Genomic DNA, 72,089 nt, shown 5'->3' with positions numbered 1-72,089 from the left:
AGTGGCTAAATATGTCTTTTTAGACACTATAAGCCAGCAATTTCTCTATTACTATTTGCAGTAACACTACTAGCCCCATAAGTCACATCTGCCCATGCGGCTCAAATGGCGAATACATAACAGACCTGGATATGAAAAGGATTGAAAATAAACTGCCTTTATGGTTTAATGGTTTCAGGTACCATGTCCACCATCAGGAGAACCCCTTCCACAGGCCAGGCTTTCACCACTTCGGGTTCCGGCCGTACCACCAGTACCCCCCCGGGGGATACTTCCACCGCCGGGACCCCCCGCCGTCCGCGCTGGACCTCAAACGGGAGAAAGACAGAATCAGGGAGAGGGAGAAGGAGAGACTGAAGGACAAGGACCGCAAGGACGACAAGGGTTCATCTCCAAAAGACAGCCTCTCAGGTAATGTTGACGACGTCCCCCTATATTCACCTTATCCTTGGCCCTTCTGAGGAGGGTTTGCAAGAGAAACAAGCGACCTGGTCTATGAAACGAGCTTAAAAGAAGCAACTAGGTTACAGGGGTGTAGTTGTCCCGATTTAAAATGAATCAAATACGGAACTAAAAGTTCCTATGATTGGCCGCTAGTTGCGCTGTTCTGGTACCAGAAGCAACATGTTCTCCATAGGATTCCATCCATTTCCCCTGAACTTTTACATTTGATGTTCTTACCTTAATAAACATTGTAATGAATACTTTATGGTTCCTGTCGCTAGTTAAAGCCTCGTCTCAATCACCATGATATGCGTTTTGTGAAAATATGGTCCAATTTATGTTATATTTGATGTTATAGCAGGGTATGCTGTAGGAGGGGCTTGTGACCATAGGCTTGTGATGATTCCTCTTCGTGTGCTTTATTTTCGGCAAGCTCAAGACAATGTCCCATGTATCCCTTCACACACATTCATACAGCGATGACAGAGGAAACCATGCAAGGCACCAACCTGCTCACCGGGAGCAACTAGGGGTTCAGAGTCTTGCTCAAGGACTCTTCTACACACGGAGGAGCTGGGGGAGCCCCTCCGTGTTCTAAGGCAGCAACTATACCCCTGAGCCACTGCCTAGCATCGGGTCTTGAGCTATACAGTGTTGTTAGCTAAGCTGTCACACCGCAGTGCGTCTACGTAGGTGATGTGCTTTCCTGGCTTTGTCCTGGCTTGGCTCCCATAGAGTGAGTTTGTATGTATTTTCTTTACAATGAGTTTTTACAGTGACTTCCATCGAGATGCAAAACCTCTTTTTGCCTGGCCACTACGGCAGCAGCAGCAAAATAAGTTGCACATAAAATAAACCTAAAACAAGCAACATAAAAATCTATTGAAACAACGTAAAACGACACAGATTAGTGGCAGTTCAGTAGCAGCACACATATATTACAGCACACACTCACACAGCTGGTCAAATAGTGCTTTATCTTCCAGGCTGATAACATCAGTTTGAGCTCACACAGGGTTTTTATGTGTGTGACCCTCCCTGTCCTGTGTAATCCTCAACCTCTATACTAATTCAACCCATTTAGGCCTGAACATACCTATAAAGAAAACATCTTGCTAAATGCTAATGTTTTTCAGAAAAACGTATGTTTCTTTATCTGTGGTGCTCAAAGTGTATCAGGGATGCCCTAGAAGCAAATATTTGAATTACAAATGTTTGCTTAAAAAAATGTTCAAAGATATGTAAAAAAGAAAATATTTTTCAAAAACAAAAAGGACATCTACAAGCTCGCATTGCGGCACTCCGTGTCGTGCTGTGAGTTGAATATGACGGATAGAAATCAATCGTCAAATGGCAGCTACAGTTTCCCCTTTTTAATGATAATTTTTCGCTTGCTTTTGCCGTTGTATATATCACGTCTTTCTGTAGAATATTGACGCGCCCACTTTTCCAGTTTCCAGTTCTGGGCAAGAAAGAAGTATTTTTCTTATCTTCAGTGGAAACACTCTGAACAGATTAAAGATTAGGCTGAGGTAAAAAATAAGGGAACCAGTTCAGCCCCGGTGGAAAAGGGTCCTCAGAGTTACAGATCCCTAAGGGTTAATATCAATGTGGTTCCAACTTCCTAACTGTCAATTATTTAGCTGGGGACCCCCTGGAACCCTCTCAAGGACCCCTGAGGGGTCCCCGGGCCTAAACATTCAACAACAACTACCCAAGTAGATTTGTGTTTCAAAACTGTTATGTGTGTGCATTTATACATGTGACCAGTGGGTGGCAGTATAGACCAGCGCTAGCACAGCCCTAGGCCATGAAGCCATTGTGTGACTTACAAAGATTTGGAGTACTGATTATGTCATTGCTTAAGGGCCAGGCTCAACTTTATTTGTAAAACCTGTTTCAACACAGCGCAATTCAACAAGTTTTAGAACAAAACATTTAATCATGATGAGATTCAAGATGGAAAGATTAAGCCGGCAAAATAAACACGAGTCAAACACAGCAACAGAAAAATAGTACAATGACAGGTCAGAAGAATGATGAACCCGTCAAGACGTAACCACTTAAACCATCATTTGTTATACTTTGGCTATTCAAAAATAGCAGATCTACAAGCTCATATCACTGCACAGATCTACAAGCTCATATCGCTGCACTCTGTGCAGCGATATGAGCTTTTACAAGACATTTACAAGACATTTTTTGTATTTTTCAAGTCTTAATGGTTTTAAAATCAATCTCAATAAAAGGCAACACCTTTGGAGTTTGTTCCAGATACAGTAGGTGGAGAAAAATAAATGAAATCTTGGCCCTAAAAAAACGTGAAATATTTTATAGTTTGTAGACCAAACTTAGTATTTTCAAATCATTTCTTTGACACACAGGGAGCCAGTGTAGAGATCTATAAACTGGAGTTATATGATCTATGGTTATATATATATATATAACACAAAGAAATTATTAATAATTAAATTAAACAATTAAATAAAACCCATCAATATAACGGACCCGTGAATTCAGTGATTGACCAATCAGAATCAAGCATTCAACCAAGTTGTGTAAAAAAAAGAAGTGATTGTCTCAAATATCAACGATCAGCATGTGATTATTATGTAATAATTGTGACAGACGACCTGGGACTTCTGTTCATTAACAGATCACAGCAAGGATAACAAGTTTGTCAACACACACGACTATATTGTATTCCAATACTTCTATGAGGCTTTAGTTTGAACAGTGGAGGAACTTCTGCTTTTTAAAGTTCCAAACCGCACCAATGCAACTACTCGCAACTCCTTGCAACACAACAGTTTTAAGGCTATTTCACACCATTGCAACTCCTTGCAACCGTCTTTGGGGATAATGGTTGTGAGTAGTAGCATAAAGTCGCATGTAGCGAGTAATTGCATTGGAGCGGTTTTGGCCTTCCGTCTCATCTTAAACCCATTTAGGCCTAGAATTATTGAATTCTTTAACCAGTGAAAAATAGCAGGTATACAAGCTCACAGCGCGGCACCGAGTGCCGCGCTGCAAGCTTGTAGATCTGCTATTTTTGGAAAAAAGTCGTGAAAATGTGTGCAAATCTTTGAATATATGTATTTTCAAAGCGAATGTTTGTAACTCAAATTTTGCTTCTGGGTGGTCCCTGGAACTAAATATTTTGAATGGGGGTCCGTGGCCAAATACGTATCATTTTGGGGGTCCTTCACATGAAAAGGTTTGAGAACCACTGGCATAGTAGTCTCTCAAGAACAGACCAACTGAGCTCCATTTAAGTGAAAAGGACCTTTTCTTTGACGATGGCTGGCCAGATTGCTGACATGGAAACATAGGTTTTTCAAAAAATCTTCGAAAGACTCTGGTCAACATTCAAATTTTCACGATTTTTCAAAAATAGCAGATCTACAAGCTCGCAGCTGCGCTGTGAGCTTGTATATCTGCTATTTTTCAATAGTTAAAGCATAAAATAATGATACTCATGTTTACCCGTTCTAAATGGGTTAACTGCCACAGAGGATCTAGCATGGCGTGGCGTGTGTGTCTTTCTCTCATACTCACCCATTGCATCTCTGTATCACTGTACACTAGAGAGTGTGTGTGTGTGTGTGTGTGTGTGTGTGTGTGTGTGTGTGTGTGTGTGTGTGTGTGTGTGTGTGTGTGTGTGTGTGTGTGTGTGTGTGTGTGTGTGTGTGTGTGTGTGTGTGTGTGTGTGTGAGAGAAAGAGAAACAGGTTTCTCAGTGTGCCTGAGAGATGGTGCGATGATGGTGACTCATCGAGAGAGGTAGAGAGACAGCAGGGAGACATTGGGAGAGAGAGAGAGAGCAGTATATAATGAGCCATAACAACGCTATCGCCTCACATAGCAGCATTGCAGTCAGACGTTGCGAGGCAGATTTTCTCAAATCACACCCAACAGATCCCGCTTAAAGAAACATTAATTTTAGCCCCCAGGCAGGCAGCCACCCGCTACACACACACACACACACACACACACACACACACACACACACACACTACAGGAGATTGAGGAGAGACAGACAGTAGCTCCACACTGACCCACTGTAAGTGTAAGCCATGCTCTAGAAATACAACCGTATCACAGCACAGCGCTGCTACAGAGCATCGCAGTTGAAGCCCCACCCCGTCCTCTCTCTGGTGTCGGAAGCGTTTTCCGCATTCATTTCTTCCATAGACGTTTCATAAAGTATTTATTTAAACGTTTTTAAGCCTTGGACAAAGCCATCTCGGCTGGAGAGGGATCATGTCAATATTCACATTTTTGGAGCTGTGTGGAACACAAGCTCCCTATACGTGGCCGTGTGTGTAGGTATGTTTGTATGTGGGTCTGTTTGTATGTGGGTCTGTCTGTATGTAGCCTCAAGAATGTGGTGTAGTACCTTTTATGACCACACATGTTAAGGGAGGGGCGCTGTTTTCAACTGCAACACACACACACACACACACACACACACACACACACACACACACACACACACACACACACACACACACAGCTCCACTTCGAACAGAGGTTCGATTTTTTTTTTGAATGCAAAGATTAATTAGAAAGCTGAAAAAAAGGGCAGGGTACAAGACTGTGTACATCATTATTTTTAAAATTGCGGAAACTACACTCCCAGAATGCATTGCGAATGTTGTTGTTGTTTCCTGAAATATAGCCCTGAAATCACGCTCAGTTTAGTTATCCAGGCCAGCATATGGCCTGAAATGTAGTGATTGTTATCTCTGTGGATGCTCTTATCGTCATCCGTAACATAGTGCATCATATTTGTAAAAGAAAGACGATCGCTCACAGTGTTCTTCTGACGTGCAATAATCCGCCGGGAAGACAGGGGGCAGTAGCTACTTCCGTGGTAACCGCAAGATATGTGAAAGAAGAAGAAGCTAGACCAATCACAGACGTCGATTTCACCGGATGTACATGTTTAGCAGTATGGGAAATGCAGTTCTTCTCCGTGCGATCTTGATTAAAACGTGTTTTTACTAAAACTAGAGTGATTGCATACATACTCGGGGGTTCTACAGGAGCATATAGAACCATTTTACAACCACCAGCCTAGTGGTAAGTGTACATTGAATTGCTACGACTTTGTGGCTGATAATGAAAAACCCTATGGTGAAAATGAATGGAAAATGGACTTCCGACACCTCACTGCGATGCTCTACTGGGGGAGCCGCGGTCGTAGGGAGAGAGGGGGTATGAAGCGTTTCATGTCATGATTATTGTGGCCCAATATAATTGCGATTAACGGTCATCTTCGCAACGATTCGCAAAATGTTAGTTTGGATTTTTGGACCTAAAGCTGTAGGAAAATACTGGCACAAGTTTATGCTTGAGCACCTTGTTTTGGCACCAGGCTTTTACGGCTGCAGCGGTGCAGTGATACTAGACGAAAAATAGCACCATGTGACAGAGGGGTCAAAGCTGAACAAAAGTAGCGATATGCGGTAGAAATATGTCAACAATACAAATGACGGCAGTTTCGTGGATTTGTTTATTGTTAAAAAAATGGGCCGTTCAAATCACTGGAACTACCTCTTATTCAGCAGAAAATGACCACGAGTCTGACCACGGGACTCGGGCAACCAATCAATACTTTTGCAAAGACAATTGGCTCAGGAATGCGATGTATTCAAGGCTTCGTGTTGTGTGTAACTGATAGAAAATAAGTCATTTTGGGCTGAACTATTTCTTCAAAGGAGTGAGACGTCGCAGCGCGAGGTACGTAAAGCGAGCGAGTCGCCGTGTTGTGGTGTTTAGTAAGGGAAAGTTAGCCGAGTGCTGGACCAATCTGGGAACTGAATCATTACCAATAGCTTTCTATACATATGTGTTCATAAAGGTGTCAACTATCACCTCTGAACTTTCTCAATCACAACTCCCTTGACAAACTTTGTGGGAGCCAATCAAAGTTGGAGGTATCGGGATACCCTGGGCCTGGGATTAAAGGGGAAAAAAAGGCCAATATGAGCGTATGAGGTGTGTAATTAGGGTATTTTTGGGCTGCTGATTCCATTCCAACCATTCGTTTTCAGTTAAAATGACTCCTTGGCCATAAAATAGGTCCAATTGCCAATCATGTCATTCGAGTTCACCTGTGTCCTGTTAGTCCCTATGTTTTAAACCGTGTGTTTGAGTGTTCCTTGTCAGATTGTATCATGTTATCCTTTGTGTCATGATGTGTGCTTACCCGCCTGATCTTGAATAGTTTTCATGAATTCAAACCCTACTCCAACCTTTTTTTATTGCCAATATTATATGTCTCATGGACACACAAAAGTCGTGTGCCCTATTTTATGGCCAAGGAGTCATTTTTACTGATAACGAATGGTTGGAATGGATTCAGCAGCCCCAAAATACCCTAATTACACACCTCATACGCTCATATTGGCCATTTTTTCCACCTTTAATCCCAGGCCCTCAGGATACCCCCAATTTAAATTGGCTCCCTCAAAGTTTCACAAGGGAGTTGTGATTGACAAAGTTCAGAGGTGATAGTAGACACCTTTATGAGCACATTTGTGAAGAAATTAAGTTATTGGTAATGATTTAGTTCCCAGATTGGTCCGGCACTCGGCTAACTTTCCCTTGAGAAGACTTTCGCTTGAGCCGACTCAGCGCCGTCCGAGTCATGTCCCAATAGGGACAGAATCGTAAATCTTCGTCCCCCTGACTTCCGGCACCTCTGCGCGGTCCAAGTGAACACAGCGGATCGCTCCCTACCTCTGGTTCAGCTCAGACCTGTTGGGAAACGAAAGCTTGCAGTGTGTGTGCCGGAAACCTTTCTTGCCGTTTCACAGATTAGGACTTTAAGTCAAGAGATTTTTATTTTTTTGCTTTATTCCACTGTGTGTTGACATGGTGTGCTTTCTTTGTCTTCCAGCTCCACTGACTCCGCTGTTCCCCAGGTCTACCTCCAGCAGAGAGAGAGAGAAACAGTTGAGTGTAAGTACTGTATTACACCACACGCAACAATCCTCTGCTGCTGCCTCGGCCTGTGTCTTTTATTTAATCTCCAGCAGGTACCAGGGTGTCTGGTTTCAGAGAACACCGGGATAGATTCTGGGACAGGTTCTTCTCTTTATGATTTGTATTCAGCATTCAGCAGAGATTTGAGTTGAACAGTTTTCTCCTTTTTTCCTAAAAATAAAATAAAATAAAAAAAGAGAAAACGGTGTCAAAATGTTTTCATTTATTCCTTCCTATCGTTTTAGAGATTTGAATGATTTTGATTTCAGTGGCTGGAGGCATGCACACAAGTACTGTAGCTAAATGTCTTTTTAAACACTACAAGTCCACTCCCAAGATGCACTGCAATCTTTCATGGGCAGATGTGACTTATGGGGGCTAGTAGTGTTACTGTAAATAGTAATGGAGAAATCGCTGGTTTATTGTGTCTAAAAAGACACATTTAGCCACTCGTACACATGCCCCACCCACTGAAATCAAAACGTGCTAAAATAATAGCATATTTTCTTTTCTAAAATATGAACCCTAAAAAAACAAAATTGTCCTTTAAGTTAGGGGTCTTCAACAGTGGGTCCGGGACCCCTAGGGGGTCCTCAGAGTTACTACAGGGGGTCCTCCAAATCTTTGAGTGATATGTATATTGTTTTATATATTAACCACTTGAACCCTAGTGTCCATATCCTGAGAAATTCAGACAAAAATAGAAGATCTTCTATTTTTGGCAAAGAGCTTTGGTGTATTGGGGAAAGAGAGTAGACTAAGTACAGAGTGAAAGGTCAAGTTTGACCTAGTCTCGCGTGGCCAGACTGTTGCCTCCGCGATTTGGTCAAATGCTCCCAGCATACAGTCTGGCGCATCAAGAGAAGAACGATGAGTACCCGGTCAAAGCGGAAGTGAAGCCCTCGTCACTTCCGCTTCCGTCTCACATCCCACAAATATTTATCATTATATAAATAAAAATCATATAAGCATGTTTAGCTTGCTGCTTAGCAGAAATGACATTTTAAAATATAGATTTTTGAACTTTAATGCCCGTTTTCGATACTCGCCGTTCTGGAGCTGCTGTTCCAGACTCTATATAGCATTCAGAGATTGTGGAATAGTTGTCTGGCTACGCGAGACTAAGTTTGACCTGATCTGAACATACAGTACTGTCAAACAATGAAACTATATGGAATCTATGAAATGGTTGTGGGGGGGGGGGTCTCTCTGCTTCATCTCTATCTCAACTAAGGGGTCCTTGGCCTGAAAAAGTTGAAGACCCCTGATCTAAAATATGAACCCTTGTTGTAAAAAAACAGTTGTCCTTACCGAGCCGTGTGGCCCATAGGGCAGGAAGGATCCCATCTCCTGTTTCTGAATGTTCTCCTCTGTGTGTCTTGCAGTCTTCTCAGGACAGAGAGAGTGACAGGGCCCAGAGCGGGGAGAGGGAGCGAGGCAGAGATTCCACCATGAGTCGGATAACGGCACGCAACAGAGCCATCCAGCAGAAGAGGAGAGAGATAGAGGAGGTGATGACGCACACACACACACAGCTGTTTTGTATAATAACTAGTAAGACGCCTCAGGGCGACATGCGAAGAAAAAAAGAAAACTTTCATTGGGCTATAAATGGCCCCACAAAATGATGGTTTAGTGATGAGTCATCATTTTTCACAGTTTTTTGGGTGTTTTTGGGGGCCATTTCTAGTCCAAGGAAAGTTTTTTGTGCAAAACAAATGCTTGCAATGGATTCAGAATCATGACAAACCCCTAGTTAGACCCCTCACATCCTACTTAAAGCAACCATTTTTTCTGGGTATTTTCCTCCTGTATAGAAAGTCGATGGGAGCCCAACTTGATATGGACAATTCTATGGGTAAACTTAAAAATAACGTTTGGTACCCAAGGCCAAAATCCATCGTTAGGTCCTAAAGAAGCCTCAAAAGAAGTTTGGCGCTTTTATCCGCTTCGTTTCGATAATGTCAAAAACCAGGGTTAAGCAACCACACTAATTTCAGCCAATCGGGAAATGGTACCCATTCATCAGCCTTGATGATTAATGGTGATTTTATAGTGGTTTGTATCATCACTTCCAATTCAGCTTGTTAATCACGTATCCTGTGTGACTTTTCTCTCTCCTGCCTGGTAACCCAACTGAAAATGTAATTTCTGTCCCTTGTTACTGAACAAACAACACAATATTTAAGAGTTGGTGAACACTTCTTTTTAACCAAAACATAATTTACGCCACCTTTAGCCACATGAACTCTAGCTTCTCACAGCCACCAGTCAAACCGTATTCCCACTCTGCACTGTGTGCATCCATGGCAAGTTTTACAAAGTTTTTGTGAATCTTAGATGACGCATGACAAAAAAAGAATGAATCGTGAGGGTGTAGATTTATTTTTTATTGTATGCAAAGGCTGTATTGTCATCAAAACCCTGCCCATAGTAACTACATTTTAGAGGATCCCTAGGATGGGTGGGGTCTAAATTATCGAACAATAAAGCTGGTTGCACACTGCACTGCGTTTTTTCGTTGTTTTGGAAATCCGAAATCCTCTAAAGCATTCTTCAGGCCAAGGAGAGAGAGAGAGAAGAGAGAGAGAGCAAAGGACACAGTTCATGGTGACGGTTGCGAAAATCGGACAAAATCAACCCTGGTCCGAAAATAAATAAGAAACGGAAGGCAGTGTGCAAACGTGACTGACATAACGTGAGGTTGATTTTTTTATTTACGTGCTCTGAAATTCACTCCGATATTCGGCCCGAAAAACGCAGCAGTGTGCAGCGACCTTTAGCGGTAGAATGATCGACTTTTGATTTCAGTCAGTCGTGCACATCCCTAGTATAAATCATTCACGTGATGCACATTGGTGTAACAGAAAAATGGTGTTGAAGGTTGAAAAGGTCTTATAGAGAAGTGGAGACGGTGTTGTGTGTTGCTGTCTTAACTTATTCACTGAATAAATAAATCATCCAGCCTCGCCAGAGATCTTCCAAGTAGTAACACTCACAGAATATTTATCTCCAGGACGATCGATCCACCGATCGACGCGGACACAAAGTTTTTCTCTGTGCTTCCGCGGGGGAAGAAAAGTAAGCCAAAGCGGTTGAATAGCCTATAGCAAGTCTAACCCAAAATGCAGACGAAGATCAGTGAGTGGAGAAAAAACTGCGCTACCAAGACATCTGTAAGAGAGATCTGAAGGCCCTGAACATCGACTTGGACACCTGGGAAGCTGCAGCATCAGATCGCAGGGCTTGGAGACGGACCATTGAGGTCGGTCTCTCCACAGGTTCGAAGAGACGCTGGCCCAGCAGTCCGTGGTGAAGAGACTGCAGCGAAAGCTTGTGGCCCGAAGCCAGACAGACAACCAGTCTTCCCCTGCGTGAAGTGCGGAAGGGAATGCAAATCCTGCATAGGCTTATTCAGTCACGTCCAACGCTGCACCGGAAGCAGAACGGCCCCTATCCAGAGCGCGACTCCATAGTCTCTTGAGACTGACGGATGCCAATGACGATGGGGCCTTTGAAAAAACATGTGTGCAAAAGACGTGATTGCTAGAGAATGAGTTAAGCGTGAATTTGTCGATGTCTGGTGGAAACCTTGTATGTCCAAAACATTCTGATTGTTGTTTTCATTATTATTTTTAAAACATTTTTAAAATAGTGAAAATGACCGATCTACAAGATGCGATGTGTTTTGACGGCTATTTCCACTGCTTTTGTATGATAAGCAGAGCATCAATTCATAAGAAGAAATGACTAATTAACACCAGAGGAAGCTTCACTGATCTCATTCCCCCCATATCCCCAAGTACGTATATTACGTATATTAAGTAACTTTTACCAATAATAGAGGGTTTAAGTGGTAACGGATATGCAGCTCGGCAAATAAAAGGTGAATTGATCCCAGTGCATGACGGAGGACGATATCACAATAAATCAAATCTCCACGATACGATTATCTTGAGTGTTTTTTTATCGCGATAAACGATAATATTGCTTATCGTCCCATCCCTACCTCCCACCAGCCATCAGATAGTGTGACTCCCTACCCTCCTTCTTCAGTTTGCACGACGAACACGCCACGACCACCTCCAAATATGGAGATAGGAGGTTTCTGCCTGACAAGTGAGGTGTTGTGTAAACAGCACAGAGCCTGAGGCGGTTGAATTTACCGTGCTCCCTGCAGTGATGAAGCATTTCATCATGTGGACATGATTGATACGGGAGGCTTTAATAGCTGATTGCAGGAGGCAGTGATTTATTTCGGTCAAACGTGGAAGCATGTGGCTTTCTGGGGACGGTTATGAAATGCCTCGTCTTCACAACACAGCAGGACTCCTCCTGATGCGGTGATGACCGGCGGCGGGGAAAGTACTTGGGAGTTGGGACTTTGGTTTAAAGGGATATTTCACTTTAAAAAACACTTTTGGTCATTTTATCGTCTAATCAGGCTTTTATGAACACCCTGGACAGTTTTTTATTTGCTTGATTCAATATTTAGATATTTGATGTAAATGTTATGCCTCCTCCTCCAGGGCTCCTCCCCATACACACCCATTAATAATAGATTCATTAAAAACATCTATTATTTTTTCTGGCTCTGGGCCTGAAGGGCCTGATAACATTTACATCAAATATCTAAATATTGAATCAAGCAAACTAAAAAACTGTTCATAAAAGCTTGATTAGACACTAAAATTACCAAAGGATTTTTTGAAAGTGAAATATCCCTTTAAGCAGGGTAAAAAGTGAGTGATGGCCGTTTGGAGAAATGTTATTAAGCCGTAACTGTTTGGCCTTTACCAGTTAATAAACCCATTTTATTTGAACACATTTAGCCCTGGAAAGGATCCATGTCACTTTAGATTTGAACTAAGGCTGGGCGATATTAGGAAAACCTTCCATATTCCATACCTCGATATCGATATTACTCACGATATTAATAAAATCAATTGCATTATATTGTTTTTTATGTGTTTCTGCTTTAGGTCCACTGCCTGCCTAACCCAGATAATGAATAACATATCCATGCATGCACATTGCACAGTACCCATAGAATAGAGAAATTAAATGCCTTTTAATTCATTTCCATTTTCCTACAATGGTTTTATTAAACTTTTTCTCTGCCATTTTAAACATAGCCTGAACTCAGCAACTGCCAAATTGTCCTTACCTTTTAACGCGGGCACGTGCACGCATCGCGCACGATCTGTGCATGTAACATGTACCAGCGTTGCAGACCGGACCACAGCTTTCGAAAAAAACCATCTCATTGGAAAAAGAAATATCCGTTGTCAGGCTGTATCTGCCACTGTTGACAGAAAAACTCATGTAAAACGCCGAGCTGTGCGCTATGTTCCTGCGAGGGCACGTCGCGGACATAGCAGACGATATGTGTGCAGATCATATGCCAGGCGGGTAAAAGAAGAATAAAAAAAAATTGCGTGAAAAAAGACCATGATATGCCCGGCCAGGCAGCTTCCTTGTTTACAATGCAAACCTATGGGATCGGAGCTACGATTGGGCCTCAGACCGGATACGGAAACCTAGATCCGGTCAGAACCGGAAATACGGCCGGATACAGTTAGGAGGCGGGCCTAAAGAGTCCGAATCGGCTATATACAGCGATCATACTTTTATTGTTTCATAATGATTAAAGCTAATTAAATTTCCGGGATCTACGGGCATGGCAGCCCGGTACAGCGGGAAACCAAGATCTGTTGTTTCCCACTAGAGACAACCAGAAGGCCTGCTTTGCTTTTTGATATCGCCATGGTAACGGAGGGAAGGTAGAGAGGCTTAGTGAGGAGAAGAAAAAAAAGAATGTCTGGCAACAGGTAGCTGATGCAGACATAACACACACACACACACACACACACACACACACACACACACACCCACACACACACAGGTTTGTATTGCTGTCCTTGTGAAGAGATACAAATGTTAGGACGGCTTTTAAAATGGCTGAAAATAGCTGAGCGGATCTACAAGCACACAAAGTGTTAAGCCGCAACGCTTTTTTATTTATTTTTAACCCCAAACCCTAGCAGATGTAGAAGCTCGCAACGCGCTGCAGTGTCGTGGGTTACGTTTCGGTGTGCAACGAACGACCAAAGAAGAAACGAGGCATAAATCTAACCTCTATAAACCATAAAACAACAATTTCTCTTGTGAGGACGGAAACAAACATTATTTATCTCGTTTTACTAGAGATTTGATTAAAATCACGATATTATTTTAATGATTGATGATACTAATGAAGGCTTTGTTCCACGTATTCCATTTGACCATCATAAATCAGAACCAGGGGCCATTTGGTACAGTGTTTTTGGAAGGTTTTTATTCCAATGACCACCATAACTCTGAGTTATGGTGTACACATGTGGTTCTATTTGTACACTATCAGAGTCACTGACCCAAAAGGGTCCATTTGGAAACCACCTCAAGGACACTTGGAGACCCACTGGGTGTAGCAGAGTGTTTCCAGTGAGCCAACATGACACAATATCAGCACCCTGACTCTGTTTGAGCAGAATGGAACATCACGTCATTGGTGTCATTGGTAACACCTGTGTAGAGATTATAAGGAAGGGGCCCAATTTATTTACAACATGGCTGTGTGTATGGAGCCTATTGGAGCCACACAAGTGCTCTGTTGGGGCGCTCTGCAGTGGTCTGCTGGTCCATTCAGCGTCTCACTCAAGGTTTCTCTCAGACGCGTCTCATCACAACACACTCCATGCTCTTGTGCTGTGAAAAAGCTGCACGTTTGTGCGCTCACAACGTGCTGCAATGCAACGGGTTGTGAGCTTGTGGCTCTGCTGTTTTTGCTATCTTTTGAGTGTTTATTTAATTTGAAAGTGACATAATATGCCTTTAACACAAAGATTCCGTGCCCCCCCCCCCCCCTTTAGTAACTCGTTCATCAGAAACATAATTGCCTTCCTTTATACATTAACGAGTGTCACAGACACGAACACCTCCCCTCCGCAGTGTGCTTTAAATTCTTCTTTTATTGCGACAGCTTTTTGACACTTTATGTATATATTCTTCTTTTTATTGTGCCTTGCTTTTTTGACTGTACACAATGTGTCAGTATAATTTCTTTGTATATATATCTTTCATATCTTCCCTGTGCAATTTGTGATTATGAAGCCTTAAAAACCGAACAGAAATTGAAATTGTATTGATGTCCAAAAATAAATAAAATAAAAGTAGTATATAGTTAAATCGCAATTATTTTGTGTGACAATCCGTCAACTAAACTTAAATGTTTGCGTCATGGGTCAGCGACCCTCCCCGGAACCCTCCCCTCCCTCTGTTCATTATTCCTTATTCATTAATTATTAATTTCATTAAAAACCCTCATACTTTCATATACAGTGTGTTTCTGGTCTGTGATGATAAAAGAATGTACTGAAGGACGGCCTGAGTGACCAATACATTGTTTGCATTGAAGAGTCTGAGACCAACACACTTAGTTAGTGACACCCACAGCCACAACACTAGCGGTAGCGCACACAACCATCTGATAACACAAACCCATAAGACAAATATGGGTCAATTCTCCCTCTACAACACTGCCACCCAGGTGTGGAATTCCTTGACAACTTCCCTTAAAACCTATTTAGAACGGGTACACATTACTGTGTATCATTATTTTATGCTTTAACTATTGAAACATAGCAGATATACAAGGGTGCTGCGCCGCGAGCTTGTAGATCTGCTTTGAATTTTGACCCGATTCTATAAGTGTCTTTTGAATCCTTCTAAGGTTTTTTGGAAAAACCTATGTTTCTATATGTCAGCAATCTGGCCAGCCATCGTCAAAGAAAAGGTCCTTTTCACTTAACTGGAGCTCAGTTAGTCTGTTCTTGAGACACTACTATGTCAGTGGTTCTCAAACCTTTTCATGTGAAGGACTGATATTTATTTGGCCCACGGACCCCCATCTCAAAATATCTAGTTCCAGGGACCACCCAGAAGCAAAATTTGGGTTACAAACGTTCGTTTGAAAATACATATATTGAAAGATTTGCACACATTTTCACGACCTTTTCAAAAATAGCAGATCTACAAGCTTGCAGCGCGGTGAGCTTGTATATCTGCTATTTTTTCAATAGTTAAAGCATTCAATAATCCTAGGCCTAAATGGGTTAAACTGCTGGGCTGTCTGTCTGTGCTGTAGTAGTAACTCCTTCTGTCCCGGCGCTGTCCCCAGGTGTACCGGCAGGACTGCGACACCTTTGCGGTGGTGGTGCGCATGCTGATCGCCAAGGACCCCCAGCTGGAGCCCACCCTGCAGGCGTCCCTGCAGGACAACCTGCGCGACATCGGCCACCGCTGCGTGGAGGCCATGCAGGCCTTCATCGAGGAGTACGACGCCAAGCACGCCAAGAAGGACCCGCCGCCGCCGTCGTCGCACGCCAGCCCCACGCTGGCACGCGCCCACAGCACACACAGCCTCTAGTCCCAAGGGTCCCCGAACCGGGGGTCCCCAGATGATTAGCTTAGTTACCAGGGACGTGCTGGCCATTGGGAAAAGAGGGACAACTCCCGAACGGCCGGTTCATTCCCGGCCGGTCCAGGCCGGCCATTAGGATTTTTTTTTTAATAAAATGTTAGTTCCATTTTGGGGGCTCGGCGGCCAACAAAGTAAATCGTCACTGTCAGGCAGAAACCTTGTATCTCCAAGTTTCAAATGTATACATTTTTTCGCAAAGCCCTGCTTCATCATACAAGGCCGTTGCACAAAAGCAGTGAAAACAGCCGATCTACAAGCACACAACGCCTCGCGGTGCGAGGCGTTGTGTGCTTGTAGATCGTCTGTTTTCACTAGTTTAAATCATTTTTAAAATGATAAATACAAAACAAACGGTTTTGGACATACAAGGTTTCCACCCGACAACGACGAAATACAAATCATGTACAGTAATTGACCCACTGGCTTGTCACTTGTCATGATCTGAAATGGCAAATCTTTGAGTAGCAGCAGCAGCGCTATAGAGAGAGATCTCTCTCTATAGCGTGCAATGAGGGCCTCTCCAACTCTTTTTCCCGGCCCAGCATGTCCCTGTTAGTTACAATTTAATAACTTTTTTTAAGACCAAATTTGGCCAAATTGTGAAAACAGCCGATCTAGAAGAGCTTGTAGATCGGCTGTTTTCACGATATTTATCTGTGGTTGGGAGCTCTAGTCCAGGGGTCTTCAACGTGTTCAAGCCAGGGACGCCCAAACTGATGGGGATATGGAGCAGGGACCCCCTACCTCGTACGGTGGTGGGCAATAATCATGTATACAAGCTATTCAAAATAGACAGAATCAAGGTTTATTTTAAACATAAAACATGTGGAAAAGGTTTAAAAATGATTTAGAGACAAATTACTTTTTCATTTATTTAAATAATGGAAAATACATTCAAGCAACATTTCCGCTGACCCCCTGTTGAAGACCTCTGCTCTAGTCCACACACAGACAAACACATACACACACACACACGCTGCTCACACATTCCTTGGGGGTGGGGCTGGGGGGCGTGTCTCTTCGGAGGTGCGCGATTGTAATACATGTTGAACAAAGTCAAATAACTGACCAAAAAATTCCTTTTTTTCAAAAAGGTTCCAAAATTGTGAGATCCACAAGCTTGCAACGTGACGCGATGCGACCCTTTTTGAGCTTGTATAATCTTCTTTTTTTTTCATGATGTGTTCTATGTGAGAAGTATGTACATACTGTAGGAATTACGTGGTTGACATGTTTGAAAAAAATCAAGATGGTGTGCGTACGGTACGTGTGTCTCAGGTTGTGTCAGATGTAGTGGGGTCTCCAAAGAAAATAGTTTGGAACCGGTGATTTATACGTAAGCTGGTGAATATAGCCTTCATTTTCCTTGGATACTGTAGATGGCAGTTCTGCCTCAGAGATTTTTCTCTTGGATTTCTTTCCACGCTTGGTATTGGTACAAATGATATCGGGTAGAAGACGGGTTCATGCATTACTGTGTTATTCAAGAAGTTGGCTTTCATTTATGTCCACTTGAGGGACCACATTGTCACCCTCATTTCCCTGGACGCTCTCCTCTTGTTGGTAATGCCGCGGCGCGCTGCCGAAATAACGTAAACTGTCTTATTTTCGGTGGGGAGACACGCTACGCAGCCTCGGTGCGAGGCGTTGTGTGCTTATAGATCTGCTGTTTTCACTAGTTTAAATAATTTTTAAAATGGCAAATGCAAAACGGTTTTTGGACATACAAGGTTTCCACCCGACAACCACGATATATAAGTCACAGGTGTAAATATGTAATTTCACTAGAATTGTGTATGTATGTGAAAGAAACTACCTTGTTTGACACGACTACTTCAGAGAAACACTCGCCACATAGCACATATGCTGAATACAAATGGGCCTGGACTGGAAAGCCAAGTACAGATCTTATTGTGAAAAGCCAAACCAGATCCCCAACCAGCAGCCAGGGAATTTAGTAAAATCATGCACCTTTATTTTTTTGATATGATTAAATTATCAGGCTTAAAGGGCAACTTTGTGTTGGTATTTTAGATTAATTAGAGTAATTAGAGAAAAGAAAACAATTTAATGACATTAGACACAATAAGCCCATTCCCAAGATGCACCACAATCCTTCATGGGCAGATGTGACTTATGGTGGCTACTGTAAATAGTAATAAAGAAATCGCCGGCTTATTGTGTCTAAAAAGACATATTTAGCCTCTTGCATGCAGGCCCCCATGCACTGAAATCGGTTTTTAAGATCGCTAAAACAATAGAAAGAAGTTAATGAAAACATTTTAACTCTCATCTTTTCTTTTCTCTAATTACAATCTAAAATATGAACCCTTGTTGTAAAACAACAAAGTTGTCCTTTAAGTCATATCGCGTGTTTGGTCAAAACGGCCTGTTTTATATGTACCATAACACGGATCATCACGGTTGTATTTTTTCTTCTCTGCGTGAAAGAAAAGACTTTCGGCCGGCTGTAAACCGGAACCCCCGCGCACACAATGGGCATGCGCTGCGTGCACAGAGCCTCCGAAAATCTGCTAAATAAATAGGGGAAAAAAAGTTGCCAATTCAACAATGAGGCCCCCACGATGTTTGGGCCCTCTCTCTTCCTGTATTCCCGGAAATAGCCCGTCTTTAAGCACCTCGTTGGTGAGCTTATGTCTGAATCAGACCTGTAGAAAAGCTAGCTTAGCCTAGCTTACTGGAGACTGTTCTCATTCTTAGCGAGCCTTTGCTGCTCTTCAGCCCCGTCCGACCCCATTATAACCGAGGCATTTTCACTCGCTGGCGAGTAGACTAAATCACGTCTTTCTCACCCACTTGGTAATGTTAAAAGGGTGGAAAAGACGTGATTTAGTCTACTTACCAGCGAGTGAAAATGCCTCGGCTAGAATGGGGGAGGATGGGACTGAAGAGCAGCAGAGGCTCGCTAAGAATGAGAACAGGCTCCATGCAAAGCCACTTCCGGTCTGCGGCGAGATCAAAGCGTGTCACCACTCTCTTCTAAACCACACTGGTCTAAATGAGCTATTCCAGGTCCCAGACGTCGTAGGACTGAGCATAAATTAGGAATTAAGCGCCTTGTCCACAGAGAGTGCAGTTTTTTTTTGCGCTGGCAATCAATGCCAGTCTGCCATGCATTTCTATGGTAAAGACACACCGGTGCTAGGGATGGGATGATGATGAAAATGACACGTTACAAATTACGCCTAAAATGTACACTTTTGCTAAACCAATTGAACACCCAGCATACCTATTATGGGGGGAACGGGGAATTGCAGATCTACAATTTTAATCTACTACTTCTGGTTGAATGGATTTGTATAGAGCGAGTGTTTCTCAACCTTTTTTCTGCATGGGCACACTTTTCATGTCCCAATAAGAATCCATGGGCACACCAACATAATACAGGGGTGTAAATATCGTCACTGTCAGGAAGAAACCTTGTATGTCCGAGTTTCAAATTTGTACGTTTCTTCTCAAAGTAAAGCCCTGCTTCATCATACAAGGCTGTCGCACAACAGTAGTGAAAACAGCAGATCTACAAGCACACGGAGCGAGGCGTTGTGTGCTTGTAGATCGTCTGTTTTCACTAGTTTAAATAATTTTTAAAATGATAAATACAATACTGGCTTTCAAGCAGTTTCAAGGGGCACACTGGACCCTTCTCAGGGGCACACCAAAGGTCCCCAGGCACAGTGGTTGAGAAACACTGGTACAGAGTGAAATAAGCGTGTGAAGGAAGAGGAGACTGTGTGTGTCACATTGATTCAAATGCTGCTTAACGTGTCTTTATGTTGTGTATGTTCTTGTAAATCATTCCATGTGCGACCGATGATCATGCCTGCTGTCGTGTCAAAAAGTCAACTCTTGGCGTCAAGCCTGGATTCCGCGCGGCTCTGCTCTTGTTAATCCAGGATTGGGCCGGGATTTATCGTTATTTGTATTTGCATTTGTATGTTTGTCGTAGCATCATGTTATGATGTGGAGCATAATTCCACCAATTAGGGCTGTCACGATTATGACATTCTACATGACTATTAATCGTCACTCAAATAATAGCGATTAACGATTTAACTGTGTTTTTGTCGTTGACAATTACATTTGTTTGGCTTGTAGGCTTTGAAGTTGCAAATGGTCAGATATGACGCATAACCTAAACATACAAAGAAATCACTGACATATTTGACAACTTTATACTTGAAAAAAAAAAAAACATTGATAGTGGAAATAGCCGATCTACAAGCAAGCTTGTAGATCTGCTATTTCCACTATTTTTGACTTTTGAAAAAAAAAATATATATGAACAGTTTTCAACATGGAAACGATTATGACGATTATGTCAAATAATTGCGATTAGACGATTATGTAATAATTGCGACAGCCCTACCACCGATGGTGAGAGAGACTGTGAGCACAAAGGAAAGAAAGAAAATACACTGTAGCAATTTGTTTAAGAGTGACTCATGGTTGCCTAACGCTGATGTGTTTTAAATGTCTAATCAAGTACGAAAAAAACTAAGAAAGGACTGGCATTTACGTACATGTCTGATGACTAATGTTCTGCCAGTATGCAAGCTTTCTTTGTGTTTATACCAGACTATTAAGCTGGTGTTGTGGCTCACTCTTTGGAAAGCCTTGAGTCAAGAGCACTAACTTTTTTTCTAGCTCGTGTTTGATGAATAATTTATCACGTGTACTCTGTAATCTTTTTTTTTCCTGCCCACTTTTGCTATATTAAATATCAGATGATGATAAATGGTTCTTTAGTGCCTTTTATTCAATGTCACACTAGATAACAACCAGATGAAGCCAGAGAGTGGAATTAACAAATCGTCTCCGTTGGGGGTAAACCTCATATTTCCAAAGCTTGTACTTTTCAGGATTCAAATTCAAAAGTAGCAGATCGACAAACTCAAAACGTGTCGCTACGCGCCGCGTTTAGGAGCTTGTGGATCTGCTACTTTTGATGCTTTTATGTGCAGTGGTTTTCAACCAGTGGTCCGGGGACCCCTTATAGGTCTTTAACTTTTGAGAGTGTAAAGTGAAACCAAATGGACCTGTGTAACTTGTGAGAGTGTAAAATGAAACGCTTTACGTTTTACACTCGAGAGTACAATTCACCCTTTGTCAAGTCCCGTCCGTTGTCCCTCCCCTCTTCGCACCCATTGGTTGCTGTGTCTTGGTGGGACAAAAGTCCTTTCTCTCCATCCACTACCATTGAAATTAATTTGCTTCGTATTGTTATTCTGTGTGTTCAATTATCATTTTAAACTTGGTTTCAGTAAAAAAGGAGCCTCTCAGGTGCAGTATAGTGACTGGGCATGTTTTTAAATGTTTTTATTTATCCAAAAATTATGTTTTAGCAAATTCAACATCAAAAAGGCGGAAACCAGGGTGGGACAAGGCAGAAAGAGCCTGCTGGTTGGTCAGTCAGGGACCAATCAGAAGGCTGACAAAGGGTGAATTATTATTAAACACCTGCATTAATTAATTTACAAGAAGTCTACAAAATAACAGAATGTAGAAGAATTGTTATTTTGATGAATGTTTGCCTGTTTTCTCTCCTAATGGTACCACATCAGTGGAGTTGTGGACACAGTCCTATCCATGGGGCACGGTGGTGCAGTCTGTAGCGGTGTCGCCTCACAGCTAGAAGGTCCTGGGTTCCATCCCCGCCGTTCTCTCCTCCGCGTCATCAGCTGGCGAAAGGGCCTGTCTGTGTGGAGTTTGCATGTTCTCCCCGTGTCCCTATAGGGTAGGTACCCTCACAAAAAACATGCAGTAATCCTGGTTTCTATAATACCTCCCCCTGGCCAGACCCCGGGCGCATGATGGAGGGGAATGGAACTGGTTGGAATAACGTGTTCCTTCCACGTTCTACATCCAACCGGGGAAGCTCCCCCTGTCAGGTGATAAGAAGCGGCCTGAAGACTCCTCATGCACTGAAGGAAGCATGAGCTCAGTTCAGGGCTCTCCCCAGGTTGGCAGAAGGAGAGCAGAGCCCAGGATTACAGTTTAGGCAATTGGGCACTGGGTGAAAAATGGGTTACAATGGGATAAAAAATAAAGAATCCTATCCAATGATAACAAAATATCCGAATTCTTGGGTCTGAGGCTAAATCAAATGGTGGTCCGTGGCTCAAATGCCCAATGAATAATGGACCTCTTTGTGTGATGCTGTATGATCACGTAGGGGCGTTAAAGAAAAAAAGGCTAAACTATGGCGATTAGGGCTGTCTCAATTATGACATTTTACATGACGATTAATTGTCTCTCAAATAATTGCGATTAACGATTTAATTGTGTTTTTGTCGTTGACACTTACATTTCTGTTTGACTTGTAGACTTTGAAGTAGCACATGGCATTATGACACATAAATATACAATGAAATTAAGGACATATTTGACAACTTTACTCTTTAAAAAGAACATCGATCTACAAGCTTGTAGATCTGCTATTTCCACTATTCTTTTTAAATGTTTGAACATATATAAACATTTTTCAACATGTAAACGATTATGATGATTATCACAAAATAATTGCGATTATGTCAAATAATTATGACTATGTCAAATAATTGCGATTAGACGATTATGTAATAATTGTGACAGCCCTAATGGCGATAAGAGGTTTCTGCCCGACAACGACGATATTTACAAACGTGGGGTGGGTGGGTGGGTGCTTGGTGCGGGAGCGGACCAGACCTTTGGGTTAATTAGACCCATGAGATATTGTGTAATGGAGCGTGTGTGTGTTATGTGTGAGCACCGTAGCAGCAGTTCCTCTACAGTGTGTAAGCATAGTGCTGCTGACAAACAGATGGCGGTCCCCCCACCATCACAGAACACACCGGGCTGACGCTAAGCAGGGTGGAAGAAGGGCTCTGCCACTCTGAAACCCTGCAGGGCCAACCAGGGCCAACCAGGGCCATTCACACTAAGATAGCAGTGAAACCCTGGCCAACCAGGGCCATTCACATACTAAGAGCAGTGCGGTGTATCAAATATTTTCATGTTGAGGGCCACCTGAGTTCATGCATATCTGACCGTGGACCGGTGCCTGGAAGTATTCTGTGCCAGGCAGGCATCCCCGTCAAAATTATTGTCTCCACCAGCCGAAGGCATGGGGGAGAGTATGTTTTCCCCTCCGTTAGTCCGTCCGTCCGTCCGTGCGTGTGTCCTCGCAGTTTGTGTGCACCTAATCTCAGTCGTCGTTGGCCCGGTCGCTGCCAAAGTGAGCACACACATTCCCTGGATGCCAATCTAGAACCTCTGCCCTAAATTTTTCAAATGGGCCATTTCTAGCGCCACCTAGTGGCCGATGTTCACAAAACACATTTCTGTGCACTACTCTTACAGATTTTGCCCAAAAATCCTACAAATCGGTAGGCAGTATCTCGACAGTCATGTGATCGACACGGATCTGTCCGATTTTGCATATTCCATCCTGATTGGCTAAGATTGTCTTCCAAAGTTTGTAGGATTGAGCTGTTTTGAACAAAATGCCTCAAATCACAAACGCAAAGTGCAATTATCATGAAATCGCGCACACACGTTCCCACTAGGCCGAGGAAGAAATGCCATTTAATTTTTTTTAAATCAGCCTCATGGTGTAACAGGCCGATTTGTGGTTTTACCTATAACTCCACCGATCAGTTTCAAACTTTGTAAGCGCACTCCCTAGAGGCTAAGGATAAACCTTTGCCCTGCATTCTTCACATCAGCCTTTTATAGCGCCACCTTTGGGCCGACTTATGTAAAACACATTTTTGGATATTACTCCTTGAGATTTTATCCAAAAATCACGCGAATTGGTACACAGTATAACTATAGTCATGTGATCAAGTCCGATCCGTCTGATATTTCATATTCCATCCTGATTGGCTAATATTGGCTTCCAAAGTTTGCAGGATTGCTCTGTTTTTGAACAAAATGCCTCAAATCGTCAACGCAGCTTGCGATTACCGTGAAATTTGCCACACATATTCCCACTAGGTCAAGGAACAAATGCTACCTTTTTCACATTGGCCTGTTATAGCGCCACCAGCAGGTAGACTTTAGCAAAACACATTTTTGGAACACAATGCTTCAAATCATGCATGCAGCGTCCGATTGCCATGAAAGATTTAAGGTGAAGAACATATGCATCCCTTTTTATATTGGCCTATTATACAGTAGCACCACCAGGACGCACAGCCTGGTGGAGACCTGTGCTTCTAGTTAGTATTATTTTCCTTTTTTTTTTTTTTAATGGTTGTTCGTCGACTACCTTTTTTCACTGACGGAAACTAAATAGGAACAAAATAAAAACTAAGCTATGATGATTAAAACTAAGCCTAAATATATTGACAATTTTTTCAACAATTAAAAACTAGACTAAAATGTTAGGGAGGGGCAAGTGGAGAAGAGATCCAGTAGAACAAAAAAAACAAGTTTGGTTGCACTCGGGTGTTGCTCTCTGAAAATAGCAAATCTACGAGCTCACTACGTGTCGCAGCGTGATGCGTTGTGAGCTTTATACGACACCATCAAGGCCCGCCAAAATAAATTTTCGTTGACAAAATCAACTGTACATTTAGTTGACTAAAATCTTATATTTAGTCGACTAAAACTAGACTAAAACAAAAACATTTCAGAATACTAAAATATGACAACTAAACAACTAAATGACATTTTGTTCAAAAGACTATGACTAAAACTAAATCGAAGATTTGCTGCCAAAATCAACACTATAGATCAGTGCAATCCTTCCTATTCTATTGGTCCAGTGAATGAGACACCACTCTTATTGGTCCAGAGTGAATGAGACACCACTCTTATTGGTCCAGAGTGAATGAGACACCACTCTTATTGGTCCAGTGAATGAGACACCACTCTTATTGGTCCAGAGTGAATGAGACACCACTCCCTATTGGTCCAGTGAAGTAGTACGCTTTATTTCCAACATAAGACAACAGCCACAAATGAACATGCAACGCTCCCTATTAGCTTCTATACGCCATCTTATACAAATAATGATTCTTTTGATACAAAATATATATATCATATAAATATTTAAGACCATTATGTACATAACATTTACATTACTACATCCATAACTTTAATAATAACATTGTTTTCTTGTTTTCTTCTTCTTATTACTGTATATACATTTAACAGGTATTATTAATTCATTTATTATTATTATTAGGTTTGTTCATCGTCTAAGGTAAACTCTCAAAGGAAAAACAAAAAAAGCATGTGGCGGAGATTAAAACGGGACCATATACCTGACGTTTACTGTGCTTGAATGGCCGACCGAGGAGAAGAGCTTTAATTGTCCTTGGTGAAAAGCATGGAGAGCGAGGGTAAAACAAAACAAAACAAAAAAAAAGCGTGATTTTACTCTTCGCAGCGCGACGGTCTCACATGCCGGAAAATAGCCGATCTATATAGTACAAGGGTTCCCAAACCTTTCAGGCTGCGACCTCCCTAGCTCCTTTCGGAACCACTCGCTCCGCGGCTATGCCACTCCAAAATGTGGTTCCTGCTCACAGCATGCCCAAATGAGGGTAGTTCGCCAGGTTATCAACCGCTCTTACCGTCACTAAGCGCTGTATCCTAAAAGCAATGGTCCTATACCCGTCTCTTGCATCTCTACTTTTTTAGCGGAGAGGGTAATCCAAGCCTTGTGTGAAACAATACTTTAAACACGCTCATTTTGTCAGCCAGCTCCATGTTTTCCCAGTGAAAATGTTACGGAAATAACGGAAGCAGTCACGTGACTCACCATTAATCTGTGTTGCAGCCACCAAGCGGCCGGAGCGAGAAATGGCCACAGACTGACAAAAAAACAGAGACCGGGCTGACAAAACGAGCGTGTTTAAAGTATTGTTTCAACAAATCGCTTGGATTACCCCCGCCGCTAAAAAAGTAGAGATGCAAGAGACGGGTACAGGACCATTGCTTTTTGGATACAACGCTTAGTGACGGTAAGAGCGGTTGATAACCTGGCGACCTACCCCGGAGAAACCTCATTTGGGCATGCAGTGAGTAGGAACCACATCTCGGAGCGGCATAGCCACGGAGTGAGTGGTTCCGAAAGGAGCTAGGACCTCCCCAAAATGATCATATTTGAACTGGGGACCGCCCCACCCCTCACAAGCACTTGGAATCGCAGGAGTTAAGGCATTACATTTAGTTTGTCCACAGAATAAATGTTGTGAAAGTTGTCGAGTTACAAGCTCACCAACGGCGTTGGTGAGCTTGTAGCTTGGCTATTTTCACAATGTTTGCCTCTTTCTCACGTAATATTTGACAATTTGGCCAATCCGTTATTAAAAATGTCTTAAAAGTCCTTAAATAGCCACTTGATATCTGCACAGAAATGTGCAGATATCTTGTATGCACTTACACTGTCTATTGGTTTGTTTACTGTTGAGAGGGAAAACATTTAGCTAGTCATCTGGCTGGGGACCCCCTCCAAAAATAATTTGGGGTCCCGAACCCATGTTGGGAATCACAGATCTACAAGTGAAGTTCGGCCATTTTTGGCATGGCGACACTGCCGTGCTACGTCGCGCAAATCGGGCATTAGTATGCAAAGCACAGGGGTTCAACTGACTAGTTTGTACAGGGTGAAAACGGGCTTATAGCAGGCCAATACTTTTCTTTCCAGCAGCTTTTTATTTTTTCCACCGAACAAAAATGAAGACACAGTTTTGGAATCAAGCACTCAGCTTTCACTATCCCAACACAGAATGTTCTTTATTTCTACTGCCCAGGGCAGAACAACCAGATTTCAGTACAGTTTCACCAATTAAACCGCCTTTTTAATCCACAAAAGGGGGATATTGATTCTCTCTCTCTCTCTCTCTCTCTCACACACACACACACACACACACACACACACACACACACACACACACACACACACACACACACACACACACACACACAAAAGAGTATGTAAATTATTTGCTTTATCCACACGTGTCAATCTCTTGAGCCCCAGCATCCATATTCTAGGGAAGAACATTAGCGAAGAAAGCTGATCTTCTGTCGGCTCGATTTTTTTGTGTGAATATTTGGTAACATCGGGGGTAAACGTAGTACTGTAGTTTACTAAGATTATGGGTCTTCAACGTTTTTTTCAGGCCAAGGACCCCCTTAGCTGAGAGAGCGAGAGATGAAGCAGGGACCCCCTCTCACTAGTACATATTGCATCAAACTAAAAAATGATGGGTTGTTTTGGCTGGGTTAAGCCTATTGGGTTATTTAATTGGGTTGTTTTCATGCAAATGGGTATTCTGATAACCCAATTCGCTGAGTTATTTCTGTTGGGTATGGTGTTATTAGCTGTTGGGTTGTAATTTCCATAGAATTTGTTGAGTTATTTTGGACTACCCAACACGTTGGGTAAATACGTTGGTCACCATTGCTTTGCATAACAATGCAAAGCATTTGCATAGCAATGCAAAGCATGCTGGGTAAAGCATTTCCAGTGTCATTTTAAGCTTTCAGGAGCAAAAAATGCTAAATGTGTCCATTAAGTGTCTGCCAAGGCAAGCTGACTGACATTATGTCAGAATTTGATTTGTCAGTATTTGAGCTTCAACCATAATGCTAAAGTGCTAGGGTGCTAGGTTAGGGTTGAGCTCCCTCCCCCTAAAGTTGAAATTAGATGCAGAACCTTTGAGTGCTCTTGAAGGTTTAGCCTCTGGGACCATGCTATTCTTCCAAGTAGTGTCTCATTTTGGCAATGCCAATAAATTAGTTCATGTTCTAACTTAACAGGGAAGATTTGCATAGGCTGAATCGCTTTGCCCATGCTTTGTGATAATGTGATTATTTAATTAAATTGACAACTATCAGTTGTACCGATGAAATTTCAATTTAAAAAAGGAACCACCAACATAATAGTAATATATAATAATGAGGAAATATAATACATTTTAAATAACCCAACACATTGGGTAATATGAATAACCCAACATGTTAGGTTAAATTAACCCAGCGATGGGTCGGTCCAATATTTAACCAGTGTTGGGTTGGGAAACAACCCAAATTGGGTTGTTTTTAACCCAGTGTTTTTCTGTGTGTGTGTTGCAGATGATTTTTCATAACATTTCATAGACTTGTGTGACGAGGCGACGCGCAAACGGGCGTGGCGCGAACGATCCGAAAGCGGCGGCGCCGCGAACGGTCGCCTCGTATCTTCGCCCCCACTTGGAAAAATACAACTGAAGCGACCTTCGCTTCACCCCCACTCCACCCATCGCGTCCTGACAGCCAATCAGCGTTGATGTTGTCCGGAGACACGGACATGTTTTTGGTGTTTGGAGTTGGGAGTCGGGACTCCCTTTTTTCCGGGTGTTTCGCCTTGATTCCAACGAGTCATGATGGATCGGCGTTGAAGTGCATTTTCAAACATTTAACCACTTAAACTGTCAACACTTTATAATCTTGACCTTTCACTCTGTGCTTCATCTTCTCTTTTTCACACCAAACCTCTTTGCCTGAAAATAGCCGATCTACAAGCACACAACGCCTCGCGCTGCGTTGTGTGCTTGTAGAGCTGCTATTTTCGGCTGATGTTCCGTAGCAGAATAGGGATGCTAGTGTTCAAGTGGTAAAAAAAATAATAATAATAATCCTATCACACAAAGATTTGGCAGCCCCCCTGTGGACCCCCCCCCCCCCAAGACCCCCGGTTTAGAGGGTTGTTCACGTGGTTGATCCATCCCAAGCCGTCAGCATCTCATTGTGCTTCCATCGGGGTGTTATATAAGCCAGAGAGAAGCGCTGGCTGTCATGATTAGATCATAGTTGTAGTGCGTAGGTGTGTGTGTGTGTGTGTGCACAAAGCAGCAGCACTCTGTCTATCCTGGTGGTTGCATAAGCTCACATACATGGAGAGTGTGTGTGTGTGTGTGTGTGTGTGTGCGCGCGCTCCCTTTTGTTCCTTTTTATAAACCTCCCCTCATATACTCTGTCTCACGTGTGGCGTTTTTACTGACATACTGTGCTCACTAAAAACCCACTCTTATCAATCTATTGCTGCCTGTGAATCCTATATAACTCTGTCACCCTATAAATCTGTATAACTCTGTCCATCTATCATCAGCCTATTTCCTCTATCAATCTATCACTGTCAATCTGTCCCTCGATCAATCTCACTCACTGTATCGCTCAGTCCAGGGACGTGCTGGGCCCCTGATTCAGCTCGGGAAAAAGAGTTGGAGAGGCCCTCATTGCGCGCTATGGAGAGATCTCTCTCTTATTTTTAATTTTTTCCTAATGGCCTGCCTGGACCGACCAGGAATGAACCGGCCGTTCGAGAGTTGTCCCGCTTTTCCCAATGGCCAGCACGTCCCTGGCTCAGTCGCTATCACTCTTATCGGTCTACCACTCTGATTCTATCACTATCTCTTGTCTTATAGGGCTGGGCTTATATATCTATCGATATAATATCGAAATCGTGACATTAGACTGAATATCACCTGGGATATTGGATGTCGTAATATTGACATATGTGATTGTTTTTTTCTGGTTGTAAGAACTTAAAAAATGTCAAAATACTACAGCCAAAATAGCAGATCTAAAAGCTCATAGATCAGCTGCTCAGGCTGTTTTGTTTCTTTTTTTAATGTGATAGTATCGCATCGTCACAATAGGATATTACTGTACCGTACATATTGTCCGTATTGCGCAGTCCTGCTCCCTCTCCCTCCCAGTCACTCTCCCTCTGTCTGTAAAGCCCCTTTTCCACTATGAGGCAGAATCAGAACTTTCTAGAACCTGAAACAATTTCTTTGGGTCTGGTTTTGTTTCCATAGCGCACGGCCCGGTTTCAGACAAGCTCTTGATGTAGTACTAAACTTATGTTCTGGGAACCTACTGTATATGGGAACCTCTTTTTTGGGACCTTCCCGGTTAGGTCTGGTTATATGGAAACGTAAGCAGAACTTGGTCCCGGAACTTCACAGGTTCTTGAAAGTTCTTGGTTCTGGTTATGTTCTGGTTCTAGTTCTGGTTCGGCCCTGTAGTGGAAAAGGGGCTTATGGGTCTCTTTCTCGCACTTTCTTTGACTCCCTCTCTATAGCCAAGTTCCAGTACTCATACTTCCATCCTTGCGTCTTCCACTCGTGTCCTCCAGTCACGCCTTAGCCCAGAGCGAGGAGGGCGAGGACGGAGAGATGGATGGGTTTCGCTGGACAGAACGGGAACGCTCCTCATTCAGTCAGCGTCTTTTTTAAAGCGATGATGGCGCGTCACGTCACACAGCTGGATAACTGGAGCACTCCCGGGAGCCCGGAGGGGTCGTCACGTGGAGGAGGAGGAGGAGAGATTATACGTCACGTAATTCCCACGTTAAAAAAAAACAAAACAAAACAAAAAAACTACATCCACAAAAGAGAAAGGAAGGATACACTTGACGTATCCCTGGCCAGATCCCCTACTCCAAGTAGCCTTTGAGGGGGAGCCTCCTCGATCTGTCCTCGTTCCCAGCTCCTCCAAAAAAAGGAAATTTAATTTTTTGGGGCGTAACCGATTTCCGGGGGTCACGCTTTGGAGGAACGGACAGAGTGCGAAGGAGGAGGAGGCAGAAACGAAGAGGATTCGGCTTCTCTCCCTCTCTCTCTCCTCCCCTCGTCACCGTCACTCCGTCTCTCTCTCTCCTTTAAGAAACCACGCAGTTCTTGCTCTTCCTGCGTTGGCGTGCGTGCAGCGGGTGCCCACCGTGGTGATGGTGGTGGTGGTGATGCCCCCCGCCCGGCCCCTGGGCGGAGGCGGGGCTGTAGCGGTGCCTCAGCAGCTCCTCGTTGACGTAGCGCAGCTGCACGGGCCGCGGGATGGGCTCGCCCAGGAAGTACCCGCCCCCACCACCGCCACCCTCCTCGCCCCCGGCCCCCCCCTCCTCCTCCGAGCCCGAGGAGGAGGACGAGGAGCAGCTGTAGCACCACGGCTCGCCGCCTCCCACCCCCACCTCTCCTCCCCCCCGGTAGCCGTCGGCCCCCCAGCTCGTCGGCGGTCCTCCCCTGCCGCCGGACCCGCCGAGGGGCCGCCACCCGCCCCCGGACCCGGACCCGGCAGCAGCGGCCGCGGCGGCATCCTGCAGCGTGAGGTCGGAGGTGGTGCGCGGGCAGGGCCGCTGCAGCCCGCCACCGTAGTAGGCCTGGTGGGCACGGTAGCCGGCGGGCGCCAGGCCCAGCAGCTCGCGGGCCGTGCGGCCGGAGGGGAAGCGCTCGTAGGGGTCCTCCTGGGCGCGGCGGTGAGGAGGAGGAGGCTCGGCGGAGGCGGCCAGGTGTAGCGCGTTGTCCGAGCGGGAGCGGCGGGAGCGCTTGTGGCGGCGGGGACGCCCGCCGCCGCCGCGGTGGTGGTGGTGGTGCTGATGCCCCGGGCCCTTGTTGTTGTTGCCGTGGTTACCGCGGTGGTGCTTGTGCCATCCTGGCTGCTGCTGCTGCTGCTGCTGCTGCTGCTGCTGCTGCTGCTGGGAGAACAAGGTTATAGTTAAGCTGGGTTCAAACCTGGACCGCAATTGCATACAAAGTGAATGCACAGACCAGACGACACACTAACGGGGCGCAGCGCGGGCGATCCGAAAGGGGCGGCGCGAATGGTCGCCTCGTATCTTCGCCCCACTTGGAAAAATCCAACTGAAGAGACCTTCGCTTCACCCCCACTCCACCCATCGCGTCCTGACAGCCAATCAGCGTTGATGTTGTCCGGAGACACGGACAAATATAATACCTTGTGAAAGCAATCATTTTGTTCTAATTTGCATTGTAGTTAGTTTAAAGTAACAGAATAATCTTCAGTTTACAGTTTACAGTTTAGGCATTTAGCAGACGCTTTTAATCCAAAGCGACTTACAATAAGCAGATAACATCACAATAATAAACAAGATAATATGTCAGAACATCAACAATATAACAAATGCAAATGGATATTTATCTAGAAAAAACACAGTATAATCAAAGTTCTAAAAACCTAAAGACAAAAAACTAATGCTAACTAGCTTCATGTATGGTCACTGACTTTTCTGTAGTGCTATGGGTTTAGGTGGAGTCTGAAAAGGTGAGTCTTCAGTCCACGGCGAAAGCTAGCGAGTGAGTCCGTTGTTCTAAGTGCGACAGGGAGTTTATTCCACAACTTGGGGGCCAGGAGGGCAAACTGTCTCGGACGAGTGGATTTTTGCCCTGGAGTTTTTAGCGAGGGTTCTGTCAGCATCCCTGTGTTGGCTGATCTAAGTGAGCGGGTGGGGGTGTAGGGGTTGTAGGGGTTGTAGGGGTTGTAGGGGTTGTAATCTTCCATACCTTTCCGTACCCAATTGACGCCTCTGGCCTGCTAACTCTGACCTTTTTGACAAATAATCCAGAGCATGAATAAAACACTAAAACTAATCGAAACTAAACTAAAACTAAGCGTTACAAAAATAAAAAAACAACAAAAACCAGCAAACCCGCTCCAAAAACAAATTTAAACTAACCAAATTAGAAAAAGAAAAACGTTGTCAAAACGAACTAAAACTAAACTATAACGAAAAATGCCAAACCATTCTGACCTTGTGGGAGACGGGCTCGATCTGCCCGCGGCGGGGGGTCCGCTCGCTGGCCGAGGTGACACGCAGGTTCCCGCTGCTGCCCGACGCCGGGCCGCTGAAGCGGGCAGCGCCCGCGTCGAAGGGCAGCGGGCGCGGCGGGGCGTCCCAGTACTGCAGCGGGTAGCCCACCCGCATGGGGTCCACGCGGGCGTCCATGTTGGAGCCGAAGGGGCGCGAGGAGGACAGCGACTCGGTGCTGTGGAACTGGCTGAGCGTTCCCATCATGCCCTTCTCCGACACATTGACCCCAGAGTCCTTGCTGAGGTCGGGCATGGAGAAGCGGGACAGGTGCTCCTGGCGCTTGGTGGCGCCGTCCAGGGAGTTCCCTGCAACCAACAGACAGGCACAACTTAAGTGATTTCATTTTATTCAAATAATAACAAAATGAGTCTGTTCTGATACTGTTTGGTCCATATTTTGGACTTCAGCCTTATCCTCTGTGAGGAGAAAAAAGCGGTTTCAAAAACTGTTGGGTGACAAGTTTTCCTCCAATCAGGATAGAGTGGGTCCTTCCTCCAATCAAGGTTGAGTGGGGGCGGGCCTTACATGCACCAAGGCCCGCCCCCACTTGATCATGATTGGAGGAACCTACATGAAAACTGAAACTTACGTAAAATCACTTACCCTACCTTTAAAGGGCCATTTCACCCCTGAGACAACCAGAGCTTATTTTACTGTTATTTGGGACACAATAAACACCATTCTTTTTTGTGTTGAATCTGTGTTTTTAGATATTCTAGCATTGTGGAATGCATTCAGAGGCTCCACCCCCACAGTGCCCTATTGCCTCAGATCAGTCAGCTGTAATAACCAATGTCACCAATTGCATTTAAACAAGTTTTGGACACAGAGGGACAGCTGCTTTGTTGATGAGGAAACTAGAGACTTGTAGCCAGATCTTGCAGAGAAATAAGCAACCAGGTATACGAGGCGATCTAAAAGCTCACAACACGTTGCGATGTGTTGTGAGCTTGAAGATTTGCTGTTTTCCAAACAGTCTTGACTCAAATGTGTTGTTAATGTGTGTAACAACACATATCTTGCACAGGGGGTCCCTGGCACACCTTATCATTTAAGATGGGGATCCGTGGAAAAATACACATTCATTTGGGGGTCCTTGACATGACATGAAAATGGTTGAGAACCACTGGTTTAAATAATAATCAAAACATTTGGAAGTGGAACTTGGACGTAAGCCCGATATCAACTTCATTTTAGGAACAGTATTTTCCGGCAGCTCATTCCGGCACACTTGCTTGACGTCACATAAATGCTTCCTGCGGTGGGCTATATTTATCAGATGCACAGAGTTAGCGGTGGGGTTTGTTTCGGTGCAGCCGAGCCCACCAGCGTTTGACAAGCGTAACCCCCACAGTGAATTATATTAGCTGCCAGCTGTGTTTGTTTTCACCTGCCAGGACACATCTGTGACAAAGGGCCCGTGGCCTTGCAGACGTTCGTCAGCGGGTGGCAGTATTGAGCAACTTGTTCTCTGAAGACCAGTGAAGGAGTGTGTGCAGATATCTGTACTGGAAGGAATGGAATGGGTCTGTCAAGTGAATGTCTAGGGTTGGGATCCGGAACCGGATCCAACATTGAGGAACCGGAATGGGTTCCGGGTTTTATGTACGCTGTCAGAGCTGACAGTGTACACCCCAGATGATTAACTTAACACAATTAGTGCCTCTTAATCTGAAAGTTGCTTGGTGCCTCGGTGCCACGCCGTTTCCTCCATAGGCCGCCGCTATTATTTTGAAGGGCCGGAAGGGGTTTGTTTTTGTTTTTTTGGATTATCACTTGACGGCAACGATTACGTCATCTAGTCACATGACAGTGTGGGCCCACAAGAGAACATGGCTGCGCCCACCTTTTGTGTACAGTATGGAAGAGTGGAGACCATCCTTTGTATAAGAATGTCCCTTTTGGAGAAAATGAAGTCTATTTATGGGCCTCTCAATGGATTTACTATGGAGGACGTTAACTTCGCGTGCACGCCCGACGTGCGTTGTAAACAAATCGCGGACATTGCCGATGCGGGCGGGACCGGAGCGACGTACAGTAAGTAATAATATCTTTACTGTATATACAGTAAGATTCACAGTCCTCACCGTCAACGGCGCCATGGTATTAACCCTTTCAATGACGGTGAGCGCCGTCAACAGCAGCAGAACAGTTAATGTGCAGCATTGTTTTCTCTCTCAACAGAAAACAAACCAACATAAAGTTTAAGTGTATATCTGCACTAAGAGGGTATCTGCACATTTCTAAAGTGACAATTTAAGGACTTTTTAAGACCTCTAAAATGACAAATTAAACATTGGCCAAATTGTCAAATATTAGAGGCAGAAATTGTGAAAATAACCGATCTACATGCTCACAACGCCTCGTGTTGTGAGTATGTAGATCTGCTATTTTCACAATAGAATTGTGTTATACAAAATGTAATTCCTCAACTCAGGGTGGGGGGTCCCCAGTTAAAATATGATTATATTGGGGGTCACGGCCTGAAAAGGTTGAGAACCACTGCTCCAATACCAGGGGTTCTCAAACTATACTATAAAAACCAAAAGTGCCTGAGTAAGATACACTGCCTGAGGAAGAGATACACATTGTTACATGTCATATTCTTGGAATAAAACTGATGTACGGATGCCCCCCAGCACCTTCCTAGGAAGGTCCTCGATGCACGTCCCACTGGGAGGAGACCCCGTGGCAGACCAAAGACCAGATGGAAGGATTATATCTCCAAACTGGCTTGGGAACGCCTCTGTATACTCCCTGAGGGAGTGGAGGAAGTTGCTCGGGGTAAGGAAATCTGGAGGTCTCAGTTGGGACTGTTACCCCCGCGACCCGATTCCGGATAAGCGGTTGAAGATGGAAGGATGGATGGATGTAATATTTGTAATTATTTTGATAATATTTAAACAAAACTATTGAGCTTATTTATTGTTAATTGCTACAAAATGATTGAGGGCAAGGTCAACATAAAAGTCAAGGGCAAGATGTGCCCATTTTGGATCCGAAAGGACCTTGACATTGACCTTGAACATATGACTGAACTTGAATTGCTTCAGTCACCTCATAAATCAACTCAGCACCCCTCGAAAACGCCACCCATTAGTTGCTGGGTCATTATTTACCACTTTAATTTTGTCATCAGATATAAGGGCTGAAAACAAGTAATCAGCTGCTATTTTGACATTGCTATCATATCATTTCATAAACTCCAGACATGTACAAAATGTAACAAAAAACAAAAATCACATTCCCCCTCTAATGGTACCGATATCCAAAAAACAAGGGGTCCATGGCCCATGGACTATAAAGCAGGGTTCTTCAACATTTTTAGGCCAAGGACCCCTTAGGTGAGAGAGAGATGAAGCAGGGACCCCCACAACATTTTCATAGATTCCATATAGTTTCATTGTTTGACAGCACAATCATCAGTGTATTTTCGATGCATGTCAATTTATATTTTCAGATATTTAACCACTTGAACCATGCATCAATACTTAATAAACTTGACCTTTCACTCTGTACTTAGTCTGCTCTTTTCCCCCTCTAGACCAAACCTCTTTGCCGAAAACAGCTGATAGCATGTAGATCGGCTGTTTTGTTGGCTAAAGTTCTCCGAATATGGATGCTAGGGTTCAAGTGGTTAAAAAAAGGGGAAAAAACGTCATGCAAAGATTTGGAGGACCCCCTGTAGTAACTCTGAGGACCCCCTAGGGGTCCCGGACCCCCTGTTGAAGACCCTTGCCATAGTACCGCACCTGCAGTGTTGGACATGGTGATGGAGTCCATGGAGCCGCGGGGCGTCTGCTCCAGGGGCGTCAGCGGGTCGTTGAAGCTCAGGGCGCTGACCACCGGGTTCCTCCTAACCAGTGGGGGGCGCCCTTCCCGCTGCATGAAGCCCCCGTGCAGGCTGACGGTCCTCTGGTCGGCGAAGGCCTGGTTGTTCTGGGCGTGGCTGTTGGGGGCGTGGCTAGACATCTCGTTGAAGCTCATCTGCGTGCGCAGCTTGCTGGGCCGGAACTCGTCCACGCTGGGGCTGCTGTGCTGGATCCAGTTGTCGTTGAAGGAATGGCCCCTGATTGGTTGAGTGGTTGGTTGAAGAATTTATTAGAGGTTGCATAGGAAAGAGTACAGTTTCATGACAGTACAAATCACTGGTACAAGGTCAACTAAAAGGAGATCGTAGTAGGCTTTTCAACTTATTTACACAGGAACCACTTTATGTATCTCACATAACATTGAAAGACAGCCGGATAGAACACAGTACGTTACATAGGATCAATAACAAAAGGGAAAACAGCATTCAAAATGTATTGATTGATTGATTGATTGATTGATTGATTGAATACCGTTTTAACAAGATTGTTAACAGTACAGGTAGGTTCATAGGTTCGGTATTTAGTGTGAGAAGAGAAAAGAAAAACAAGCTCACAATGATCGCGACGCACTGTGAGCTTGTAGATCGGCTACTTTCACTATATGTTTGATTAAAGCTCTTGTATGACGAAGTAAGACATTAAATAACGATAATTTGGAGAGATAACGTTTCTGCCTGACCAGGAACGATATGCTCTTAACACAATTTAAATCATGTATCACAATTATTTATATGATTTATTTTATTATTTATTTTCTTTACATATCTACGGCATAGTACTGTGTTCTATTCGTCTGTCATTCAATGTTATATGAGATACTTAAATGGTTTCCTGTGGAAATAAGCTTAGTCTTTTCATGGATCTCCTTTTAGTAGACCTTGTACCAGTGAACTGTACCGTCATGAAACTGTACCTTTTCCTATGCAAACTTCTAATAAAGTCTTCAATCAATCAATCAATCAATCACTCGATTGCCGACTAAAACAATTTATTAACAGCCCCTTTACCTGAGGCCCGCCATCATCTGAGGGGTCCTCTTGGCGTTGGCTGGCAGCTCGTTCCCCCAGGAATCGGGCCTCTTCCCTGGGTTGACCGGGCTCTGGGCCTGGGGGTGAGGAGGTGGTAGTGGTGGAGGAGGGTTGGGGCTGGGGGTGTTGTAGCCCTGCCGGGGGGTACACTGGCCCAGCAGCTGGATGGGCGTGGGGGTCGGGGAGGGGTCTCGCTGGGTGGGAGGGTACGGCTCATCCCGGCTCATCCACACCTAATAATAATAATAATAGTAATAACAATGATTTGCATGAGTTCTATTGCACTTTTCATTCACAAAGATTCTGTATTTTTTTTTTGTATTTTTCTATTACACACATTAACACAGTGTTACAGCCAGCTGTATTTTTGCCAGTATTATATATATAATTATTCTGCATCAAAATTAATTATATTATTTGGTATTTTGTATTGCTTTGATAACTCTGTGCTTCTGTAAGGTGGAGAGGTGGAGGCTTGACTGACTGACAGCTGCCTGTGGCAAATAGTCAAGTATGTTGATCACTGGAGGCTACTGTACCTGCTGCCCTGGGGAGAGACTCTGCCCCTTAAAAAACCCTATACCTCCATGATTCCTTGAAAGTGCCTTCTCCGTTTCACCTGCTGGTCCCCCTCTAAGGTGTGTTAATTCTTCTCATTTGTAATTATTTCTACTTAATGTAATGATCTTTAAGGTTTGTATGTTCCTCAGGAAATTTAAAGGTCTAAGTAAGAACTAAGTAAGTCTTGTAACACACATAACAATGAACACGGGAGCGCATTCCAAATTGATATACACAGTATATATAGGCAGTAGGCACTGACGTGGAAATCCTTATTTAATTTATGGACTCCAGTCTAAAAGTCTAGATGAATTGAAACTCAAAGAACAGCAAACCTTGACTCAGTCTCAGATACAATGTTAAAAGATAATAGAAAACATTTATTTACAGCACTGTATTACAGCGCCATCATACACATAATTATAATATGTCCTACATCGGCAAAGCACACAAGACAAGACTCAGTTGCAGTTACAGTCCATTCATAATTCGCTAAAGCAAAACAATAAAAACGTTCTTCTCTGCAGAGCTAGTTAAAAGCCTCAAGAACAGTATCTCCTTCACACAGCCATAACGCCACTGACTATGTGGCAGCTTTGACCTCTCTTCCTATCCTCCCTCATCCTAGGCTTATCAGCAGTTGTGTTTCAGGGCCATGTTCTGAACTCTCTCTTCAGATTAGCAACACAGAGCAATAGGGATGGAGCTCATACATTTTTATTGATAATGAGCACCTTATCCATCCTGCTTATTGAGCCGGGCTTTTATCCAGCCCACTATTGAGCGTTTTCTGATATCTTGTGGAAAGATGTGAGACGACAAATTCTGAACAGAACAGAATAGTTTTTTTTTTTTATTGGACAGTTGTTGTGACTGTGGGTTTGTAGCTGACCACCATCTATGAAGATGACATTGACAAAAGTAACAAACACTGTCATTAAATATCATTAAAACGACCATTCATCAGTGTGCAATAAGTGTTAAATGGCTTTATCCTGACTACTAATTGAAGCCGAGGCCGAATTGGCCCAAATCGCATGAAAGAGGTCTCACAGCACATGGTTGGTTCTACAGACTCCAACCTTCGCATGCAGATAGCTCAGATCATTGCCTACGTTCTTAGCTACATTTTTCAGTAGTTTCGCCTCTTGTCTTGATTGTTTAAACATGACGTCATGGCCGCTATGCTTGATAACAAGCTTGATAAGTCCAAAGTATATTGTTTCCACGTACTCAATACATTTGTTATCGAGTTTGTAGCGGGCCCTTGTTTCCAGCTCCATCTCTAATCAACAATAAAGTAAGCATTGTAACATTCCCTTGCAGCACGTCACCTGGTTCAGGCTGGGCGTGCGGCTAGGCGTGCGGCTGGGGGTGCGGCTGGGGGTGTGTCCCGAGGAGAGGCTGAGGCGGTCCATCTGGACGGAGAGGGGGTCCACGTCGGCGGACAGGCGGTCGGGCATGGGGGGCGGGGCCTGCTGGCGGGGGGGCGGGCCCTCGGTGCTGCGCTGCCGCTCCAGCTGCTGCTGCTGCTGCTGCTCTGCGTTGCGCCGCTCCTTCTTCCCCACCTTGGTGCTGTGGCGAGACTCGCGGGAACGCGCGCTCTGGAATGCAGAGTCCGACGAGTCCGACTCGTCTGGGTCCTGGAGGGGTTCACACGCACGCACACATACGCAAGCTGATTAATAACCAATGCACTTAAGAAAACAGTAATGTACAGAGCCATTGCATACTGGTATGTGCTCCGCACACATTTGCAAGAAATACATTTGGTTTCAAAAGGAAGCTTAAAGGATTTTTTTAATATTGATTAGTCATGCCATGGAGATTTGAGTTCAATAATATTCTTTTGTATTTGTCGCATTCCTTAGACGAAATTAATTATAGTATGTATGGGCCTGGATGGGGACCCAAATACATTTGTGTGAGAATCAATGTGGGTAAATGTACTTGAGCCTTGACTCTAAATGTCCCCCCATTGATTATGACCCAAATGCATTAAGGATCCCCATCCAGAATCAATGGGGGTAAATTTACTATAATAATCTTTTTTTGTCTTAGGAATGCGACAAATACAAAAAAATATATATATTATTGAACTCAAGTCTCCATGGTGTGACTAATCAATAGAAAAAAAGTCATTTTGGGGGTGAGCTCCCTAAGGCAGCAATAATCAAAAAGGAAATTATATTAGATTGGTCTCTTATTTTTGCCATTTTTGGACAAACAAACCTGTTTTATTTCTGTTTTTCTGTTAATGTACATTTTATTTTCTAAGTTTTATGTTTTGTCTGTAACATTGATTATGTTTTTTTGGTATGCGGTCAGGCTTAGGCCTGGCTCAGGGAAGAGGACGCCCCTGCCATGCAGAGTCCATCATGGGCAACTTGGAGGCCCAAGGCCTAGCAGAAAGACTGTACTACATTTTATCAATGTCTTGTATTGTGATGTTTTTAATGCCTGGCCGGACCCCAGGAAGAATAGTCTCCACTACGGTGTAGACTAATGGGGATTGTTAATAAACTAATAATAACCTTAAAGCTCATCCAAGAAATTACTTTTTATCTATCAACACCCCACGAAGCCTTGAACTCATGCAGATTTTAATAATTAAATCTTTATGAACAATAATAATAGATACCTATTTCCTCCCACGAGGGAAATTAAGTATTTTCAGCCCAACCCAGCTGATTAGATGCCCACAAGGAGCGTGTGAGCAATTAGGGGTTAAGAGTCTTGCTCAGGGACACACATCCACATTGCTACCCTGGCCTGGAATCGAACCAGGGACAACCAGGGGCTCTGGTACCCCAGGCGGGCTCCCTAACCTTTCAGCTATGCCGCCCCAAGCCGCCAACAATCAAAATGTAGTGGTGGTAACAACACAATATTTGCCTCTGAGATGTAGCGGAGTAGAAGTAACAGTCTCAGCCTCAAAGTTGTACAGTATACTGGAGTAAATGTACTTGGTTACATTACACCACTGTTTATGGAGTATATGTGCCTGCATTAGTTCTATACCCACCTGTCCAGCGCTGCAGGATCGTGAGCAGAAGATGTGTCCCTGTTTGGGCAGGAAGGGGCGGCCCAGCAGGGAGCGTTTGCAGCGGGCACAGCAGAAGCACTCCTCTGTGGCGTGCCAATGCTGCCCGTCGTACGTCATCTGGCCCTGGTCGATGCCTGCAGCAGATGGGGGGGGGGGGGGGCAAGGAAAAAGAAGGGAACAAAGCAGATGTATAGTATCAGCAGCACAGTGTTGCCAGATGGACGATATCATTGCTGTATATATGCACAGTATTTTTGTCCAACAATAAAAATAAAAAAAAGCCCAAATGTATGATAATTTCGCCATACGCCATATCACAAAAAAGTGTGTGAATTTACTAAATTCCCTGGCTGCTGATTAGGGAAATAAGTCAGTGCAGGTTCTCAACCAGTGTTCCGGGGACCACCAGCGGCCCTTGAGGGAGTTCCAGGTGGTCCCCAGCTAAATGAGGAGAGTTGGTAACCAAAATGGACCCTTATAGATCTATAACTCTTGAGAGCCAAAATGAAACCAAATTTGGTTATAAATAAAAACGTGCAGGAAATGAACATGTATTGTTCAGTGGTGTACAGCAGGGGTTTTCAAACCTTTTTTTTACACCCCGGGAAATAACATTATCATCCATGGCACCCCTGAATTACTCTGTTAATTTTTATAATCATATACTGTATCATATTACGCTAGGTAAATATGCACATCTTTCCACCTGAGATACGGCAGGCTACGTCACAGAGAAATACCAGTTTCCATCAGAACTGACTGAAAATAACTTTTATACTTACTTGAAAGTAAGTTTAACCTACTTGAAACCCAGCATCCCTATTCTGGGGGGAGGGTTCACCAAAAGTAGCCGATCTACGAGCTCACAACGTGTCACAAAGTGGCGCGTTGTGAGCTTGTAGGTCTGCTGTTTTTTGGTGAAGAGAGATGGGGTAGATGGCACCCACTTTGGCAAACCGTGATTACAGTACGTACTTATGTGTTGTTCTCCACAGGCATCGCAGTACTCTGCGTAGAGGTGGTGTACAGCAGGGGTTCCCAAACTTTTTGTCTCAGGGCACCCCATATTTTCTTTTTTTAAATCCGAGGCACCCCTACATTATAATCTTCACTCCCAGCACCTTATATTTATAGCATATTGTCGTTGTCGGGTTGAAATCTTGTAAGGTATGTCCAAAACCGTTGATTTTCTATTTATCATCTATAAAAATGTACTAAACTAGTGAAAACAGCAGATCTACAAGCACACAACGCCTCGCGATACGAGGCGTTGTGTGCTTGTAGATCGGCTGTTTTCACTAGTTTTGTGCGATGGTCTCGTATGATGAAGCAGGGCAAAAGACGTACACATTTGAAACTTGGACAGTGACGATATTTTAGTTTTAGTAACCCTAACCCTATGTTGCGAGGAAAACATTGAGATAACAGCCATTTTGGCTAGAACTGACTGAAAATAACTTTTTGGAATTCAAGTTTAAAATGATACTAAATATTTTTCAAGTTGTCCAAATAAATCCCAAATATTATCAAATGATCTCGCGGGCACCCCTGGACTGCCGTCACGGCACCCCAGGGTGCCCCGTCACCCACTTTGAAAACCCCCGGTGTACAGCATTACGTAGCCTACCTATGTGTTCTCCACATGCGTCGCAGTACTCTGCGTAGAGGGACTATGTACGTACCTATGTGTTCTCCGCAGGCGTCGCAGTACTCTGCGTAGAGGGACTATGTACGTACCTATGTGTTCTCTGCATTTGTTGCAGTACTCGGCGTAGAGGGACTATTATACCTATGTGTTCTCCACATGCGTCGCAGTACTCTGCGTACAGGGACTATGTACGTACCTATGTGTTCTCCGCATGCGTTGCAGTACTCGGCGTAGAGGGACTATGTACATACCTATGTGTTCTCCACATGCGTCGCAGTACTCGGCGTAGAGGGACTATGTACATACCTATGTGTTCTCCACATGCGTTGCAGTACTCTGCGTAGAGGGACTATGTACGTACCTATGTGTTCTCCGCATGCGTCGCAGTACTCTGCGTACAGGGACTATGTACGTACCTATGTGTTCTCCGCAGGCGTCGCAGTACTCTGCGTAGAGGGACTATGTACGTACCTATGTGTTCTCCGCATGCGTCGCAGTACTCTGCGTAGAGGGACTATGTACGTACCTATGTGTTCTCCGCAGGCGTCGCAGTACTCTGCGTACAGGGACTATGTACGTACCTATGTGTTCTCCGCATGCGTCGCAGTACTCTGCGTACAGGGACTATGTACGTACCTATGTGTTCTCCGCATGCGTCGCAGTACTCTGCGTACAGGGACTATGTACATACCTATGTGTTCTCCGCAGGCGTCGCAGTACTCTGCGTACAGGGACTATGTACGTACCTATGTGTTCTCCGCATGCGTCGCAGTACTCTGCGTAGAGGGACTATGTACGTACCTATGTGTTCTCCACATGCGTCGCAGTACTCTGCGTAGAGGGACTATGTACATACCTATGTGTTCTCCACATGCGTCGCAGTACTCTGCGTACAGGGACTATGTACGTACCTATGTGTTCTCCGCAGGCGTCGCAGTACTCTGCGTACAGGGACTATGTACGTACCTATGTGTTCTCCACATGCCTTGCAGTACTCGGCGTAGAGGGACTATGTACGTACCTATGTGTTCTCCGCAGGCGTCGCAGTACTCTGCGTACAGGGACTATGTACGTACCTATGTGTTCTCCACATGCCTTGCAGTACTCAGCGTAGAGGGACTATGTACGTACCTATGTGTTCTCCGCATGCGTTGCAGTACTCTGCGTAGAGGGACTATGTACGTACCTATGTGTTCTCCGCATGCGTCGCAGTACTCGGCGTAGAGGGACTATGTACATACCTATGTGTTCTCCACATGCGTCGCAGTACTCTGCGTAGAGGGACTATGTACGTACCTATGTGTTCTCCGCATGCGTCGCAGTACTCGGCGTAGAGGGACTATGTACATACCTATGTGTTCTCCACATGCGTCGCAGTACTCTGCGTAGAGGGACTATGTACGTACCTATGTGTTCTCCGCATGCGTCGCAGTACTCTGCGTAGAGGGACTATGTACGTACCTATGTGTTCTCCGCATGCGTCGCAGTACTCTGCGTAGAGGGACTATGTACGTACCTATGTGTTCTCCGCATGCGTCGCAGTACTCGGCGTAGAGGGACTCGAAGCAGTTGCAGCAGTGTGGCCGGCCCTCCTTCATGATGTACCTCTGGCCCCCCAGTGGCGCCTCGCACTCGAAGCAGCAGAAGTGCCTCATGTGCCAGTGTCTGCCCTCCGCCTCCGTGCACTCGTCAGCAAAGATGATCTGTGCAACGGTGACAGCAGATTTAGATTTCATTGTTAGTCATAGTCTTTGGAATAGAATTCAAATTAGTTTTAGTCATATTCTAGCCATCTGAAATGTTTCAGTTTGGTTTTAATGGACTTGATGGCATCGTAATGACTTATACAGTATATATACTGTATAATGATTTATACAGTACTTGGCTGCATGCCGAAAATAGCAGATCTACAAGATCACAACGCGTTGTGCTGCGACGAGTTGTGACTTGTAAGCGGCTATTTTCGGGCTGCGACATCCAGGCACAAAAAAAAAACATACTTATTTGTTCTAGAGTTCTCAGATTCTGCCCGAACCCGATCACCGATCCTACCCTAGACTAAGACAACAAAAAGGCTAGTCCGGAATTCTCCTTTAACCAAGACAGATGGTGTCTCTGGGACAGAGCAATGCTAGGGTGCCACAGACGTGAATTAGCTCAATCTTTCGTTGATTCAGTGAAGTTTTGTTTCTCTTTGTGAGGTTACTTGCAAAGACGGCCTGCATAATGCCATCTCAATGCAGTCAATGGTCCTCTGTACTGGCTGAGTAAACAGGCGACTCGTTATTGTCTCTGTCAGACCCCATTTATCCCCGGCATAATGGAGGGGACGCTAGAAAAAGAAAATGGTTGCTATTTTGAGAGCGAATTTCCCCACCCCACGATATGAATACATTTTAATGATATGTTTTATTTTGATGGTAACTGTTGTATAATCGCAATATTAACACTCGAGGGCGTGCTTTACCGCGTCCGCCATTTAATTGGCACTTCAGCGATGCTTACGGAAACTCACGGCGTGAGCATCGCTGTTATTATTACAGCCTCTGGTGTAATACAGTAGAGAGCTGTCGATGGTACTTTACTGTAAATCAAATAAGAAACATTGAGTCATGGCCTCTCTGAGACGCTTAATCCTCGTTTAAGTAATCCAATCTGTGTTGGATTTGCTGTGTGTGTGTGTGTGTGTGTGTGTGTGTGTGTGTGTGTGTGTGTGTGTGTGTGTGTGTGTGTGTGTGTGTGTGTGTGTGTGTGTGTGTGTGTGTGTGTGTGTGTGTGCGTGTTTCGCGTGCGTGTCCTTCTGGTCACTCGTTTTTATGTGTGGTGGGGATATGTTTTATCCTCAGACTAAATGAAATTCATGCATTTCCCCTTTGGGAAATATAGACTGTGTGATATGTGATAGCTTACTTATGTTTGATAGTATCAGAAATTAATTAAAAATGTATGTTAACCAGATTAACCCTGGTGTCCCTGTTTTAGGCAAATAAAAATCACACCAGTGTGAAGTGAGCGGTGCTGATGATGATGATGAAATACTGGCTTAAATACTGATATCCTGTGACCTCATGTCACATGTTTGTCGTTGCGACCGTAGGTCGCTACTTAGTATGAAAGCCACCAGATCCTGTCCGTCACTCAAAATCCTCTTTAATTAGTTTGTCACTCAAAATCCCTAATTAATTTGTCACTCTTCTTCTTCACTCCTCTTGCATCTGAGCAAGAGGAGTGGGTAATGGCCACCCCTCTATATACAGTAGTGCTATACAGTAGTGCTTGGCTGTGTGCTTGTGACATCTCACTGATGTGATGTCACAATATGTCAGCTATGCCAGCACTAGCTGTCTTTGCATGCGCCCGTCGCCTTTTAGGGTGAGGTCTACTCTTCTCTACTTTTACTTTTGGTACTTTAAGTATACATTTTGATGCCAATACTTTTTTACTTTTACTCAAGTACATTTTGTATTCTGACTTTTACTTGTAACTGAGTATAACTACATTGCAGTATTTATAATTTTACTTTAGTAAAACTTTTTTACTTTCTCTACCACTGCGCCTAATGCTGCGTTCACACTGAGAGAAGCCAAGCTAATGGTTGGCTAGGTAATTCAATGTAATCTATGCAAGCCAGCTTTTAAAATTTCCAAGCTTTTTTTTTGAGCATGTAAATTTTAAAAGCTGGTTTGCATAGAGATTACATTGAATTACCGAGCCAACCATTAGCTTGGCTTCTCTCAGTGTGAGTGCAGCATCAGAGAAGGCCAGGGATGAGGTGCATAGTGTACCTCGTCGCAGGCACAGCAGCGGGGCTTCATCCTCTCGGCGTGGTGCCTGCCGCAGTAGACCTTGCCGTCCTGGTAGAAGTAGATGAGGTCCACCAGCAGCTCCTCGCACATGCTGCACACGAAGCAGTGCGGGTGCCAGCACGCCCCGGCGTGGCCCGCCCGCGCCGCAAACACCACCACGTCCCCTCCGTTGACCTGTCCGCCACACTGGAGAGAGAGAGAGAAAGAGAGAGAGAGAGAGAGAGAGAAAGAGAGAGAGAGACACACAGAGAGAGAGGACGATAAAGCAGTGGTTTTCAGTGGTTTTCAGTTCAGAAAAAGCTAAGGTATGGCAACATGATTGGTGTCAGACACCAATCTTGTTGCCATACCTTAGCTTTCAACCAGTGGTCCGGTGACCACCAGTGGTCCTTGGAGGTATTCCAGGTGGTCCCCAGCTAAATGATGGAGACTTGGAGAGTTGGTAACCAGTACAGTAGGTAGGAAACAGTGAGAGAGACAGGGAGAGACACGCAGGCACAGCAAAGGTCGTCGGGATCGGGACTCGAACTCACGATACGCTGTCAGGCATCAGAGCCTATCTGGTATGTGCCTGGAACCCCTGGCCCAGAGGGCCAGCAGGCACCCTATAGATCTTTAACTCTCGAGAGCATAAAATGAAACTTAATTTACAAGACTCCTACGCAATTACAGAATGTAAAAGAATTGTTATTTTGATCAACATTTATTGTAGAATAATAGAGATGGACACGACGAGCTGGTTAAACAGTCACAATGCTTTATTTCAGCTTAGCAGAGCATGTCCCTTGATCTTGGCAATCAAAGGCCCCTATACATGTATTTACACATCATAAGGAGCCTTCACCCCTCCCGTCCTTAAACATTGCGTGACAATTGACGTTAGTTCTGGTAAAAGGTGGTTCATGATCTTGCCGATAAATCGCTCTGAGACACGTCGGCGTCTACAGAGAATTTGGCCACGGCTCCCTGGGAGCCATCAGACCCTAAAGCACATTTCAAGACAACAACAAGAAGTGTTTCCCAGAATATGAGTCACCACAGGAGCAAAAGGACAGAGGGAGGGCTGCGTATATTAGTTAGGGGTGCAGGAAAAAATCGATTTGAATTCGAATCGTGTTTCTAACATGGTAAGATTCAGAATCGATTCTCATTTTCCAAAAATCGATTATTATTTATTAGATATTATGACAGACTGGAGTAGTTCTTGATATATGAATTGAATAGAGAATTGTTTTGAATCAAGAATCGTTTTTTAAATCGGAAAATAATCGTTTCTGAATTCGAATCGTTTGGTTTTAAAAGAATCGAAAAAAATTGTGAATCGTGACCCCAAGAATCGATTCTGAATCGAATCGTGGGATACCCAAAGATTCGCAGCCCTAATATTAGTACACTATTAAATATAGTAGTCCATCAGCTAAATACCACAACACGTTCACCTGTTATCTCTCCTATATGGAATTGTGGACAAAATGATCCAACGACAACAACATATTCAAGTTTTTGTTCTGAGAGGCTAAATCTCATCATCAAATGGTCGTCCATGGCTCAAATGCAGCCTGAAATAATGTTTTTTTATGTTGCTTCAAGTCATAGTAGTCATAGAATACATTTTAAATGTTTAATTTTAGTCACGTTTCAGTCATCTGAAATGCTAAATCTACAGTTTATTTTGTCAACAAAAAGTGACAAAAAAATTTACGCTTAAAAATAGTCGATCTACAAGCTTGTGAGTTCGTAAATCTGCTATTTTCAGAATGCAACACCTGAGCAACTGTGAGTGCAACACCCGAGCAACCCGAGCACTATGGATGTATACGCCTACATAGATATACAACGCTACATAGCGTTTGTTCAGTAGAGGTCTCCTTGTCTCTCCAGCTCTTTTTTTATTTTTATTTTAGTAAACATGACCTTTTTTTTAAGGTAGATTGCCAATTTCATCCAGGACAGAGCATATTTCATCAGCTTCAATTTCATAGTGTTCCGGTTGCAATTTTGTCTGCTACTTATTTTGTGTAATCATCACAAATCATGTGATACACGCTGAAGAAGGCCCTGTTGGGCCGAAACGTCCGACCTGTGCTGTAGCTGCTGGGGCAAGAATTAAATAAAAAAGAAAAAAGATTAAAAGTGAGTGCTGGCATTTCCTTAAAGATCATCACAAATCATCACATGCCAATCCTGTACAGTGGTGGAAAAAGTTTTAAAAATTGTTTTACCAATATCGTAGTGTAGAACTCTGTTACAAGTAAAAGTCTGACATTCTAAATGTACTTGAGTAAAAAAAGTACAAAAGTATTGGCATCAAAATGTACCAAAAGTAAAAGTACATGTTTGAAAATAGCAGATCTACAAGCTCACAACGCGTTGCAATGCGACGCGTTGAGAGCTTATAGATCGGCATCCTTGTCCAGAAAAGATTTGAGATCTACTGATTTAGAAGACATGTGTAGAACTGGCCTCAGGTCTTAACACATTTCGTGCTGAAAGCGCTTTTGATCGTTTTAACGTGAGCATATAAATATCGCCGTTCCTGTAAGGACGATCCGCGGTTGCTAGGAGACAGATGAATGCAAAGATAACCTGGAAATGAAAAGCACTTCTCCATCGAGTTCAACTTCTTCTTCTGCAGGGAAATGGGATTATCTCTGGTTCTAGGTTTCCACAGCGCCCAGAGTCCATTCACTCGCTGTTTAGTGGACACTTTGTAAAGCTACAACAATCGGAGAAATATTTTTTCCTGTCTGCGTGACAGTCACGATCACGATTGCGCACACATAGGACACGGACACAGGCACGCTCGCATGCACCCTCGAAAATACGGTAAAAACACTGAAAAACCCTGGCAGAAGCTGCTGAATTAATACCCGTCACTATTTGTGTCAATGGGTTGAGTAAAGTCTGAACAAAGTGTACCTGTTGGCAGGAGGCTCCATTGACCGTGAGGGGGAACGGCCTCACGTTGCCCCGCCCCAGGTTGTCCTTCTTCCGCTGGTTACTGAAGATCTTCAGTTCCCTCTTCTCCTCCTCATCCAGGCCGTTGCAGTAACACACCTAGAGGGCAATGCAATGATCATCACTGTTACAGTAACACACCTAGAGAACAATGCAATGATCATCACTGTTACAGTAACACACCTAGAGGGCAATGCAATGATCATCACTGTTACAGTAACACACCTAGAGAACAATGCAATGATCATCACTGTTACAGTAACACACCTAGAGAACAATGCAATGATCATCACTGTTAAAGTAACACACCTAGAGAACAATGCAATGATCATCACTGTTAAAGTAACACACCTAGAGAACAATGCAATGATCATCACTGTTAAAGTAACACACCTAGAGATCATCACTGTTACAGTAACACATCTAGAGGGCAATGCAATGATTATCACTGTTAAAGTAACACACCTAGAGAACAATGCAATGATCATCACTGTTAAAGTAACACACCTAGAGGGCAATGCAATGATCATCACTGTTAAAGTAACACACCTAGAGAACAATGCAATGATCATCACTGTTAAAGTAACACACCTAGAGAACAATGCAATGATCATCACTGTTACAGTAACACACCTAGAGGGCAATGCAATGATCATCACTGTTACAGTAACACACCTAGAGGGCAATGCAATGATCATCACTGTTAAAGTAATTACACACCTAGAGAACAAAGCAATGATCATCACTGTTAAAGTAACACACCTAGAGGGCAATGCAATGATCATCACTGTTAAAGTAACACACCTAGAGAACAATGCAATGATCATCACTGTTAAAGTAACACACCTAGAGAACAAAGCAATGATCATCACTGTTAAAGTAACACACCTAGAGGGCAATCCAATGATCATCACTGTTAAAGTAACACACCTAGAGAACAATGCAATGATCATCACTGTTAAAGTAACACACCTAGAGAACAATGCAATGATCATCACTGTTACAGTAACACACCTAGAGAACAATCCAATGATCATCACTGTTAAAGTAACACACCTAGAGAACAATCCAATGATCATCACTGTTAAAGTAACACACCTAGAGAACAATGCAATGATCATCACTGTAACAGTAACACACCTAGAGAACAATGCAATGATCACCACTGTTAAAGTAACACACCTAGAGAACAATGCAATGATCATCACTGTTACAGTAACACACCTAGAGGCAATGCAATGATCATCACTGTTACAGTAACACACCTAGAGGGCAATGCAATGATCATCACTGTTAAAGTAACACACCTAGAGAACAATGCAATGATCATCACTGTTAAAGTAACACACCTAGAGGGCAATGCAATGATCATCACTGTTACAGTAACACACCTAGATGGCAGCGCAATGTATCATCACTGTTACAATAAATGTCTGGGTTTCTGAGGCTACTGTTACAGTAACACACCTAGAGGACAAAGCAATGCATTAAAACCATTAATTGTCACTCAAATAATTGCGATTAACCGTTTAATTGTGTTTTTGTCATTGACAATTACATTTCTGTTGGGCTTGTAGGCGTTGAAGTTGCACATGGCAGATATGACACATAACCTTATACAAAGAAATGACTGACATATTTGACAACTTTATTAAAAAAGTATAAAGTTGTGGAAATAGCCGATCTACAAGCTCACAACGTGTCGCGATGCAAAGCGTTCTGAGCTTGTAGGAGTACTTAAAGGAGTAGTTCATCCGGGGGGCAATGAATCAAATTATTGTGTCTGTACCTTTAGAATGCTATTTTGATTCTCTGGGTTCCTTGAAGTCTAGATTTAGACTCTTAGCTCACTTTTCTAATTCAACCAGAAGCAAAGTTAGAGCCATGTCCTGGTGTGGGAACCCCACGAATCGAGATATGGCACATTTCCCCTTGTCAGAGTTAAATGAAGAAAGGTTATGTTGCGTGGCAGTGCGGTACCTCATTGTCATGTGGTGGCAGCTGGTGGAGCAGTTGCTTGATGCGATATTGTTCTCCAGGACTGTTGACATAAGGAACCTTGTCTTCAGGCAGGGAGCTGTAGTACTGATGCACCTAAGACACAACATAGAGCAGCTGTAAGGAGTCTGTCTTTAGACTGAAACTTTGTCTACAGGCAGGGACTGTAGTAGGCTACTGACACACCTAAAACACAATACCAAGCGGCTGACTTAAAAACACCTGCACAGTTCTTTTCATGTTTTTCATGTCAAAAGTACATAATACTTTTGCACTGCTGCGTCAGTGTGACTCAGACATAACCATAAAGAAACCCGATACGGCCATATACGGTATAGGCATATGGAAATCCGGTTGTCCAGAGCCACAGATCCATGGCCATGCCAACATACAGGGATACATACTACATGACATCAGCTCTCCATATAAGGACTGAAAGATACAGAGATCTCCATATTGGCACAAAAGGGGACATTGTGACCACAGTGTGAAAAGCATATTTTTATTTCAGCTGGTCTTTAAACCGGACAGTCTGGCGGTGGTTGTATAGAGGAGGCTGAAGAGATGGATAGATACAGTATAATAGATAGATAGATAGATAGATAGATAGATAGATAGATAGATAGACAGATATATAGATAGATACTGCAGAATACAGTCCATTTATCCATCTGTCTGGATGGATGGATGCAGCAGGCACATGCACACATAGACATCAAGGGCCCCTGCCCTTTTATACGTCTGTAAAAAGTGCCCTCTCCATACTATGAATTCAGTTTTTACTATGGTGAAAGAAACGCAAATGCCCTCTTTCGGAAAATAGCTGACCTCCAAGCTCACAACGCGTCAACATTTCAGCACCTGCTGCCTTTCTAACATTCTCTGCTCGTCCCTGGATGGATGGATGGATAGATTGCTATCCTGGTGAATCCCTCTCATCCCGGCCCTCCAGGAAGGGCTAGCGGAAGATGAAAGGCCATTGAGCCACTTGATCCCTTCCAGTGCGTCACACAGTAAAGCCACCTGGAAAACCTTCTGTGCCGGTAGTCATCAAAGAGCACAACCACACCACCTGACCCCCAAGAGAACTGAAGACCTGCACTCACTGTCCGCTCTGCTCTGTTCTCTGAGATTACTGACCCATCACTGGACTCTGATACTCTGATGCACTTACCAGTGCTGCCATGTCTGCTTATTACAAGCGACTTTGGGCTTGTTTTTCCTGTACAATTTCTTATTTTTGGGCTTCCAAAACCAGTGGTTCTCAAATATTTTCCTGTCCTGGACCCGCAAATTAAAATGTATTTGCCCCACACTAACCCCCATCTGAAAATGCTTTGTGACAGGGAGTCCCCGTACTGGAATTGTGCAGAATGTTTCCAATATATTCCAAATATTCCACATTTCCAAGATTTTTTTTTAATAGCTGATCTACAAGCTCACAACGCATCATGGCATTGTGAGCCTGTGGATCGTCTATTCTCAAATAGCTGATGCCTTATTGGTCTAAAGTGCTCAAGTAGCTCTCGTAGTCGCATCTTTTGGGCTTGTTTTCATAGACCTGGTTGCTTGTTTCTCTCGCAAAGTCTGGCAATCCTGGCACTTACAGTACATATCTACGACACACCTGGCTGTGAGACACATGCACACACACACACACACACACACACACACACACACACACACACACACACACACACACACACACACACACACACACACACACACACACACACACACACACACACACACACAGTGTACATAATATATACACCCTTTTGTTGTGGTGTGGTTGATCAGCCTAATCAAGTAAGTCTGACTAATTAGCACGTTGATTAGCTGCTACATAAAAATGTCAACAAATGATCGAAAACTCATGCTTCTTGATTAATAAATTACTTCATACTATCGATAGTATAATCATTAAGAACACTATTGATAGTTTAAACCCCAGTAATCACTGACACAACTATTCCACAAGGCACAACTTTTTCTGGTAACAATTAGGCTACTTGGGAAATGCAAGTAGACTGATTTCCTAAGCCAATTAAGCCTAAAGATTTGCTCGATCAAAGCTATCACAGTATAACTGGCACAGCCATAATAGTCTTGTCTGTCCTTTCCTTGTGTATTTCAAAGTTCCATTAACTTAATGGGATTTAATTAGTTCCATTTAATCATACCGATGTTACAGGGACAAAAAGAACATCAAAATCAGGGACTTCAAAGCAAGAAACGCAGTTGACAGCCAGCCGTACGACGGCTTCTGCACAAAGTGCAGTTCTGACTTTGAAGCTGTGGTTTAAAGTAACTAAGTACATTACATCTAAGGTAATGAAATCGAGTGTTCAATTCCAGCAAAGCGAACTCTTTCTCGTTCTTTTTTCCTTTTCCTGAAAAGTAACAGTTTTGGAGATACACCAAAAGGTTTCCGATTATAGTATAATATTGCAGCAGATGAGAAAGTAACAGACAGATCGTATAGTGCCTCTATAAGAGAGGCAGCAGCATCATTCCTCAGCAGCAGCATCCTGTGAGAATGGCTGACTGGAGAAAATGACTGTTATCAACTGCTGCAGTCATGTAGTGTATTAACACTCTACAGTATGCCCTGGGAGGCTGGCGGAATCTCAATGTTGTGAGGGAGTCAAAAGTACAACGTTTGCCTCTTGAGATGTGGAGTACAAGTAGAAAGTGTCATCGAGCTCAGCTCTTTGGTTGATTGGTAACGTACACGCCTTGTTAAAATGCGGCCCGGGTTCGCCTCCCGGCCAGATCACCGTCACGCTACACTACCTCAAAATTGTACTGTGGGGGAGTTATTGCTTTGTTGAAATAAGTTTCCAATGGCTCTATATTCTGATTCAATGCTATAGATTGCTTGATGATTGCAGTATAAAAATAACCTAGAACATACATACATAGAATATTGAAATACATACATTGATTATCCATAGCAAGATTACTGATTATTAATTAGCCAACACAGTTGACAGAATCAGAATTACGGGATGTTACAGGATCTACTGTCAGAATACGGTGCTTTGACCTTTTAACGAAAAACTAAAACAGTGACAGTTTTCATACTTTAGTGCAGATGTCTTCAACAGGGCGTCCGGGAACCCTAGGGGGTCCTCAGAGTTACTACAGGGGGCCCTCCAAATCTTCAAATCCTTTTTATATTAACAACTTGAACCCTAGTGTCCATATTCTGAGAACTGTAGCCAAAAATAGCCGATCTGTAGATCGGCTATTTTCGGGTGTAGAGGGGGGAAAAGAGCAGACTAAGTACTGAGTGAAAGGTCAAGTTTATTATTAAGTATTGATGCGGTTCAAGTGGTTAAATATAACACAAATGGACATGAATCCAAAACACACTGATGATTGTGCTGTCAAACGATGAAAATATATGGAATCCATGAAAAGGTTGTGGGGGTCCCTGCTTCATCTCTCTCTCTCAACTAAGGGGCCCTTGGCTTGAAAACGTTGACGACCCCTGCTTTAGGGTGACGCTGGAGTACAAAAAAAAAAAAAAAAAAAAAAAAAAAAAACGTTTGAATAACACAGAGATGGGAGGTTTCTGCCCCGACAGCGACAGAATGCGACCGCGCACGTTGCTTCCGACCACTGGTTGAATCAGGGATTCAGACGACAATGCAAAGCACCAATTAGTCGCTGCGCCCGCGTGGCGGCGCGGTCACGGCTGTCACCCCGCTAGACTGTGACCTGGGCTCCTGCACAGTGACAGCTGTGCAGCTTCCCTGCAATTATTCCTCCATGAAAACATGTCTGACAGACGATTCTCTTTGCCGTGCCTCGAACGTCTGATCCTTATAAAGCCCCTTTGTTCCTTCTTTTCCTGTATGCAGGCTCCGCGCTGCGCGCGTGTCCAAAAGCGGCGTTGCCAGAGAGAGAAACAAGAAAGCGGTTCTCTGAAAACAAGCCCCAAAACAGCTTGTGTAGCTTGTAGATCGGCTATTTTTGAACATAGCCCGAGTACAGGAGGGCTTAAAAAAAGACTTGTGTATATTTTTAAATCAAAATCTCCAAAGTAAACAGTAATTAAAGCTTGTCAATTGATTGATTGATTGAAGACTTTATTAGAAGTTTGCATAGGAAAAGGTACAGTTTCATGACGGTACAGTTCACTGGTACAAGGTCTACTAAAAGGAGATCCATGAAAAGACTAAGCTTATTTCCACAGGAAACCATTTAAGTATCTCATATCAAACATATAATTTTCCAAATGTCTGTCTGTCTGTCTGTCTGTCTGTCTGTCTGTCTGTCTGTCTGTCTGTCTGAGTGAGTGTCTGTCTGTCTGTCTGTCTGTCTGAGTGAGTGAGTGTCTGTCACAGCGTTTCTCCTCAGTGGCTGGAGCAATTGATCTGAAATCGCATCACCATTAGCATATCAACACACCTAACATAACTGTGAAGCCCGTTTGTCACTTTCACAAATCATATGCTGTATATTAGCATTTTTATGGTGTATCTATATCTATTCTGCATCTAGCTTGAGGCAATCTGAGTTCCCAGAGGTAATTTCTTCCGCAACTAGGTGGCGAAAACTAAGCTTGAGGCATATCTATTCTGCATCTAGCATGAGGCAACATGTTTAACCAGCTCTGTGTGTGTGTGTGTGTGTGTGTGTGTGTGTGTGTGTGTGTGTGTGTGTGTGTGTGTGTGTGTGTGTGTGTGTGTGTGTGTGCCCAGGCGGGCGGGGGGTCGTTTGTCTTGCCCTGTTACAGATTTTGTCCAAAAATCATGCAGATCGGTACACAGTAGGGATGTGAATCTTGACCACTGAGGCGATACGATACGGACCTCGATACACTGCCAGCGATACGATATAATTGCGATACATTGAAATCCTGCCGATACGATACATCGCGATCCACCCCTGTTCCCGATACGATGCGATACGATTCACGATTCACCACGATTCAAGCCCAAATCCCAAAATGTACAAAACATAGCGACTAAAAATGTATGAAATTTAAATTCAAGGCAATTTATTGTTTCACTGTAGTACTAGGCTCTGTCTAACAACCCAACATAGGCCTATAGTATTCTGGGAGAACACAAAGCTGCTGGCTATTGTAGAATTGTTTCATAACTAATCATATAGAAGGCCTATGTCATTATTAGTAGGCCTATATGTCTTCAACTGGGAGTCAGGGACCCCAATCCAGGGTTATTACAGGGGGCCTGCCAAATATTTGTGTGATACAGTAGGCTATAATGCCTAGCCTACAGCGAGGGTCCCTGCTTGATCTCTGTCTGAGCTAAGGGGTCCTTGACCTGAAAAACAATAAAGCCCCTCCCTGGTTTGTATTATTATATTATATTATATTATATTATATTTAATCCAGGATTATGCAATTTTTATAGCCAAAATGTTTTAAAACAGACCTACAAGCTCACAGCGCGTCGCATCCATGACGCATTGTGAGCTTGTAGGTCTGCTATTTTAGGTGCGACACCCTTGTACTGCGATGTATAAATTAGGCTTCTTTCCCAGAGCATAACTAGCAGCAGAGAAAGTGAGAGAGTTGCTTGCATCAACAGGAAAGTTGTAGAACAGTGACAAATACTTTGTTTTAAACGCAAGCAGTAGTCCTACTACAACACCCAGCAACATTGTTGTTGTGTGTGTGCAGTTAATATAGCGCAGAAGATGATCTCAATCAATTGTCCGTCGGAGATTCGCTAAGAAACGGCTGTTGATTACATATCACTCGATCAGCCTGTGCTACTCTGTGACAACAATCAGCGCAGCGGACATGGATGTTATAAAGCTAAGTACTGTACAACTAATCTTGCATCTTTTTAACCCGTGGGGCTGCTAGTTCGTCCGTGTTGATTCACTCGCATTTCGCTGCACTGTCTGTCTCCCTGGTTGCCTGCATGCAGAGTGCAGATGCTGTCCGTCTGTCCGAGTCACAGCTCGCGTTAAAGACTGGCTTTTGGGGAGGGGGTTGAACGGCTGATGATGGTGCATTCATGGCGCCTCGGAAACACAGGATAGAATGAAATACTATATGGAAGAACCGATACAATCGCGGAATGTACCGATCCAGACACTCACGGTACGATCCATCACGATTTCGGCCGTCTATTGTACCGGTACACACTGAATGAACCGATTCAACCGTATCGCGGACGTTTGTATCGCGATTACGATCCGTACCGGTATATCTTCGCATCCCTAGTACACAGTATCTCTGTAGCCATTAAACGAAACAGTTATTTCTTACATTGATGCCCCTACATATTATCATGCAAGCACCAGTTAAAGTTACTTTCCATCCCTCATATACTGTGCAGTGTGTGCACAGTGCACATCCCATAACCCACACACTGCACATCATTTCGGAGCTCATATCTTTGAACGGGTAAGGGCTAGTAACATTGAATGACAAGCCGAGCGCAAACAAAGGCTTTCTTGCAGGCTGGCAGGCGGGCAGTGCCGACCTGTCAGTTTTCTGCCGTATACTGTACATTGGAGCCCACTTGAAAGAAAACTATAAAGCCAAATAAATGGCTGCCAAGTGGCATTGATGGCGGTGCTCGATCTTTCCTATTGGTTGATGCCCGTTCAAAGTTCACAACGTTGTCCAAGCTTCAAATGTGTTGTGTTCAGTCGGCGAGGAAGCTCCGCTTGATTAGAAGCCGACAAGGGAGTGCTTTGCAGCCGCGCAGTTCTCATTAATGGCCTACGTTCAAGGTTTTCAGGCCAAGGACCCCTTAGTTGAGAGAGAGAGAGAGATGAAGCAGGGACCCCCACAGCCTGTTCATAGATTCCATATTGTTTCATTGTTTGACAGCACAATCGTCAGTGTATTTTGGATTCATGTCAATTTGTGTTTTCAGATATTTTAACCACTTGAACCGTCAATACTTAATAAACTTGACCTTTCACTCTGTAATTAGTCTGCTCTCCTCTACACCAAAACTCTTTAGTAACTCTGATGACCCCATAGGGGTCCCGGACCCCTGTTGAAGACCCCAGGCCTAGAGGGTATCGCTATATACGTTTGCACCTGTCTTGGCTCCCTAGTCCCTGTAGCCTTCCTCAATGTGTTTTCTATCTCCATATATTGTGACGGGTGCTTTTGACCTTCTGCCTTCCAGTGTGGATTATTGGCTTTCTGTCTGCTCCTGTGGATGTGTGGTGCTCTGTGGATGTGTGGTCTGCCTGGCCTGCCTCAGGGTTTTGAACCTTCTGAAGCCAGGCTGTTATCTTGCTCTAAAAATAAACTTGTTGTACCCAATCTTGGTTGTTTCTGCACTCAACTCTTCCCTGACGCACACAAGCAATCTTTTGGTGTTTTTTTTCCTTCTTTTTTTACAGGAGTAGTTCACTAGCCTGGCTTCAGCCAATAGACCCGCCCACTCTCTGAGTGAACTGCTTCTCTTGGTCTGGTTTTGTCATATGACGCGTCTCTTTCTACCGAAACCGACCGAAACCGACCAATGAAATCAATGCAATACGGAGGAGGGGTGCGTCTAACTTTTGAAAATCAACAGAAACAGTAGAGGGAGGGGTGGCTCACCAGAGTTCTTAATTGCCTCCTTTGAACTTCAAAAGAGCTACAACAGAAGTGTCGATAGCTCGTTAGTGATTCTCTCTAATCAATGAAACATCAAAGACAATGACCTGTTTGGTGCATGTCATTGAGGGGAGGGGGAGGAGGGAATGTTTTGTGTGCAAAAGTCAAACACAACCCCTCCCACCAGATCTCTTGTGATTGGGAATTTCAAATTTTAAATCCCCTCCCCTTTTCAATCAAATAGAATGGGGACAACTTCAGACTCAAGCTCCAGCGTAGAGTCTGAAATCAGGCTAGTAGTTCACCCCCAAAATGACTTTTTGAAGCGGTGAAAACCGCTTCCAATGAATGGCTTTGTGTGTATCACGCCCATATATGGTCATTTCAGTCCAGAATGAACAGGCTTTTTCAAAAACAGAATGTCCGTTTAATTACCATATATGGTGATCTCAGTCCAGAATGAACAGGGTTTTTCAAAAACACAAAGTATGTTACCTTATGTCCATATATGGTCACTCCAGGCCAGAATGAACAGGTTTTTCCTGTCCCACAGAATGTCCGTTTAATTACCATATATGGTGATCTCAGTCCAGAATGAACAGGGTTTTTCAAAAACACAAAGTATGTTACCTTATGTCCATATATGGTCACTCCAGGCCAGAATGAACAGGTTTTTCCTGTCCCGTACGTGTAAAATATCAGTCCAGAATGAATTGGCTTTTTCAAAAAGCAAAATGTCGATGTCCCTCCCGGTTAGATGAATGGATACTTTGAGGATTGGTCAAGCTTCACATGATAATTTGGCCTTCAGGGTTTAAAAAATGTAGTAAGCCACAAATACATTCAGAATAGAGGTTTTATCTGTCCACCGCTTCACTTCGAACCGAGGTTTGATTTTTTTCTATTGATTACTCAAGCCATGGAGACTTCAGTTCAATAATATATATTTTTGTATTCGTCACATTCCTTTTTTTGTTATCAATTGTTTATTTTATTTTATTCAAAACATGAATGAAAAATGTTTACACGCATACAATATGGTATTCGTCACATTCCTAAGGCAATATTAGATTACAATAAATGTACCGCCATTGATTCCGGATGGGGACCCAAATGCATTTGGGTCCCCATCCGGAATCAATGGGGGACATTTTACTATAGTAACATTTTTGTCTTAGGAATGCGACAAACACACAAAGATATTATTGAACTCAAGTCTCCATGGCATGAGTAATCGATAGAAAAAAAATCATTTTGGGGGTGAACTACTCCTTTAAGCAAAAGTATCAATACCTTATATAGATAGATTTTAGAAGTTTGGCATTTCACAAAATTACTGTCATCAAAATGTACCTAAAGTGGAAAAAGTAAAATTACTTATTATGCAGAAGGCCCAATTTCATACATTTTCAAATGTACACTACAAAATAAAATAAATATCCTTTGAAAATAAAGGTTGCACTTCCACTTCCAATTTCACTGTGTCTTGTATGAGTTCTCTCTCCTGATTGGATCAAATTGGTATCCCGACATGAAAAAGATTTTTTATTACATTTTAAGAGGTGGAGAGACAGAAAGACTCTGAACAAACACATCCAAGGTTTCCACCTGACGCAGACGATAGTATATCGTATAATATTGCAGTAGATGAGAAAGCAACAGGCAGCTCTTAGTGCCTCTATAAGCGAGGCAGCAGCATCCTGTGAGAATGGCTGACTGGAGAAAACGACTGTTATCATTACTGCTGCAGTCATGTAGTGTATTAACGGTATGCCCTGGGAGGCTGGCTGCATTACACTCAGGGACGTGCTGGGCCCCTGATTCAGCCCGGGAAAAAGAGTTGGAGAGGCCCTCATTGTGCGCTATAGAGAGAGAGATCTCTTTCTCGCGCTGCTGCTACTCAAAGATTTGCCATTTCAGATCATGACAAGTGACAAGCCAGTGGGCCAATTACATGAGTTATATTTTGTCATTGTCTGGTGGAAACCTTTTATGTCCAAAACCGTTTGTTTTGTATTTATCATTTTAAAAATGATTTAAAATAGTGAAAACAGCCCATCTACAAGCACACAACGCCTCGCGGTGCGAGGCGTGCGAGGCGCTGGCTGCATTACACTGATGTAGACCTAACTTACTATACACATATCGTTGCTGTCAAGGCAGAAACCTCTTATCTCCATATGCAAACTTTTTGTGTTTTTTTCCCCCCGTAAATTAACTTCCTACTTGATCATAATACTACAGCGTCACACAAAAAGCATCAAAAGTATTGCAGCGTGTTGTGAGCTTGTAGATTCATTGAATCCTAAAAAGAGGACAGTGTTGGACACGTGAGGTTTCCACCCGACAGAGACCATCTACGTCTTAGCGATCACTCTTATCATTTTAGATTAATCAAATCAGTCAAATGTAACTTTAATAATTGTGAAGCACATTGAAACACCACAACTCACAAGCTCACAACGAGTACTGCGCTCGGCTGGGCATTTCTGACAACGTCATCCTTTACAGCCAATGAGGGACCAGCATTCCTGGTGATGCCAGAGGTGAAGTCATTGGCGTCGCCAGTGGGGATGCCACTGATGAGCACACCTCATGGCACGCTCTGCTGGCTCTGTCGAGGCGCAAGTTGGCACCTCGACAGTTCTAGTAGGCTCGCTGAAAGCGAGCACACGTATGTTATCTTCATTATTTATCTACAATCAAGTTCTCCTCAAAATGACGTAAGACACTGTCTTTGTACCGACAGTACAAAGGCAGCACAGGTATGTTATCTTCATCATTTATCTATCAGTCAAGTTCTCCTCCACAGTACAAAGGCAGGGCCCTTAGCCAATGAGGTGCAGCCAAAGGGAAGATCTTTGTGCCCATTAATGGTGTTACATGCGAGCCCACACTGTTTCATAGGAACAGTATTTCTAGTTTCTTATGTGATACATGACGTTACAGGTAACGTTACGGGTGCGTTGGGGCCAACCCCACCTAGGGTATAGGCACTGATGACACGGAGAGAACGCCTACAATTATTGACTGCTTTAACCAGTGAAAAACAGCAGATATACAAGCTCACTGCGCGGCACCGAGTGCCGCGCTGCGAGTCCCTGGAACTAAATATTTTGAGATGGGGGTCCGTGGCCAAATACATATCATTTTGGGGGTCCTTCACGTGAAAAGGTTTGAGAACCACTGACATAGTAGTCTCTCAAGAACAGACTAACTGAGCTCCAGTTAAGTGAAAAGGACCTTTTCTTTGACGATGGCTGGCCAGATTGCTGACATATTAAACATAGTTTTTTCAAAAAACCTTAAAAGGATTCAAAACACACTAGAATCGGGTCAAAATTCAAATTTTCACGATTTAAAAAAAATAGCAGATCTACAAGCCAGCGGCCCCGCTCCCCGGCAGGAATCGAACCCGGGACCTTCTGGCTGTGAGGCGACAGCGACAGCAGACCCCGGGCGTATCTTCCTCCAGTAAAGCCTACCTGTTCTGGGCTGAGGGCGGGGGGGACCCAGGCGTATTCCTCCAGGGCGCAGCCGGAGTCGTCGTCAGAGGTGGAGTTCCTCTGGAAGTCGTACATCAGGTGCTTGGTGACACTCTTTTCCATCTCCAGAGGCATGGCGCTCACCGCGACATGGTCCTCCTCCTCCTCCACCACGCCACGCCGCTAACACAGGACCTGGCTGGCTGGCTGGCTGGCTGGCTGGCTGGCTGGCTGGCTGGATGGCTGGCTGGCTGACTGGCTGGCTGGCTAGTTCGCTGGTTCGCTGGCTTCAGCACAAAGAGGCTGGTGGAAAGGCAATGGGACTGTGGAGAGCAAAGGGAAAAATACACCAGTGATTAAGCCTGATTTATTATTTAAAATATTGTCTGTGTCGACAAACTAAGTAGGCCTATAGTTTTTTTTTAAACAAATATTAAAAAAAAACTATTTCAAGAATTTTAGATCTCAAAGTGGTTTAACAGATTTTGATATTAAACACATTTAGACCTGAAGCCCATCCTAAAAACGCCTTCTAAATCCTGACCGAAGTTTTCAAAAAAAAAAAAAAAAAAAAAAAAGTATAGAGAAAACTAATCTTGCTGGAGACACCCTGGATCCCACTCAAGGACCTCTGGGGGGTCCCCAGAGACCCCACTTTGAGAACCACTACATTAGACCACGGACCGCCATAACACTCTGACAGTGTACAAATGGAACCAAATGGACCTCACCCAATACTCTCAAGGGTTACAGCACCATAAGGGTATAAATTTGGTTATTTTCTAACGATCAACTATCCTCATTTAGCTGGGGACCCCCTGGAACACCCTCCTCAAGGACCTCTGGGGGGGTCCCCAGACCCTACTTTGAGAACCAATGCATTAGAGCATGCAGATCAATGTGACAGAGGCAGAGAGGACCGTTAGGCAGCAGCAGCCATGGGCGTCACACCAAATTCTGGGCCCTGGGTACAAGGATTCATTGTGGGCCCCCCATGAATGTTAACTATTGAAAAATAGCAGATATACAAGCTCACAGTGCGGCACCGAGTGCTGCGCTGCAAGCTTGTAGATCTGCTATTTTTTTTGAAAATGTGTGCAAGAAACCTATGTTTCCATGTCAGTGATGCTCAAACTTTTTCATATGAAGGACCCCCAAAGTTATATGTATTTAGCCACGGACCCCCATCTCAAAATATTTAGTTCCAGGGACCCCCCGGAAGCAAAATTTGACTTACAAATGTTCGCTTAAAAAATACATTATATTCAAAGATTTGCACACATTTTCACGACTTTTCAAAAATAGCAGATGCCGTGCTGCGAGCTTGTATATCTGCTGTTTTTCAATAGCTAGAGTTACTAGGGCCCCTCCAACTTGGGCCCTGGTAACTCAGTCCCACTTTCCTACCCCTTGTGACGCCCCTGGCAGCTGGCAGCAGCAGAACACATCACTATACTGCATGCAGGCTTCACTGGGAGATTGATGAAGGTATTTACTGTTGCTTTGTTTCTGCACCAACTGAAACCAGTCGTTGAAATGCAATTACATTTGTGATTGGCTCAGTCATTTGTTCTACCCGGTAACAAACAAGTTGTAACCATAGACTGTAAAAATGTATAGACAGCTTCGCAACGTTGGTTTCTGGTAGAACCAGTAGAAAGCCTAGAAAGTATAGGCCTACTCTACTTTATCATTATTTTTAAGATTAACATAATTTATTAAATGCATATCATTAAAAAAAAGACATTAAATCATTGAAAACATAAAGGGTTTATGAAAAGAAGGTATGTAAGGTAATCCTGGTCTCTATACTGCCTCCCCCTGGCCAGTCGGGGCGCCTGATGGAGGGGAAAGGAACTGGTTGGAATAACGTGTTCCTTCCACGCGCTTACGTCCAAACCGGGGAAATCCCCACTGTCAGGTGAAAAGAAACAACTTGGACTATACTCATGCATAGAAGGAAGCATGATGTCAGTCCGTTGTCTCCCCAGGCGCGGCAGAGGGAGAGCAGAGCCCAGGATTATCATAGGTAATTGGCACTGGGTGAAAATGGGTTACAAAATCGTGGGATAAAAATTATAAAAAAAGAAAAGAAGGTATGATAAAATAAAACCCATCTTCATGTACAGTAATTGGTCCTCACTAATGCTCACAACATAGAAAGTCGATGGGAGCCCAACTTGATTTGGCCGCTGTGGCGACCCCGAAGTTCGCCGACTCGGGCGCCCCAGCTAAATCATTAAAGCAAGCCCTGGGCTACATCTGTGCAAAAATTGCCACTTTTAGACTGATTAGCACGAAAAAACCCTAAGGCCTCCGACTAAACCCCAAGGGTTACATAATATGCCAACAGTACCGCTGTGCTGAGGGTACAGTGTTTTATCGTGACTGTACATGACTCATGACGAGACTGACAGTGCAGCAGCCGTGTCACATCCACTTCTGCATCACATTCCATCACCAGTGGCTTCTGCACGTGTTGCTTTTTGGAGCTGTGTGGAACACAAGCTCCCCTATACGTGGCCGTGTGTGTAGGTATGTGGGTGGGTATGTGGGTATGTGGGTGGGTGGGTGGGTCTGTATGTAGCCTGTATGTAGTAACCCTGGGTGACCAGAGAGGTGCTGTTGAGTCTAGCCTGCCCTGAGCATCAACTGCAATACACACACACACACACACACACACACACACACACACACACACACACACACACACACAGCTCCACTTCGAACAGAGGTTCGATTTTTTATAAAGAATAACGTGGAAAAAAAGTTGTCAGGACTCCACCACTAAGGGGCTTTTAAGCCGTGACATCATTTTGTAGGCAGAGGAGAACTCTGCCCCCAGAGCATTTTCTGTCCCTCGCTATTTCAACAGATCCGAGACCAAAATAACGACTAAAGTATAATTCTAACACTTTCCTTTCAACAACACGAGAAGAAAAATGTGTAAATAAAATAGTAAAAAGATTCACGGAAACTGGGGGCAGAAATTCTCCTCTGCCTACAAAATGATGTCATACTTAACAGCCCCATAGGCACAGTGTTGCCCCGTGGTCCTCGAACATTTTCATGTCAAGGACCCCCAAAATTATAGGCCTGTTATTTGGCCGCGGATCAAACAAAATCTGCAAAGTAACAAGTAATAACTAAAGCTGTCGAATGCTGTAATTGTAGTGGAGAAGTAACAAAAATAGAGAGTAAAGTAAAAGTACCTCAACATTGTAAGTAAGCACTTGTATAGTACTTGAATAATTGCACCACTGAGCAGCCAATGACTGACAGGCTAGCCATTGGCAAGTGCGCTAATTGCTAGAGTGCAGAGGGACATGGGTTGATATTAACTCATAATGTACACTATACTATACATCACACAGCCTAGATCTTTGTATTAAATCGGAGAACAGACCCGTACGAACTTGGTGATGTAAAAGAAGACTGTAGTGTAAAGCCTCTATCAGAGTCCAGGGTGAAGAGCTATTCACCGCAAATTTTAGGTGTAAAGCTATCCACCTAAAGTGAGAAAATAAGTGGAGGCCATTATAGTCAGTCACGGTGAGGTCCTATCACTGTGACTGACTGGTCTAGATCGACCAATCAGTGAACGGGGTGATGGGCCGATCTGTCTGAAAGTAAAAACAGAGAGATGTGTCGAGACTCGCGGTGGAAGGCTCTTCACCGCGAGTAATGACGTAATGTTGTAGTTTTATGACTTAACCAACAGTCACAGAGACACAACACTGAATGAAGTATATTTTACTTGATTTAGAACAGTGGAATTTGAAAGGTCTTTAAAAATCCTTCATTATTGAAACTTTAGAAATGTGCGGATACCCTGTATACACTTATGTGGTATGGCTCTGTAAGTTAGTAACGCCATTCTATGTAATGACATAATATGACATCACAATGATATCATCACAACAATCATGTCCTTTAAATGAATCGTCATATGAACACAACATCATTCAGCGACCTTCAGAAAAGAGCATCCACCTTTCTCCATCGACCTCTCTTGAAAACTAGTTGTGTACACTGCTGAACATAGTGTGTGCTCTGTAGCACCCCTAGAGGGATTTCCAGGCACTGATATTGAGGCTGCTGAACCATTTACCATAGGAACTCTCAACAGGCATCGGCTTCCGTGATTGGCCAACCCTAAACCCATCGACGTCACGGATAGGCCAAAGTGTGCCGTTTGTATCACTGAACCAATGATAAGAGGTAGGTAGCACTGGCAGCAGGATTCGTAGAACACAGTTTGATCCATGTCATTGCTAAGTGTGAGACATGTTCAACTGGGTGGTACATCTGAACACAGCACCGCCCTGGGCGGTGTACATGAATGATCGCGGAGCTGTCCCAGTCGGACAGGAGGTGTACTCCTTTGTAGGGAACTGTAACGGTGGCCCGGACCAGCTTGAAGTTCACATCTTCAACACAGTGTCTTTGCGCTGGAGGAAGCTGCCCCTAGTTGTACTTGTAAGAGGAAAGAAGGTTCCCTCCAGACGCCTGGATCACACAGCTGTACTGATGGATGATATCGTTTACATCTGGGGCGGGAGGCATCCTCGCATTCAGGAGTACTACAACAACCTTTATGGATTTGATGTCAACACTACCAGATGGTTCAAGCCAGTTATTTCTGGGACGGTTCCAGAGGCGAGGTGTAGCCACTCAGCCTTTGTCTTGGGGAGGGTCATGTATGTGTATGGAGGAAGCACCCAGCTGACTGGAGACACTAATGGCATATGCAAGTTGGACACCACCACAATGGTCTGGACCTTACTTAACACCAGAGGCACTCCTCCGCCTGCTTCATACCATAACTCTGCCACCATCCTTGGGACAAAGATGTTCGTATTCGGGGGCCGGAGGGTACAGGGTCTTTCCGCAACAATATCATCAGAGTGTTCGACACAGAGACCAACTGCTGGCTGAGCACACCTTCTGCACAGCTTCTTCCAGAAGGACGTGATGGTCATTCAGCCTTTGCCTACAATGGAGAGCTGTACATATGTGCTGGCTACAACTTGACGTATCTGTGGAAATTCGATGCAGAGACTTTCTCCTGGACAAAGGTTGAGCCCAAGGGGAAAGGCCCATGCTGGATCTATAGGATGTGCTGTTGCATGGTGGGAGATCGTATCGTCCTCTTTGGAGGATACAATACACACAGTGAGCTGTACGTGTTAGACTTGAGTCCTAGTCTGAAGACGTTATGCAAACTAGCGGTCATTCAGTACGGTCTGAAGCAGACCAAACTCCGGTGGGAAATCAGGTGGGAACTGGCAGCCATGACAAGAAAACAAACAAACGTGCCTTCACCACCGCCATTTACCTCTTTATAGATTCCTTGTTTTGGCTGTGAAAGAGGCCATTATGGCTATTTTGTAAAATGTCCCCACAACTTTTTGGAGCTATAGCTCCAACATCTGGCTTTGTACAGTGAAAAACCAATGGGAAAACACGTAAAAAATGTGGCTGTGATCGGCTAATAGAACTCTTGATGAAATGAACGTATACATAGCACCCCTCACGTCACACTACTGTAGGTAAGAAATGTCCGGTCCAGAATAATGTCCGGGCACTGAAGCGTCTGAAGAGCCTACATCTGGCCTCAAAACACCCACAAAGTATAGTGTGTACAGTAGAAAGTGTACACAATTCACAATCAGAGGTACAGAATTAACCTTTGTCTGGCATTTGGAAAAGAAATGTCCCTACTGAGGGACGCCATTGTGGAACAGGAAAATATTGTCTTGCATATGTCCAATTATTCACACACAGCCCAAACTTGCTGAGAATACAATATATTATGTACAGTGCAGTGATGTTAATAGGTTTTTAATGTAATGAGTCCCGGGACCCAAGGAGTGTCTTTCGGATGCGTCCCAGGGATATTTTATGGGTCCCACAAAAATTCAACACGTCATGTCATTTTGGACAAAGTGCATTGAATTGGTTATTATGGTTATGTTCACCGGTAATATCGGATGTTGACCACTTGGGGGCGCAGATAGAAGCTTTTACCGAGTCTTCATAATCAACAGCCACCTGTTATTTTATATACATCGATAATATATGGATCTTCTCAGTGAGATGTATCCTGTTTGTACTGTTACTGCTTCTATGGAATGGGGGAAATGCTATCTGCCGTGCTTGTGTTTGCTCTGCTGTACAGAGAACCAGTGGACTGGGTCAAAAACAGTAGATTGGGATTGCTTGTAGATCGGCTACTTTTGTTTTGAACGGTTGATCATAGAGGGACGTGCCGCCCCTCTATGGATGCGGGAGGGCAAGGCACAGGCGGCCGCGGTGGTCCGCGGCCCCGGCGGACCACCACAGGGACGGCGCCGCCACGAAAACGCTATAATCAATCAAACAGTTAGGCAGCCTAGGCTACATACATACTGTCTCAGATAGCATACATGCTAGGCTAGCTTGCTTCCTCCGTGTTGTAGTTGAGCCAATAAAGGTTATTTGACCATGTTCACCACGGCGTTAATCGTCGCTATTGTTGTAAAGACGCAATGAAGACCTGTGTGGCTTCAACACGTTGTCCAATGTCCACCACATCTATAAACTAACTATAGCGCGTGCATCCAGTTGTTATTGAATGAAGAGGACAGGGGGAGAGGAGGCAGGGTCGCTGTCTGAGCAGTGAGCAGACTCACTCAGTATACACTAACATAATAAATACAATATCATGAATTTAATGCTGTCGGAAAATACACGTGACGCCGTCAGCAAACGTTTACATTTGTAAGTTATATTTTAATTGGATACTTTTTCAGTTTCTTTTTTTATTCCAAGTTATTTTCCAATGGAGGTGATGCGTCCGTGGGACCCCAGAACACTGACGTGAATGCGTCTCTAGGCAACGTGAATGCGTCAGAGACGCGGGACGCGCACGTAATGACATCACTGACAGTGGTAATTGAACTCAAGGAGATTTTATGACACCACAATTCAAGAGATATACAAATAATATACTAGAAATACTGTTCCTACGAAGCCGTGTGGCCTCGCTCGTGACTATATTCTCCAACATGCAAACTGTCATGTGAAGCTCAACCAATACTCCAGCTAACACCTCTCCCAGATGTTTTTTCCACACCTCAATTACATCTCATTCGCTAAGGGCCCTGCCTTTGTACTGTCTGCGATGGAACTCCCGCGGCGGGACTCTTCTATAAATAATGAAGATAATAGTGTTCTCGCCTTTCAGGCGAGCCCACAACAATAACGTCATACAATTTATATTACCATGACTCCAAACTGGCTGTTTTATTTTTAGTTGTTTCAGCAATTACAGCTCAGCCCTAATGGTTGTCTGAGTACACAAATCAAAATTCAAGAAGACAACGTGCTCTAGAGCAATGGGCTTGTTTCCCCAAAGACTCTCATTATAATGAATGTAATCATGTATACTGTGTACTGTAGCTCTAAAAATGTGGAAGAAATAAGGTGCCCACAATTAACTAATAGCACCGCTAGCAAGGCAGTCCAGAAGGCACAAGCTGGTAAAAGGACTGTGTCATTTTTTTGTTAAGCCCCTATCATAGTCGGCACCGCGGTGGTAAGCTATCCACCGCGGTGTAGTCTTTTTAAACATAACCCGATTCAGGACGCAAAATTTCATTAAGCGTCCTGACTCCTGATAAGTTTGGCTAATCTGGGATGAGACGGGACATTCAGTATGTACAAACAGACAAAGCCATATGTGTGACATTATGTACAATCCAAAAATCTGTTTAGCCCTGCTAACAAAATCTATTTATAAATGCTATGACAATAATATGTGTCCCAATCTCACTGAGAGCCAGTCATCTCGGAAAGTACAGCTTTAGACAGGGACTGAAAATACTTTTTTTTTCTTTTCTCACTAAAATGTGATAAAGCCACTAAAGCATTTCATAAATTTCAGGCTACATTTCACTTAAACGCCAGAGCTTAACTCTGCATGTAAATAAGACTTTTTTTTAATTAATGTGAGAGATCGTCAGGTCATTTGCAGGTTAGAAATTTATTTAGAACTTGAATATCTCAAAAGTAGTATTTCAGCATGGCATCATTCTATAAGCCATATCTTCAAAACTGTTGGGTCAATCTCGACAACCAATATATCATTTTGTAGCTATGATCCCCAGCTTTCAAATGAAATGAAAAAATGAAAATGAATAAAAATCCAATGACTGGCTCCCAGCCAAATTGGGACACATATTGTTAGTTTTAGGTCGCATTCCTAAGACAATAATTTGATTACAATAAATATACCCCCCATTGATTCCGGATGGGGACCCAAATGTATGTGGGTCCTGGGGACCCACATGCATGTGGGGTCCCTATCCGGAATCAATGAGGATCATTCCTGCACTTGGGTCCTACAACACCACTTGTTGCTGACAGTATGACCCAGCCATGCTGGGACCCAGCAGAACTCCCAACACTGAACAAACACATCTTGGCCTCCTCTGACCTGGAGACGCTGCCCTGACAACCAGCATGTTCCCTCTGCCCCGCGTTGAGCGTCTGAGGAGATGAGCCGCGCCAGAGCCCTTGCTGGCCACTTAAGGGTGCCCTCTCTGTGCCAACCCTTCCACCCTTGCTGAGCAGCATGTGCCCTCTGCTCCGCGTCGATGTGTCTGTATGATGATCTGCGCCAGAGCCCTGGCTAACTGTCTTCCCTGATGACCAGCATGTGCCCTCTGCTCCACGCCGAGCGTCTTCATGATGAGCCGAGCCAGAGCCCTTGTTGGCCACTTCCTCCCTGTCCTCCCCACCCTGCCTGCCTGAAGGGTCTCCTCTCCCCACCCCCGCCATTCTGAGTCCTGTGGTCCTGAGTGGCCTAGAAGGACGTCTGGGATTCGGTCCCTTGGCGGATGGTACTGTCATGACCACGGCCTCTACAGCAGGGGTTCCCAAACTGTTTTGGCTCAGGGCACCCCTATAAATATTTTTTTCACCCGAGGCACCCCTACATTATATTCCTAATAATTTTCACTCCCAGCACCTTATATTTAAAGTATATTATTGATTATGTTGCGTGGAAAACATTAAGATAACAGCCATTTTGGTTAGAACTAACTGAAAATAACTTTTACTTCAAGTTTTAAATGATACTAAATATTTTTGTAAGTGTCCAAATAAGCTCCAAAATTTCTCAAATTATCTCACGGCACCCCTGGACTGCCGTCATGGCACCCCAGGGTGCCCCGTCACCCACTTTGAAAACCCCTGCTCTACAGTAAGCCCATGTGACTGTTGGCCTCCGAGTGTACCTCTGCCCCTCCCTTGCTCTGCTCCAGGAGTCTGATTGCCCTGAGTGCAGTCACCTGTGACTGTGAGCAGAGGCGGTCAAAAGGGTGGGCCACCAGGGCAAATGCCCAGGGTGGCGCTTTGCGAGGGCGGCATGCCGACGACAATGAGGGAAAAAAGAAAGGGAAAAAAGGGCCAGTCCGCCTGTCTGCATTCTAGTGTCTACTGTGAGGCCAGCTGCTGCTGTTTACTGAGGTGTTTATTTTATTTTATCATATCATTCATTTCTTATTGTCTCCACCAGCCGAAGGCTG

The 72,089-nt window shown here is 43.9% G+C and overlaps 2 protein-coding genes across 2 annotated transcripts in view; one reads left to right on the top strand and one right to left on the bottom strand.

Moving 5' to 3' along the window:
- Positions 1 to 16,165, top strand: part of LOC308290596 (uncharacterized protein) — a 27,770-nt gene extending 11,605 nt beyond the window's left edge. Inside the window, exons 4-7 of the mRNA XM_080732500.1 lie at positions 179 to 411; positions 7,351 to 7,412; positions 8,822 to 8,947; positions 15,655 to 16,165. Of these exons, the coding sequence (XP_080588626.1) occupies positions 179 to 411; positions 7,351 to 7,412; positions 8,822 to 8,947; positions 15,655 to 15,903 (670 nt within the window). The 3' untranslated portion in view covers positions 15,904 to 16,165. The remainder of the gene's footprint in view (positions 1 to 178; positions 412 to 7,350; positions 7,413 to 8,821; positions 8,948 to 15,654) is intronic.
- A 14,454-nt stretch (positions 16,166 to 30,619) lies between these two features.
- Positions 30,620 to 62,652, bottom strand: LOC308291731 (prickle-like protein 2; the record flags this gene model as incomplete). Its single annotated transcript, XM_080733860.1, has 11 exons — positions 30,620 to 31,429; positions 32,504 to 32,868; positions 36,316 to 36,632; positions 37,443 to 37,696; positions 39,359 to 39,667; positions 41,050 to 41,204; positions 44,235 to 44,421; positions 46,504 to 46,710; positions 49,444 to 49,581; positions 51,463 to 51,576; positions 62,518 to 62,652. 11 exons carry the CDS (start codon positions 62,650 to 62,652, stop codon positions 30,620 to 30,622), a joined length of 2,991 nt encoding a protein of 996 aa, XP_080589986.1.
- Positions 62,653 to 72,089: the final 9,437 nt, after the last annotated feature.

The sequence above is a fragment of the Nannobrachium achirus genome (genome assembly GCF_963921795.1).
Source record: "Nannobrachium achirus genome assembly, chromosome: 9".
NCBI lineage: Eukaryota > Metazoa > Chordata > Actinopteri > Myctophiformes > Myctophidae > Nannobrachium > Nannobrachium achirus.
The sequence above is the reverse complement of the archived record's forward strand: the minus strand, read 5'-3'. Positions and strand labels throughout refer to the sequence as shown.